Here is a 64330-nt window from a genome sequence, read left to right as displayed (position 1 = left end):
ACGATGCCAAAAACTTGTTTGGAGGGCAAGTGTACCCATCGAGAAGACCGTGACAATTCAGCCTCTGTCTAAGGAAAATTTCATAGCCAAGTGAGGAGTGGATACTATGGCCTTTAATTTTTTAAGGGATGGCCGGCCGAGCAGTACATTGTATGAAGTGCTCGCGTGTACCACTAGGTAAGTTACATTGATACATCTTCCATCCTGCTCTGAACTGAACAAGGTGTGTAAATCTATGCAGCCTCGGGTTTCCACTCGTTCTCCTGAAAATCTGACAAGTGGTTCATTATACTCCTTCAATTCTTCTTTTGGTATACCCAACTGTTTGAAGGTATTCTAATACAGGATGTCAGCCGAGCTCCCTTGATTAATTAGGGTCTTATGGAATTGGAGTTAAAAATATCAACACTTATAACTATGAGATCATCCTAAATTAGGTCTACCCCTTGAAAATCCCTATCGGTAAATGTGATAAGAGGGATCCAAATTCTGTTTTCTAACGATATATGATTTATTAACTGAACATGTCTTAAATGTCTTTTCCTGATCGAATTAGTAGACCCTCCTCCAACAAATCCTTATTCTATGGTGTTAATAATTCGGCAAGGGTACTTCTCGCGCTCGTTATGATGCCTGACAGGTGGTCCTCTCGATCTACTATGCTGTCGTTCTATTCTCCTCTCATCGTATCTCTTTGAAGGCTCAAACTGGTAATCCCTACCCCTCTTGGTGCGTGTTTGTATGAATCCTTGTAAATGCTCGACTTTAATCAAGTCCTCAATGCAATCTTTAAGGGTTGTACATTCTTCAGTGGTATGTCCTCTGCTTATGTGTTATCGGTATGATTTTGACTTGCAGCTCGGGGGGTATTGGCACGCCTAGGGATGGTTAGTATCTCGGTTGCTAATGCTTGCTCGAGTACCTTTGACCGATTAGTATTTAAAGTAGTATAAGTGGTATACTTTGGTCCTCTTGGGGGTTGCTCAGCTCCACCTCTTCTGTCTTTTTTTTCCTATCTGTTTTTGAATGATTTGCTCCTGTCACCTTCTCTTTGGTTCAACCCCTGTGCCACTTGAACTTGGCCTTGGTATTTGGCTAACTCTTCCATCTACATGTACTTTGCTGCCTGACTTCTTAATTGATCTAGATCAACGGGTGGTTTTTTGCATATACTGTTGACAAAAGGTTCTGGCTTTAACGCTATTGTAAGGTGGTGCATGGCGACTGCCGGCTCCAGGTTATGGATTAAGAGGGCCACTTTGCCAAAACGTTCCATAAACACCCTAAGTGTCTTTTTCTTTTTTTGACGAAGGTTAACTAATGCTAATGATGTCAATGGATGAAGGCGGCTTGTGGCGAACTGCAAATTGAACTGTGTGCTAAGTGTCTCAAACGAATCGATTGACGAGGGGGCAACCTGGTGAACCAATTGAGGGATGGTCCACGAAGTGATGTGGGGAATATCCGACATAATAGAGTATCGTTGTCTGTGTATAGGCCGACTTGAGTTGTAAATATATCCAAATGCTCCTCAGGGTCGGGTGTTCCATCATACTTTTCCAATGTTAATCCTCTCCAATTCTTAGGTAGCTTCGCTTCCAAGATAAGCTGAGTGAAAGGACTTTGACCTGACATCCTATCTCGTTCTACAAGGGAGTATTTCTTGTTTGCTAGTATGTATTAGGATTTTCCTGCAAAGCCGAGGATTCTCCTTGCTCTTAAACAAGAGGAGTAGTTTGAGAAGGTCTGTAAGTTTTGATCTCGTCCCTCAGATTTGCATTTTCCCTTCTTAAGGCCGATAGCTCCAGAGCATCTTTTTCTCTTAATTTTTGTATCTCCCTCATTTTAGCCCTTAATTGTCTTACCACTGAAGAGAGATTTTCATCTCCTCCTCTTTTAGCCAGAACCTTAGGTATCAGTTAGGTAGGTGTGGTCTCATCTTGCTAATGAGAAACTCCTCATTGTTGACTCTGTTCTTCATGTTGGTTCTTTGTTAGCACCATGGTTGATTGAAGTTGAGGAAAATCGAGTCTCACAGTGGGTGCCAAATTGTTCTCGTACGAGATACAATGGTCTTTGATAATCTCTTCTTCTGTCTTATTTTGCGATGTCCTTGTAGGTATGTCAGATCCTTCTCTATATGACGTGGAGAGGGTACCTGAAAAAGACACTCTGATGATAAAGTCAGGCGTTGATTTAGGTAATAAATGATATTTACTATTTTAAAAGTCAACAATTTACTTGTACCTCTTACTTTTCTTTTATAGGCAATATTTTGGGCTACTGGGCTTCATAACTCAACTCTATCTTAAACCTTCCGTTTAATTAGATAATTAATGGTTATCTGCTTTAATCTTGTTTAATCGTTTCTAAGTTATCTTAATCTTTACTGGATGGGTGTTTGTCCTCCTAGGTCGAAGGGGTATTTGAATTCCTTCTTTCGTCATAGTGATCGAGTAGAATATCTTATCTAGTACATTAATAAATTAATTTTTATATTTAAAAAAAAGAAAAGTTTTAAAATTATTGTTAATCTTTTTAAATTCAAAATTAGATAAAGTATAAAAAAAGTGATGTTTTTAGTGTTTTAGAATTAAGAAAAATAATTTAAATTTTTTTTGAATTTGACGGGTCAAACTCTCGCTCCTTTGCATCTTTAGAGTGTAACGAAGAAATCAAAGTCATATAGTTTTTTCTTAAAATGAAGTTTTAAGTTTCAAAGGTAATTTTTTTGCTTACTCTTCAACATACCATTTTTGATTTTTTTAAAAACTGCTTGATTACTAAAAATTTGCATGCGAGAAAGATTATTTTTTTACCTATGACAAGAATTTTTTATTTTAAAAATATTAATTTCATTTGAAAATAGATCCTTTTGTTTAGTCTTTCATTTTAAATTTTGAAATAATTAAATATTTAATTTAAACAATGAGAGAAAATATCTTAAAATTTGGAAGGATTTAATTTAAATTAGAAGATGATTATTTAAAAAGTTATTTTTTTATTTTAAAAATAAATTGACTGATGCCCAAGTGTTAGGTTAACATATGACCATTCAATAAATCCTTACAATCAAAGAAAATTAAAAGTAAATCCACCAGTCAATTAACATTAATTGGTTATTACGTGAATTTAAAAGGAGGAATCACTCTTGCACTAAGTTGAAGTCAATATTAAACTAATCAATAAATCCTTACAATTTAAATAGTTTTAAAGGTAGATCCACCATTCAATTAACTCTAATTAGCTTTTGCATGGATTAAAAATTAAAATAATTTTTTATTTATATATTTTATTTTCACCTATAAAAATAATTTTTGACCTTCTGCACATCCATTAAATTTATAATTTTTCATAAAAATTATTTGCACAATTTTTTTGCAATAATAACAGCAATAAACACAATGAAAGAAAAAAAAAGAAAAAAAAACCATCAAACTTAAAGATCCAAAAGAAATTAAATAAAACATATTCTTTACAAATTTTTTTTAATAAATTATGAATCTAAAAATTTGAGGATTCACGAAATGCAACAATGAAACAAAATACAATGACATATAAAAAAAAAGGAAACTATTTTTGTATTTTATTATGCTTAGGAAAAAATCAAACAAATAATAAAATTAAGGGTGTGAAAAACGTTAAAACACCATGCAAGAAGAAAAATAAACAATTAAAAGAGTATGAAGATAGAAAGAATATTATTTGATTTTTCTGTTAGGGTTTATTATTGCATTTAATAAAAAAATCAAAAGAGAGTGAAAGTGTAACAAAATAAAATTGACGCAGCAAAACAAGAACAATGATATAATTAGAAGAATAAAAAAAAATGAACCCTACATGATATATTTTTGTATGTACTTTTGCTTGCTCGCTCAATGTTCTTACTTTTAGTTGACTTTTCTTAATTTTAAATTGTATTTTTTGTTCTTTCTTATTTTAGACTCTTTGACGGTATGTTTTTCAGAATGTGTACTCTAAGAATGGAGAGTTTTTCTTCTATTTATATCTCTTCTTGACTTTTATTTATTATTGTTTTTATTTTTTTTTAAAAAAAGGGTCAATCATCTCCTAATCCCTTATTTCTTAATAACCTTCAAACAATTTTTTCTCCACCATCCTATCCACTCTCTTATAAAAAATGTCTATTATCTTTCACCATTCTAATTTTTTTCAAATTTATTTTATCCACTAACCCACTAATGAAATTCCAACAAATCTACCCATTTTGAATTTTTTCAAATCTATCGTATCCATTTCCAATATTTCCAAAAAATCTATAATCATTATAGTTAATTTTTTTTAATATTTAAAATTTAAATTTTTTTATTTTTTTGAATGAGACTCGAATAAAATTATTTATTAACAAAAAGATTACCAAAACAATGCAGACCTACCAATGAAAATTTTATGGAATAGATTGATGTTCTATAAATAATTTGTAACTTTGTTATCTAATGATCTAAAAATAATAAATAAATAATGAGTGAGTTACACAAACTTAATGATAACATAATAACTATAATGAATAAGAAAAGACAAAATAATGTAAGAGTGATTTACAATTATAGAACTTACTAATAGTCTAATATACACCATTTTAAAAAGAAATTTATTTTAATTGTCATTTTAAAAGTTTGTTCATAAATTAGACGTTCACAAATTTACAACGTTAAATATATGTTTTCAATCACAACTATTACAATGAAGTATGCATATATATAAAAATTAAAATATTTTTTTACCCATTGATAGTCTTCTCCTCCTAAGAGCGATTTCTCCTAAGAATGATTTCTCCCTAGAAGTAGTTTTATCTAACGAGCAATTTTTCTTGTGTTAGTCATGTTATAATTCATCTCAAAGTGAGGATAATTTCATCTAGTTGATAACTCTATTTTCTTAGAGTATAATTTGATGCATATATATTTTTATTTTCGTTAATAGTTACAAAATTTAAACATAGATTCTCTAAAAATATTTATGTCATAGTAAATATTCATTCTCATACATAAGCTAATTATTTTCAATAATAAAAATCTCAATACATGCATCTTATATTAAATATTATTAAATAAAATTAAAATAATTACTTCTTTCACATTTTATAATTAAATTCATGAAATTGAACAAAGTAATATTGTAATAAGCTTTTATATGATAAGAAATAAATGTTTAAGACTAGTTTTCCTAAGCAAATAAATTTTAGACAACTTGATCAATAATTAGAACAATAATTATAAAAGTATGTCACTATGATCATTCTGAAGTATCCAAATACAAATAGTGAAGAACAAACTAATTCTCTTTTTAAGCCTAGAAATGTAAAAAAAATTAGTAACAAATCTTAATTCCAATAACATTCAACAATGGTTCAAAATTATATTTAACAACAACATCCTTAAATTTATATTCAGAGTTCTAAAATATACTTTTTCTAAAAATGAGAATTTACAAAGAATCAATACTATCATATATTTGAGTTGTGAGAATACTTTAAAAATTCAAATAAAAATGCCATCTCTAGTTGACTAAAATTCATATTTAAAGGACTTTGAGGGTAATAAGTGATGCACTCTAGTTTTGACACACTTTTGGCGACACTTAGAGTCATAGAAAGCGAAGATCATTGGTAAAGACAAAGAAGCGTCTTCAAAGTCTAAGCAAGTGATCTTTCGTATTGGAAGAACAAGTAGTCTTTTTCTCTCCCTTTGCATAGGAAGACATTTCCTAGTTTGCATTATTCTTTTGTAACTATGGGATTATTTACAGTTGTTTTGATTGTTTGTCATATGATGAGTAACTAAATCTATAACTAGGATTATGATGAATATCTTGCATGACTTTATGTGATCTTTACATTTCATAATAGTTTTAATTTTTGTTTATGATTGATTTTTTTATTCGAGTGTATACAAACGTATGTTAGGAATTGACCACTTCAGTCATATCACAATTAATTGCATAGTAGGTATTCGTACCATATTTAGTTAATAAATTTATAGGATAAAATGAGATAAAGAATTAGATGGACAAAACTTAACTATTCTCTTCCAATCGTTATTTAATTAACTAGCTTATAGTTATTTCATGCTTTCCTAAAGCTTTTACCTTGCATGTTCATTGAAAGTAATAACTTAAAGATAAGACTGTTAACATTGTATGATCATTGAATTTTAATAAAAATTATATGAGCAATTGATAATCTTAAAGGTAAAATCATATATCTTAGGCTCTCCAAGCAGTGGTCAAAAGTATTTTTCTTTATAGTTCTTGTTTACAACAATTAAATTTATTTTTTCACGCATTCCTTAAATTTAAGCAATTAAATTAATATTTTCCTAGTATTTAAGGTACAATTCTTGTAGGATAATAATTTAGAAACTTGATTTAAAATATTTTTATTAATTTTTGATGAGTATACTTGTCCACGACAATTGTCAACGTAGGTACTAACATGCATAACCTATGACAATCTTAAGAACTACAATGAAATAATATGAAAACATAAATCTTTATATACAATGTCATTTTGCATTGAAATAAAATATATAATAAAAATAAATATCAGAAACTAACATAATATTTTTAAAATTTTAAAAATTAAAGTGTTTGACACTTATTGTCTGAGAAATTAAAATAAAGGTTTAGTCCTTGTTCTTTTCTTTTAAAATAATTTGTTTCAATAAGTTTTATGAACAAATTTATTTTCATACTACTTTTGTAATAAATGCAAAAAAGTTTATTGAATAAATGTTTAATTAAGTTGTTATTCAAACATAAGCTTAATCTAATTTTATTTTTCTTTGAACTTATCAATTATAGCTTAAATTTTTGTCTTGCAACAAATTAGGTGATAGTAGTAATTAAGCATTGTCTTTCTTGCTTAAAATACTGCACACAAGTTATATGCATGCCTTTTCTCTCTTTATTAAATTTTTAGGTTAATTATTTTTTTATTTCTTCTATTGTCATTATGTAATATTGGTTTCTTATTATATATTTTTTAGAATTTAGTCTTTTAAATTCTTTAATTATTACAATCAAGTTTTTATCGGTTATCATAATTCACCTAAGCCAAGAAAATTTTATATTTTCCTCATCCAAACCCTAAACTTACTTTCCTATAATTTCTTTTTCAAATTTTATTTGAATATTTCAAATTACTATTTTTTTTATTATAGACTTGTTTTAAATTCCTATTTTTTTTAGTTTAAGCATCAAATTTGTTAAAATTTGTACTTCATCCTAAATCAATAATTATTACAAAAAGCTATTGATTATTATTTTATTCACTTTCACACTTTTTCCCCCTTTAATTATTACAAAAATCAACAATTTTAATAATATAATCATTTGATTGGATGATAATATAAAATATTTACATAATCAATATATTTAATTGAAGTTTTTTTTAAAATATTATCAGTGAAATTTATATTTTTATAAAATTTTATACTAATAGTTATTATTAATAAAATTAATTTTATCAATTTGCACATAGTAGAATTAAAACTAATTATTCACAAAACTTATCTGAATGAAACAATATTAAATTTTTTAAGCAATTGTAAATGCAAAATACTAAAAAAAAAAAAAAACATAGCTCAAACCTTGAAAAAAAAAAAGATCAAGTTTCAAACCTTCTGGGATTAAAGTTCCCTACTATTGGAAATGATGAAAATGTCTATTTTAGTATAGGTAATCGCTTTTTTCTTTTGAAATACATGCTCGAATTAACAAGTATTTTATTTTCACATTGATTAACTTGTACCTTTTAATAACTATGACAACTAGATAGATTTTCAAAGTTGAAAGTATGTGATATTGTAAAATTGATAAAAAAAAAATAAAAAAAATTCTATGATATCTTCATGTATGTATGGAGGGTCATAAAACCCTATCTCAACCAATAAAGTAAAAGTTTTAGTTTTAATAACGTCATGTTATTTTATTGATCATTTACTTTATAATTGAATCTTTATTATTTTTACAAGTTAATCCCTTCGAATTATTGTAAATTTTATATTAGAGTTAGTTTCATGACTATTTACCCTACCAGCAAACTATTTGGATAACTATCCCCAAATCCTCCAAGTTCACTAGATAAAAGATCATGAAAATTCTCTTCATCTAATAAACAAAATCACAAAGTTCTCTTCATCCAATAGTTGGTCAATTGCTGGAGTCATGATAGAAAAGGTAGCATAAAATGACACCTTGCAAATTAAACACTTCAGTTATATATCACCTTGGTCAATCTAAATCAAGGGAGTGAGTGAGGAGGAGTGTTATTATGAACCTCTAATATATGTTTTTATATCACATGTGGATGATATTAATGGAGTTGGATTCAAGAGTTGATTGAATTGAAAATTGAAACCTGATTTTTGGGGTGTAAAATTTAAAGCTTAACACACAAATTGAATGAGGTTAGATAAAAAAAAATGAACAAGAATTTAAGGATTTAACTTGTTAGAAGGATATCGGTTAGGTAGCAAATATTAAAACTAAATAATTTTTACAGACTAAAATATAAGATTTAACTAATAAACTATTATCAAGATGACATGGTATAACTATCACCATAAATGTTGAATATATTATATTACAAATTACGGGACGTGATTTATAATATATCGAAGTACAAAGCAACATTTAAAAAATAATGTAACAACATGGGTAGTAAGAGAACGGTGAGCGTTTTAAAAAAAATATTTTTTTAAAAATAAAAATTTTCTAAAAATTTAAAAAGTTATCACTGATGAAGAAAAAATTGAATTTTTTTTTAAAAATAATATGATATTTGAAGCTAAAAATAAGTTTGAAAGTTATTTATAGAAAAGTATTAGCACTTTATCATATTTGTTTAAATAACAGTTACCTTAAATTAATTGTGTAAATTTATTTTAATTTTAAAAAATTTATTTAATTTCAAAATACTATTTTTACTATATTTAATTTCACGGATACCATGTGAGCTGTGTGCCATGTGTAAGCATGATCATTGCATGTGTGTGAATGTGCGTGTTAGCGCCGTTGTATTGTGTTGTGAATGATTCAGCGATACACTGAGGGTGTGGAAGATGAGGACGGTAGAAATACTTTGGAGAAGAGGGAGTGGTGGTGACACCGCTGTGGAACGGGTGCACTACGGGCCACATACTCTCTTTCTGACTAGACCTTTGACCACTACCTTTGCTGATCGACCCACGACTGCCCACATGGTATCCGTGAGGCGGGGGTAACCGGCGACCATTTATAGTAAAAATCTGTGATCATAGTGCCACAGTGAGTGTGACTGGCGTGCATATGCATGAGTTTATGTATTGTACTTATGGATGTGATAACGCTACTTGTAATTGTGTTTGTTTAATATATTGGAAATGTTTTGGAGGTGAGACTGTACGTTGATTGTGTGTTTTTGGGTAGTGTAAAGTACTCACCTTTACATTCATTTTCATGTAATCAAGACGATCAACATCGGACTCAGTGAAGGGGTGGATGGAACTGTTATAAGACTTAAGATATTATTTTGGAAAACTGTTGTATTTGAATAAGTCTTGTAGCAATTGTTTGATATAATTTGTAACCCCTTTTTTTATTTGAAATGGTTGATGAAACTTGAATTAAAAATGAAAATTTTATTATTTCAAAAATTTGCGAAATTTCTTATTTATTGAAATTAAATTTAAGGTGTTACATGGATTTAGTAATTTGACTTATTCTATGTTGTGTATACTAATTATATTTCAAAAGATAATAGAAACTACAGTGCTATATGCTTTTATATGTGTATATCAAGTCTAAGGTTTAGGATGTCACAGAAGATATTGATCTAAGTCATGATCTTATTAACTTCGTTGCCTCTATTTTATGATAATTTTTGTGATACCATAATGTATGGTAAGTCTTCTATTACAGTCAAAGTTGTCAAAGAGGTTTTGATGATGAAGGGATAGTAGAAATCATTATCTAACCTGCAGATGGATTGTTTGTGACAAGAGGACGTAGCTAAGAAAGAAGATCAGGAAATAAAAGAAAAAGTACATTTAAATTTAAAGTCATCCGTCTCTGAAGTGTTTTTATTGTCACCAAGCAAGGCATATTTAAAGGATATGTCTTGGAAGAAGAAAATAAAAAATTCTGCTACTATAATAGTTGAAAGTTCTGAAAATAGTGATGCTAACTCTACCTTGATAGTTACTACTAGTGACTTAGAAATTGAGTGAATCTTATATACTGGCACATCTTTTCATATGACACTTAATAGACATTTGAACTTTGGAAGCAACACTTACATGAAAAACTTTGTTATCGAATATACACAAGGTATTAAAAAAAATAAAGACAATTGCCAATAGGTGTCTGAGGTTATGGCTAGAAAGGAAAAAAGATTACTTTAATTTTTATGTAAAAGAAGCACTAAGAAATTATTTTTATAAAAGGTTACTTATTCAAGCAATTTGAGTAAAAGTTTTGGTTAATAAAGGTCAAAAGTTTTACTTTTTATTCTAGCTAGGTCTCATGCTCCCCATGTGTCCAGATCTTCTCAAGATTTTCTATTATTATTTTGTGAAGCCTAACTTCCTGGCTAATTCATGGAGATTAACTTGCTAGGCAGAATTTGGGTAATTATTTTAGGTCAACTAGGACTTTTCTTCATTTTTCAGTAGGCTAATTCATGAATCCAAGATTCAAAAGAAAAATATTACAGTTCACAAGATCCAGCATCCAAGGTTCATTTTAACCTTTAGAAAAAAAGATAAATTTTCGTAGGAGTAATAATGTCTCATAACTCAAAAACATTATTAGAAATTTTCTAGATAACTCAAGACTTAAGTAACTACCTTATAGGAAATACTGATTACATTTTTTTTTCAAAGAATTTTTGTATCTTGAATCTAAGATTTTTTTTAGCTTTATCTTTCAAATTTATAATACGTATCTAATTCAAACTAAACCTCTATAATCTAGAATTTCAAACATCGTAGCTTAAAATACATATAATGTAAACGATCTTAACAAAATAAATTAAAAAATGAAATTTTTTTTTAACTGCAACAACAATTTTTGCATTGACACTTATAAGCAATCATAGAACTTGAGTCATGCTTATCATACTAAATCAGCAATTCAAAATTAATTTCTTCCTTTTATGAATAAATTTGTATATATCACACTAAGTTTGGCTATTGTCTTCTAACTCCAATGTAGCTTTACTTCTTCACCCTCCAGTGAAAAACACTACTAACATACTTTTTTTTGTTTTATTTTTTCCAATTAATTTTCCATTTCACATTCTATACTTCAGTTGCTGTGATTGAGAAAGACGAAATTTTGTTGGGGTTCTTGCTAAACCTGTTCTTTAGTTTTTGAGCTAAGTTGAGCTTAACAAACGCTTCCTCCCTTTTGGGGCGGTTTGCATAGAGTATCCAGAGAACAAGACAAAGCAAGACACCAATTGAAATTAGGCCAAATCCTACGTTGATAACCTTAAGATAATGGTTTAATGGAGGACAGTGACGTGTAGTAATTTCTTTGAATGTTTCTCTGACAAAATTGCAGTTCTGAAGGCTAAGTAAAAGTGGAGTATAATGCTCAAAAGCATAGCTTTCGTTAACTGCTGCTACTAACTCCAAGTAAATCTCTGGGGTCACTCTCCCAACAGTGGTGCATATACCATATTCAGATATCTCGCATACGTACTTCTTCCAAACCTGAAATTCCAAAAATTTAAATCTTTTAACATACTTTTTTCTTTGTATAAAGAAAAAGTTTAATATCACAACACACATAATATTTTATTTAAATTTAATTTTTAAGCAAAATCTTTAAGAAATATTAAATTAATAGTAGCACGATATGATCACTGATCAGAAACGTATAGCCATTTCTAGAGAATTGGATCCTCTGTCAGTATATTATTATTAGAGTACATCTTGAACACTAATACCAGCATATTGCTTATTTTAAAAATAATAGACATAAGCATTTTAATACAATAGATTATTAAGATTTTACTAAATTTTGTGCAATGAAATTCTTCCTCTGAATTTCCAATTTTATTGTTACATGAATGTATTTAGACCAAGCAATCACTAATAAAAAATTGGATAATTTTAAATTTTCTTATGTCATATTTTTACAAGACCGATTAAAAAGAAAAAGACTATTGAAAATGATGAAAACAATAAATAAAAGAAAATAAAGGAATAATTTACTCTTCTTAATTAGTTAAAAATGTGTATTAATTAATTAAAAACAAGTTTTATATAATAGAACAATCGTGATATTAATAAAATTAATATAATTTTTTTACATGGCGTTCTCATTAAAAAAAACAAGCTTTCAAAATAATTTTTAATTTGTTATAGAATAGTATAGATGCTTAGATAAATTTTCATTAAACAGGTGAATGATCTACACATGTTGGATTGGAGAGTGGAGAGACACAGAGAGTTATATATATATATATATATATATATTGGTGTTGGATTTTAACTGTGATCTCTACAGAATTACTTTTTTGGTTTTAATTCCTGCATTTTAAAATTATTAATTTTAATTTTTAGTCATTATTAAGTAATGGCATGATTTAATCAAACTTTGTTGTAAGTTGATTTTTGTGTGTTGTATGTCATTTGGTAAAATCACATAAATGAAAGGGATTAAAATCAATAGTATAAAAAAAGAAGTAAAATTAATAAATGTGTATTTTGGGAGATAAAAGGATTTAAATTATTGATCCAAAAAACATACCGATGAAGCATTGGCAGAGGAAACTTCTTGAGTGGTACACTTGCGTTGTCGAAACTGAGAATCAAAGGGGTAGCACAAAGGTGGCATTGCAGGTCCAGATTGATTGTAGTAATTGATGGTTCCTTGTGATGGATTTGCATCTGCAGTATTATATATGAACCGATTCACAACACTCACAATATTCGTAACCACTTGTTTACTCTGAAAAAGTGTCTTGTTTGTGGTTCTCTGATCAACACATGGAAGGATATTGCTAAGAGCAGATTCTGAATGTGGATTCTCCACCCATTCCCCCATGGCCATGCAGGTGTCACAAATTGCACTGTAATAACATAATATACTCCACTCATTGTTACAAAAATTGCACAATATATGGATAGTTGAATCACAAAAGCAATTAAGAAAGGGTATAGCTAGTTCATTTTTCAAAGCAGGTCAAATTGATCTCTCATAGAAATACCAAAATCAATGCCTTACTTGTTAAGGATCATAAACACTCCACACAGAATGAATGTTGTTGCCACCAGTAACCATCCGCTGATAACAAATCTGCAATGAAATTTTGGTATTCAATATTGAAATATTTATTAAAATGATCCTTAAGACACTAGCAATATAAGCAAAGGTAATATCATAACTTACACGAGGATTGCATGCTGATATCCAAGAACAGAGAGTACTGAAGAACACGTAATAGAAAATCATGAACTAGAATATAATGATACAAATGCAATTAGCTCAAGGTGTTTAAGATGTTATCATCAATGCATACCTAACCCAATTAGAGCCAGGAGAAGCATTACTGCTGCTATCATTATCAAAGCTAGACGCCTGCAAAATGGGAGGAGTTTTAGCATATAGATGCAAATATTAAAATTTCTAAATTGAGATTGAACAGTGTAAGTTTGTGAGATCATACAAAGCATTGAATACTTTTTGTATTTTATGAGAATTTTCATTTGTCTTGTGGGAGAGTGTAGCTGCTGCAGCATTTAGATCCATATTCAAATTGTCAATATCATCCATTATATCAGATGGAAGAAGCATCTCTGCCACATTGATAGATTTTGCAAGCGAAAGATACTGTGTGACATTTCTCAGAGTTTGCACTGTGTAGTCAGACTGATTGACTACATAATGGAGGGTATCCACGGCCTCACTATGGAATTTATCCTGCCCAAAAGAAAGTACAATACATCCAGTCCTGGGGAATTAAGAGAGCAGAGAAAATGTTAGATTTACCAGTAAAGCATCGATTTTGGAATAATAATAAAAGATTCCAAGTGAAACAGCATTTTAGGTTCTTGATCTAGACCACCACAACTGACACAAAAGGAGACTGGAATTTGAAGAAACAAGCAACATGATTTTTGTCAATGGACAATTTTTTGGTAGATATAATATTAGGGGCAAGGGATGGTACTTGATTCAAACTCGTCAAGATCCAACAGTGGATTTGTCATGGATGAAAATTTAAGCTTTCACTTGTAGAATAAAAATGAGTCATAAAATTTCATAGCAATTGAACGATTTTATTACATCAAAATATCATCAACACCGGTATGTATTATGAAATTATTAGAAGCATTCACGTTTATGAGAGAGATACACTGCATTTAATACTTGGTAACCAATCATGATTATAGATGATTAGACAACCAACTTGATACGTTTATGAGTAAAAGAACAAAGGAACAGGAGCATGAGCATGAGGAAACAAAGCACACTGAAAGAAGATAACAAAGTACATTAAAACCAAAGTTGAGAGAATTACGCTGCAACACAGGTGAATAACAACAATAACATAAAACATATTCTTTGTTGGTTTGATCCTTTATCCTTGATGTTAATCCCCCATCCACAGCATAGATGAATCACAAGTGCGAAGCCAAACGAAATAAACCACAGAACAGCAAGGATGAAACCAGCTGCACCAGTGAATCCCACTGACTGAACATATAATGGTTAAAAACTGATTTAGTTGAAGTGAACACCAAATTTGGAATTGGAAGCTGTTAGGAACAAGAGAGGCAAAACAATCTGCTGAAAGAAAAACAACGTCCCAATGGAAAAGAAAATGCAAGGAAATTTCAAGTTATTATGATTATAATGTACAAAGAACCATACTAGCGTGTGGCATGTACAAGTAGAAATATACTGATATTAAATTAAATATGTTGAACCAGAACATCAACATAGATCAATGATCCAGCGTAGGAAAATGAAACCATTGAACTTACGGCCCAATAATGCCGATTTGCAATGTCCCAACCTCCTCGGTAAAGTCGAAATCGCCGTAGATAGTCAGGTCTATTGGTCCTGTTTGCTGCAAGCACAAGGGTACCCCCAGTTCTTGAACCTTGTGCTTGTGCTACTTGCGAGACTTCATTCTTCCATGCACCTAAATTCTCTTCCCCTGTAAGCAACACAGTATATTGCACAAATTGAAGAATCTTAATTTTCTTGCTATGGAAGGACTCAGAATTTTCTGTGACATTGCAGAATCATGTGAAACTCGTTCACCATAATCAAAGTTGGCAGAGACATATGCAAGAGGCACCAACCTAGTATAAACTTTATGGGATGTCTGGGCGACCCACTTGGAGGAGATAAAGCTGAAATTAAGGGGAAGATGACTAAGAACAAATAAAGCACATTCAACGAAACACGCTTCATTCCAGCAAGAAATTTCACTCTTCAACTTAAGGAGGTCACATTTTAATTTTGGATTTAAAACAACAAAACAAAACACAGAAACTGAACAAGCATGGTGATGATGATGTTTATATAGGATTTGTGTTATATTCTAAGCAAAGCATGGAACTTTGGAGGATTTATAGAAACAAGTGATTACTGAAGAGAAGGGAGGAGGGTCACATGGTGTGGGGTAGTGACGAAGACTTAACAAAAAATGCGGGTTTGATATTATTAAAAAAAGAAGTTTAATTCATCTTTTCCACTGTGACAAAAACCCATTGAGTTAAGTAAAGCAATGCCGCAACTTTTGCAAATTGATGGATTGCTTTTGTCTTCTCTGCTTTTTTACCTTTTTGTTATATTTTCATTGCTTTTTGTTTTCACACTTTTTTCTTCACTATCTGCAGCTCCACTCACTGTGATCTTGATTTGCAATTGCAATTGATTAAAATGCTCTTTCTTCCCAAAGTCATTGATTTCTTCAACTGACCCACACCAGAACTCAACCTAATGTTGGTGGTTGCAGTGATCGATTGTGCAAATTGTAGGGTCATTCACACTTCTCATTCTTTATCTGTCTAAATTTACTTTTGTTCTAAATTGGATTACCATTTGGCAATGAGCTTTCTTTCACAAAACTGAACCTGAACAATGTTATTCATGAAACAGTCACTTAATTTCCCACATTAATATTCAAATTTTGATTAAGTTTTCTAAATTTTGTCATATAAACTTGAACAAGTAGCAACTACTATCTATGGTATAAAAAAAATAAAAAAAAGTTATGTCTATTTGTTTGTACATAAAAGGGTATATATTTATCCATTTAAGTTAAATAAGATACTACTTATAACAAAGCACTTTCTCTGAGTGTTTATCATAAAGCTACATTCTCTAAAACTCAAATTAGAAAACAATAAATTAAATTAAAATAAATTTACATAGATTAAAAAATTGATGAAGACTAAATTTACCAAATTCTTAAAGTAAAATAATTTAATTGGCTTCAACAAAATTAGGAGACAAATTAATTATAATTAATATTAGAGTACAAAAAATGTAATGAATTTAAGTTTTACCATAAAATTATTTATAATATATAATTTTAAATATAAACCACTTATTTTTTAAGAAATTAATATTACAAATATAAAATCATATTACTGAATTTATATTCTCTCAAATATTCCAATATTGAACGTTGCCTAGTGTTAGGGGTTCTTTTAAGTTTCTTAATATGAATTTTTTTGAAAATGATTTTTAAGAAATAAAAATTTTGGGGAAAGTTTTTTTAAATGTGTCTTTCAATAGAATATTATTATTAGAGGGATGGTAATTTGGGATTCTTATAAAAGTATAAAATTCAAGTTATACTCAAAAATTATTTTTTAAGATAAGCAACACACTTTTTAAGAAACTTCTTGTTATTAATTAAAATTTATAAAAATTATGTAGGTTTAATTCTTTCTCATTTTTAATTTAATATTTTTTCATATTTTTATAGTTCTTAATAAATTTTAGTCAATTATAAGGAATATGTTAAAAATAGTGTGTTAGAGAATTATTATTAGCATTTATCAAATTCTTAAAATCTTTTAAACTATCAAACATGTTATAACATTTTCAAAACTTATAATTCAAATAAAACATATTTTCTAAAAAAATAAAATTCTTAGACACTAAAAAATTCTACCTATCAAAATGTTCTTGCAGGGTGTCCTAATGTTCATCACTTTCGGGTCGATTACTAACTAATAAGAAGAATTCAATAAAATGTTTGTTTGGTTTGAGCTTGAGTAAAATTAATCTTAATGAAATTATCTTTGAAGTGCTAAATATATTTTAGATATGTATATAATTTACTTTGAATATATATATATATATATATATATATATATTAAAGTGTATTTTAAATTAGGAAGTGGGAGAGTTTTATTCTCTAACGATAAAACAAATAAGCCCAAAAAATAAGGCATTTCTTTCTTTGTCGCAAGAGAAACGATGTAGCACGGTGATGTGATCCTTTTGCAAACTTATTTATGAGTTATACCAACATCGTAACGCAACAAATAATTTTTTTTGTCTTAATTATATTTTTTAATCTTTTAATTTAAATTATATAATATTATTTTGTTAAGAAAAAACATAAACTAGATTTACTTATTTTTAAAATAAAAATATATACCAACAAAAAATTTAGATGAATTGAATAATTCATGACTTAAATTAAAGATATCAAAATATAATTAAATTTAATGATTTTCACTTAGCAAAACATAATGAATTGTCATTAGGTCCAACGTAACAGATCCATGATTTCATAGCTAAGAAGTTAGAAGAGAATTAAAGAAGTTAAGCGTGGGTCCCATTTTATTATGATACGGCGCCTTAGTTTGCGGTATTAGTCGAATTGGTATGTGATAAATTTTCGTTTTTTAGATTACTAATAAATAATTCTTGTACCGGAAGAGTATGATTAAGATAAATTAATTTTTTAAACAAAAATTTTAAATATATTATGTGGCTATTTAAGTTTTTTTGGGTAAAGAAGAAAAGAAAAAATATTAAAAAACTATAAAATATGAAAATTATTTAGAAGTTTAAAAAATGTGTCTAAAAGATTATTTAAAAAGTAAAAAAAATACTTGATAAAGGTGTCAAATAAACTAATTTGTTAGTTATTAAATTAACATCAAGAACAATAAAATATATGAATATTTTAAAAAATTGATAAGATGATAAATTTCTTGCAGAATAAAATACATTTTAAGAGAGATAAATTTTAATATTTTTGGTAATAAATATTTGTGTGTAAGTGTACCTATTGAATAATAATAAATAGTACTTAAATTAAGTTCTAAAATATCGATCTATGGAGTTTGTTTCAATTACTAAGATTATCGTTTGAACTTAGACAGTGCATAAGAGAATAAAATTATAAAATACTTAAATTAAGAAGAGTATTAAAAAGAAAACAATGCAACCTTTAACACAACTATTTGAGATGAGTCCAGGGCTCTTTACACTTTTTTATATTTACTTTTAATCTAATATCAATTATGTTTTCTTTAGGATTGCTAATTACTCTTACTAATATTACTAATACCTAATAGTTATGTAATGTTAGTAATATTTTTCCTGAGTTATTACCCACAATAGTCATGCAAGGCAAAAAAATAGAGAAAGAATAAATAATTTATGAATTTGTCAATTTAATAACTGATTGAAAGAGAAAAACTAAGCTTAGTTCACTTAATTCTTTGCCTTTGTTTTATCCTATAGTTTCATTAACTACATGTGGTATGGTCACTTACAGTATAATTAATTATGATATGTTAAGAGTTGTTGATTTTGAACATATAAACATAAACTCCCTAGGATAAAACTCAATCAAGAAAAGGAAATTGAAATTGTCATTAATATAAAATTCACATAAAGTTATGCAAATGATCCACTATAGCCCTAACTATGAATATAACTACTCATAATAATATAAACAAAGTAAGCAAATGTAAAGAAATCCATATTTGTTTCAAATAGAAAAACAAACTAAAGGAATCTCAAGAGGAAGAAATGAGAAGAGTTTTTGTTTCCAATATGTACTATTGATCACTTACTCAGACTCTAGAGAGGTAGTGTATATCTTCACCCATAATCTTCACTCCCAAACAATTTCAAGAGTTGTCAAAAATCAGCCTTGCCAAGGCTCTTTTTTTCGCAAGTCTACTTACTCCTTAAATAAGGTTCTCAAAATCATAAAAAATATTTTAATTTGAATCGCCAGATACGAAGCATAGTTGTGCATGCCTATAAGCATGTCATCGAAGCACCCACATTGAGGTTGATAAGCAGGGGTGTGCTTCCTACCTTGAATTTTATGTAATTGTGGCAAAAAATTCTTAATAATGCATTGGTATACTCTTTATGCAAAAGTACAACAAATAAAAATAAATCAGTGCAAAACCCTCATCAAATAATGGGCAAACATATAAAAATAATCTATAAAACCTTGCAAAATATAGGCTTATCAATAAGTTTCACCACTTCTAAGCAAATAGATTCCAAAATCATCCTATGATAACTATTCAATATGGCCAAGTTAAGACTTCAAAAGATTGCTTTCAATTCAGTAGAAAGAAGAGACTTAATATCATTAAAAGAGGTAAACATTGTTAGCTTTACCACTACTGTCTCGTATAACATGACTATAACCCATATGATCCATTATACAACCATCATCCACATTAATTTCACTGTACTTGGTAAATGGTGGATCCTAGGACATCTCTCGAAAGGAAGTGAGTTTGAGGACTAATTTATTTAAAATTCGCATAATATAATCATTCTTAGATTGATTAATGAAATTCCAAACATGATATATACTCCATTTCTTCTCATCAAAGAACATATTATTCCTCTAATGCCAACGCTAACAAATAATTGAAAAATATAAAGTACCCTATGTCGAACTAAGGTAAAAATCTAAGTGATAGCAGGGTCATCAAAATTACAGTGAGGAAATGACACCCTAAGTGAATCAAACTTCTTTAGAGTAAGGGAAATCTTTGATACAATGGTTAATATCTTTAAGCTCATGAAAACACCTAGGAAAAGAGCCTGAAGAAGTAAACTCATAATGATGATGCAAAACATTGGTGGAAAAAAATCTATGACAAATAAGTCAAATGAAAAATAAAACTTTCTCTAATATTGAAAGCTTCCAAACTCAATCAACATATGAAATTGGTAAATGATTGGTTCTGAAATCACTGAGATAAGCATAAATTGTCTTTGCAGAAGAAGTCTTTTTTGTACCTCTCCAATATCATTGATTTTTAATATTTATGATTGTTGACCCAAGAAGCTGAGGTATATGGACTTTGATGTGTTGCATGATACAAGTGTTGAGTTGATCCAATTTTCAAGGGCCATGAACAAAACAATTTACTAACTTTAAGGTTTGTATTTGAGATGTCACTACACCATTTACACTTTTTAAAGTAGTCACATGTAAAGTAAATAATATAACTTCTCTCTCAAGGTAACTTTAGAGTGCAGTTAGTATGTAATTGCTTTTCAAAACTGACTTTGGAGAGTGGTTGCGCACTAACCGCTCTCAAAAGTTACTTTTGGAGAGTGATTATGTATTAATCGCTCTTTAAAGTCAACTTTAGAGAACTGTTATGTGCTAACCACTCTCACAAAAATTTTAATTTATAATTTATAAATCCATGTAAGGATGAAGTGTTGCTCAACTCACAATACCTCCATGAATCTTTTCATTTTCTCTATGCTAACAAAGTTGGTCCCTTCCTATAGGTACTTTTTCACACATCTCTCTCTATTCTTTCTTTCTTTCTTTTTCTCTCCCTATTAATAATGGAAACTTCCTATTCTTTTGATATTTTTTTGCTTAATAGTGTTTTGTTCATTTAGATATGGACTATTTGGTTAACATAATATACAAACTTGAGTTTTAACGACGCAAGAATCAATTTTGGTTTGTGATAAAAAAAAACTCACAAATGAAGAAATTTTAAACTTCAAACATACACACTCAGGTTTAAATGTAATAATAAATTAATTTTAGTTTGTAATAAAAAACCTAAAAGAGAACAAATTTTAAATTTCAGATTTGCAGTTCATACTTTGGAGCATTTTGAACTACTCTCTAAAATGATGCAGAACCACTCTTTAATATATTTTCTATTATAATGTGTCAACAAAATAAACTAAGTTAGAAACTAGACCAAGTCAAATACAATCAGAATACCATATTGAAGAAGAATCAAAATTCAAGTGGAACTTAAAACCATATCCCTAAATGCTATAGACCTTCATAATGTTCTTCCAAGCAAAAGAGTATTTTGGGTAGGATTTAATAGTTCGTAGTGGATTATCTTTCATATAATTAACTTTCATTATTTGAATCCATAATTTTGGTTTATCCTGCAAAATATCTAATGTCAATTTACCTATAAGAAAGGTATTAACCATTTTATTATGAACATCCAAGCCACTCTGTTTCTTATAAGAGGTAATTTTGTCTCAGCCTACTAGATGAATGCTTCAGTCTAAATTATTAAAAGACCAAATAAAATCTCTAACTACCTTATTGATATGAGGTAGCCACCAAATTTTCATGGGATAAATATGAATAGAAACTAAGATAAATTTTGCCAAGAAAAGTTAATCAACTCTATTAAGTAAATCCAAGTTGTCACATGTTTGTTGATTTTCAAACAAAGGAGCAAAGGTTGTTCTATTTAGTCTACCTTTGGTTAATGAAAAGCCAATGTAGGTTTCCAAATCTGAAACAAAATGAATGAAAGTGAGTGTATAGAAAGTATCATGCTTTTAGTGAGGGACTCTTTTCAAACATATTGCCATGAAATTTTCAAAGTTGATCTAAAGGCCACAAAATTCTCACATTACTATGATAACATTTTGAACTTGTATTCAACATTACAAAAAAGAACATAAAAATGGTTTTTTTTCTTGCAAAAGTCATTCCTGATCTTTAGCTTTGTCTTTATTTTTTGGCACATTCTTTTTGTTTGTCTTCTTATTTGAGGCAATCAATCAAATTTCATGTGTAGGCCTTAATTCTTCAAAAATTATTATTAAATTTTTATTCTTATGATTAGTATTTATTGAATCATGATTAGAAAGTTTTGCATCATGATTCCCATTAACCTAATTGACACTAGGGTTAGCAACTTCAGCATCTTTTTAGGACACATTATGAAAGGATTTATTCAAATTCAACTACTAATGGAGTAGTAACACCATCCATATATGAAGTAGTGTTGGTTGAACAAGCACAAGAGCAGTGTCCATAACAATCTCAATTGGAGCAAATAATAAAAAACCTTCATACTCTATATATTATATTAATGATTCTACAACTAAATCTTACCAACAATAAAAAGATTGAGATCAATTTTAACACAAACATGGATTAATCTTCCTCTCTTCCATTCATAGTTCTAGGATCAACCTCAATAGAAATACTTGCAGTTGAAGCAATAGCAAGTAAAAAACTCTCATCATAATAAACAATATTTAGGCCAAATTAATTAATTCAAACAAGATTTCTCACCACCTTTGCTTTTGCAACAATAAAATGCTAGCTCTAATTATTAATCACTGAATAATGGTCAAAGATCATTCAAGGTCAGTCACTAATAACCTCTGTACAATCTTTTTCCAAATCAAATTTCATTATATAAAATTCCTTATTGATATTTATGATATCAAAACTGCCCAATAATTTTCATGTTTGCTTCATTTTCTCTATCATGAGTTTGTAGCCCACATATTTTCTCAAAAGCTTAATAATCGAAGTGTCTGTTTACGAGACACAACATTCAAGTATCACCAAATTTATAACTTAGACTTTGGAATACAATTGATTTTCATCTTCTAGCTCAATGTGAATAAGTCCTTTCATAATGAAATTCTTTCATAAACATGAAGGCGATGGAGCTTAGCCCCCGTGAGCTTATCCTTGGAGCACATAAGAGCGGGAGGAGAAAGAAGAATGAAATGATGTGCTCTCGTGAGTCTTGTGTCTTAAAAAGTTTAAGGGTTATTAAAGAGTATTGATTTTTCCAAATAAAGCAAACTCTATTGTAACCCTTAGGATGTAATACAGTATGTCAAGCCAACATACTTATAAATAGGTTATTCCTATTAATTCATAATACATATATTTGGACAGTATGAAATTCTATATGCTAGAATGTGAATGGATAAGATGTGCAGTTACTGGATGGAAGTTTTGAGTTGCAACGTTGTTTAGCTGATTGTTGAGTAAGACTAGTAGCGTGAAATTTGATTAGATATCAAACAATTATATATATAAGCATTATTCCTTTTAAATGGTGCGGTATATGCTTAGATTATGAGAGAGCTGTGTAATTGCTGGACAGAGAGCAATGTATTTGCAGTGACATATGATGGTGTTGTTGAAATTGGTTAACTGTTCGGGTTAGGAATTGAGTTTAAGTATGTTGTGCGTGTGATAACTTAATAATTATAGTCACGGGCATGTATTGTTCCATTTTAGGGGAATTGAGAGTTCTGGATGCTGAGTAATTCTTTCGCTCAAGTAAGACTGAGTCGTGCATAATGGAAAATTTTGGAGTGTTTTCACTCAAGCGAGATCAATCTCGCTTAAGCGAGACAAGATAGGATTTCTCCAACTATCCCCTCGCCTAAGCGAGAAAGAATCTCGCTTAGGCGAGAGGCGACCTCGTTCAAGCAAGAGAAGTTTGCTCAGGCAAGGAGTAGCAGGAAAACTACGTGGCTCTCTGGACCTAATCTCGCTCAGGCAAGAACATTGCTCGCTTAGGCGAGATGGAGCTTACTCAAGCGAGATGTTCCTCACTCAAGTGAGAATTGCAAAAATCTGGGAGATTCCACTGTCTGGTTTTCTCGCCTAGGCAAGAGAAGATCTCGCTCAAGCGAGAGTTAGCTCGCTCAAACAAGTGTGTGCGGATCTGGAGGGGTATTTAAGGGGCTTCAGCGCTAGAAATGTTATTTTTTCATCATACAACTTTTCTCTCTCATTTCTCTCTGTGCTCTCACTTTTTCTTTTTAGAGAAAACCTTCTTGAAGCCAAATGTCTTCCCGATTAAAGTGAGATCGTCTATCTCATCATGATCTAGGTGAGTTTTTAGAGCTTAGGTCTCTGTCTTTACTCTTGTTTCTTGCTTTCCCATTCTCAAGAGACTTATAAATGTCGTTCTGAGTAGATCTGAACTGTTCAGTTGTATCTCGTACTTAAACATTTGATCTATCTCTTTGGAACTCATGAGAAATAAGATCTTGGAACTTGCTCCAGGTAAGAGGAGCTTATTTAAGCTAAGTTATTCGTTTAATAGTTACGGAGTTAATTAAGAATTTAGTCTTGTTATAGTCGAGAATAAGTTACGGAACAGTCAGATTTTAGGTTAAAACTAGAGTAGTACAACTGAGTAGATTCCTCAATTGCTTATCTAAGCTGATTTGATTCTTGAGATAGATAATTTCATATTAGATGAGGACCAACTATCGTACGAACAAGTTTTAGGATAAAATCCAAAATATGTATGGTTAAGTATATTTCTCTGTTGTATGATAGTGATTTAGAATAGAGCATGATGTGTTGTAATGTTGTGCTGTCCATGTCGAGGATGTCAAATACACAGAAATACTTAAATAACATGTTAAATGGCTTAGTTTTACTGTGTTTGTATGTTAAAATGTAACATCATTATTTTTAATTAACATAATAATAGTAAAACAAAAAGAAATCAAAATCATCAAAATCGAAGAGATCCTGAATAACAAAGGTTCAAATCGGAAAAACTTAAATAGTAAAACATTAGTCTTTAAAACTGGTAATAAACATTAAGTATAGTAGTCATAATTTGCTTCATAATGTACAACATATATTTGTATTTCAAATACACATAAAGTTATCAAAATACATTAAGACCATTAATTTACATTTACAAGTACTTAAAATAATAATGGTCCTAATGAGCAGCCTAACCACCCTTTGACCAAGTGACACTAGTCATCCCCGTGCCACTCTTCTATCATCGCTAGGTCTTCAGCAGTCAACTCATCATCCAAACCCAGATACTGATCGTCTAGATTTGTGGTGACCTGAACACCTGTAATATGCTCGATTGTCCATTGTGATGGTATTCTAGACTGATCGTGGTCATAGTACGTGACAAGATACGTTATTGTTGTAGAGGTTCTCTCAACACCAGAAAAGATATGAATACAGAGGATGTGATGGATTCTATATACAGACAAATCAAAAGGGATACTAAAGGCTAGCTCCAATTCCATCATCACTACCTCACTAGGCACCTCACTATGATGTACAAGGATTCCACAAGAAGTAAATATCTGATACTCGCCAAAAACACCATTTACAATATTTACTTCTGAATTGTCTACTATTCTAATTCCCTCCTTGGGTGTCGTCATCTGGGTTTCCTGAAATGGTTACGTAAGGATGAGTCTCCACATTCATTGCCAAGCATACACACTCAGAGAATTCAATAATACAGGTTAAACATTCAACATGCATCATATAACCAATTCAATTATGCATCCAAATTATGTTTCTCTACTTATTCTCCCATTACTTATTTTCAAACTTAGTACCATTCTCATTTCCACTGTCCCTAGGATCTTTTGAGGTCTTCTTTAGCATAGATAATTGCTGGATAGCCGCAGCTACACGGATACAACATGTGCCGACCCGACCCCTTTTAGCAAAAGTATAATCAGGAGTATAAATCAGGAAACAAGCGTGAGGCATGTGGTGTCCCTACTCTCATTTGTATTGTGCAATTCAAGAGGAACATCCACCACCCTCATTTTTCCAAGACTTCTCAGTCTTCTCCATTTTCCACACTCCCAGTGTACCTTTGAACTATCTATGCTTGTCCTTTTCTTATCCATTCTGATTTCCTTTCTCCTTCTCTTTTATATCTTATCTTTCTAGGCCTCTTTCTATTTCATTATCTCACTATATATTACTTTTTCATTGTCGAGGGTTATTCCTCTCAGGCTCAATACATCATACACATGCTCAGATTCAAACATATCATACTTATCATATATCATTTTCAAACATCACAGAGCATGTTTTAAACATATCAATCACATGTTATCAATCAAAACATACTCATTTCAAGCATTTTCACCCATACATACAATAGTTCCTAGCAATGAAATAGAGCTCTCCTTACCGTGAGACGAAGTTTTGAAAGAGATTTTGTGAAAGGTTCTGAGTGAAAGGACCAAGATTTTCCTAGATATCACAAAAGAGAACATTTTAAGAAAGGAGAAACTTAGAAAACACCCAAAAAGAGAAAACAAAGCTCCAAGAACTTACTTGGAGTTGATTGATGAAGTTCCTAAGCTTGAATTTGTAAGAAAGTTGAGGTTTTGGAGAGATTTTCTAAGAAGAGAGGGTTAGGGGTCGAGAGAACAAGAGAGAGCTCAAAACTTGGATTGTAATCCAAGTTTTCTAACTTGGAAACCCTTAAATACCCCTAGACTCGCGACATTCTTACTACAGTGAGAAATTTTTGCTACAGCGAGATTTTTTCTCGCTACAGCGAAAAAATCAAACAAAATTGCACTTTGTTGTCTGTCATTCTAGCTACAGCGAGAGAGCACCAGAATGCTTGATTTTGATACATTCATTCTCTATAATTATGATTTTATTTATATAAGCTCACCCTTATATTTGTTTGTGTTGTTACGTGTGTCCTACAATGATCGTACTATGGTACCTGAGTAGGAATGACAAGTGGAGTGTCTAATTTACTTGCTGGGGAGTCTGGATAAAAAATAGTCCAGGCCGAAGATTTTAGGATATGTATTTAGTTTTAACAGTCTAGATTAGTGTGAATCTAAAGTTATGATATAACTATTATATAGAAATTTTGTATTAGGAGCTCTACTTGGAGCCACTGTTGTAAATATATACATACTTTTATGTTATCTTTATGATATGTAAAATATTTTTAAGGTTTTATTAATGTGTTGATTTGTATGTTGAAGTCAAAAAATTTCTTTAGAAATTGTATTATTGGTAATATATTCGTATTGACTCATAATTCAAACTAAATTGGAAGTAGTAAGTCAAAATGTCATTAATCCTTATAAAAAGGGGTCGTGACACAGTACATGATTATTTAAGTTTTATAAATTATATATTTTCTGTTAAAAAAATAAATATTTTATTATTAATAATAATTTTTTTATGTTAAATAGAATCAAATTAAAGGGAATAAAATTTAAAATATATTGTAAAAATAATTTTGAAATGAGATTAATTTTTCTAAAAGTAAATGGTGAATGCAAAAAATAAATAAATTATATAACATCTAAAAAAAAAGTACCTCTAATGTTATTGAGAGTAATATTCACATTTAACATATAAAATTAAACTAAATTTAAAATAAACAAATTTTAATTATTTTCTTCTTGATAAAATACTAATGTCGTTTATACGAATAGAATGCACATATTTGTGATAACACTTATTACTAATGAAGTATTTTGTAATTCCAATCATTTAATGTTAAGACTTATAGTAATCAATTGTACCTAATTGACTTCAACTATCAGGTATCATTTGTACGGATACAACGTGTGCCGACCCAGCCCTTTTTAGCAAAAGTATAGTCAGGAGTATAAATCAGGAAACAAGCGTGAGGCCTGTAGTGTCCCTACTCTCATTGTATTGCGCAATTCAAGAGGAACATCCACCACCCTCATTTTCTCAAGACTTCTCAGTCTTCTCCATCTTCCACACTCCCAATGTACCTCTGAACTATCTATGCTTGTCCTTTTCTTATCCATTATGATTTCCTTTCTCTTTCTCTTTTATATCTTATCTTTCTAGGTCTCTTTCTATTTGATTATCTCACTATATATTACTTTTTCATTGCTGAGGGTTATTCCTCTCGGGCTCAGTACATTATACACATGCTCAGATTCAAACACTCATCATATATCATTTTCAAACATCACAGAGCCTGTTTTAAACACATCAATCACATGTTATCAATCAAAACATACTCATTTCAAGCATTTTCACCCATACATACAATAGTTCCTAGCAATGAAATAGAGCTCTCCTTACCGTGAGACGAAGTTTTGAAAGAGATTTTGTGAAAAGTTCTAAGTGAAAAGACCAAGATTTTCCTAGATATTACAAAAGAGAACATTTTGAGAAAGGAGAAACTTAGAAAACACCCAAAAAGAGAAAACAAAGCTCCAAGAACTTACTTGGAGTTGATTGATGAAGTTCCTAAGTTTGAATTTGTAAGAAAGTTGAGGTTTTGGAGAGATTTTCTAAGAAGAGAGGGTTAGGGGTCGAGAGAGCAAGAGAGAGCTTGAAACTTGGAAACCATTAAATACCTCTAGACTCGCGACATTCTCGCTACTGTGAGAAATTTTTGCTACAGCGAGACTTTTTCTCGCTACAGCGATAAAACCAAACAAAATTGCACTTTGCTGTCTGTCATTCTAGCTACAGCGAGAGCTCCTCGCTACAGCGAGAGAGCACCAAAATGCTTGATTTTGATACATTCATTCTCTATAATTATAATTTTATTTATATAAGCTCACCCTTATATTTGTTTGTGTTGTTGCGTGTGTCCTACAATGATCGTACTATGGTAACTGAGTAGGAATGACAGGTGGAGTGTCTAATGTACCTGCTAGGGAGTCTGGCTAAAGAATAGTCCAGGCCGAAGATTTTGGGATATGTATTTAGTTTTAGCAGTCTAGATTAGTGTGAATCTAAAGTTTTGATATAACTATTATATAGAAATTTTGTATTAGGAGCTCTACTTGGAGCCACTGTTGTAAATATATACATACTTTTATATTATCTTTATGATATGTAAAATATTTTTAAGGTTTTATTAATGTGTTGATTTGTATGTTAAAGTCAAAAATTTTCTTTAGAAATTGTATTATTGGTAATATATTCGTATTGACTCATAATTCAAACTAAATTGGAAGTAGTAAGTCAAAATGTCATTAATTCTTATAAAAAGAGGGTCGTGACACAGTACATGATTATTTAAGTTTTATAAATTATATATTTTCTTTTGAAAAAATAAATATTTTATTATTAATAATAAATTTTTTATATTAAATAGAATCAAAGTAAAGTGAATAAAATTTAAAATATATTGTAAAAATAATTTTGAAATGAGATTAATTTTTCTAAAAGTAAATGGTGAATGCAAAAAATAAATAAATTATATAACATCTAAAAAAAGTACCTCTAATGTTATTGAAAGTAATATTCACATTTAATATATAAAATTAAACTAAATTTAAAATAAACAAATTTTAATTATTCTCTTCTTGGTAAAATACTGATGTCGTTTATACGAATAGAATGCACATATTTGTGATAACACTAATTACTAATGAAGTATTTTGTAATTCCAATCATTTAATGTTAAGACTTATAGTAATCAATTGTACCTAATTGACTTCAACCATCAGGTATCATCCCGATAACACGAGAAATTCTTAGCCCAGGTACACACGTTCAACATAATGATTAAAGTTTCATATAATTCAGAGATATCATTAAACAAAAAATAAATTTAAATTTAAAATAAAAATAAAGATATATTATATAATATTTTGAAGATTTAATTATATTTTTAGTTTTTATAAAAGTTCTTAAGAAAATTTTATTAAAATTTAGTTTTTAACTTATTTAAAATATACGTTAAGTGATGAAATGGATAATAAATCTGATTTATCAATATTATGTCATTGTCATTTATTTATTTTAATATTTTTTATAAAATTTAAATTTTTTACAAATAATTTTTAAATAATTAATAAATAATGTTTAAATATTATTGAGCCTATTAGATTTAGAAACCTATAGAAAAAAAAAAATTTCATGCAATCAACATATACAATGTATGCAATAATTAAAAAGAAAAGACTAAGAGCAACACAAACTGATTTATCCTAATTTGAGCACCAACCACTTGTTACTTACATTCAATCTCTGAGCTTGCACTTAATTTTTTTTTTCACAAACTAGACAACATTAAAGTATCTTTTACAAAACATTGGAATTCTTAATCCAAAAACACCCAGAGATTCCTCACTCTTTTAATCCATGTCACTAGGAGTACCTTCAGCCCTAATTCCTAAAGGGATACATCACCTTACAAAAGAATCACTCTAAAAATGTAAATATATACAACTTAGAATTCTGATAATTATGTAAAAAATAATGACCAAAGAACAATTTTAATGTTTAGTATGTTTCTCTTTCTCTTGTCAAACAGTATGTAGGCTTCTAAATAGTTTTAATATTGATATAAAATATAGTTTGAAAACCAAACAATTTTAGTCTAATATTATTTTAAATATAAAAACAATAAGTTGAAAAAAAAAACTTTGCAAACGATATTCCTGAAAATAATGTAAATATATATTTTTTTAAAGTGTTTCTTAAACTTTAGTAATATAATTTGAGCATTATAAACACAATCTTGATAGATTTTATAAAAGAAATTATAATTATGAAATATGATTGAAAATCTTCAATATGCGTAACTTATTCTATACGTTTTTGTCTTTGTCAAAATGTTAGTTTAAATAAATAGCCATTTTTATTTACACTTATCTCAAGCAAATAACTTATGATACTAGAGATAGTATGTTAATAAATTATTGGTTTTAGAGTTATACATAATTACTTTAGACGTAATTAAAATAATTCTGAATAAGTAGTTGCGGTTGACTCAACTGATCTCGCATTATAAAATCACAAACTTTAACTTAACCACATTACCTCGCAATAACATTAAGTTAGGAAACAACAATTATGGAGTGATATAAAATAGCATTAGATTACATTTCTAGAAAATGGTCACAATCAACTTGTCACTAATCTAATCTAACGCTTTTATAATTGATTGTCTTACCTCAAACAAACAAACACTTCAAACTTTTATCAGAGATTCTTTAATGAAGGTAAATACTCGCAAGGCTCGTCTTATCAATTAAAATGCAACTTGCACACCTAAGCTTCAAATAATCAGAAGGCTTAATTGCAAATAAGAAGACTTGATCGCTTAAAATTTGTTAAAGCAGCTCATATAAGCATAATGATGAAGATTTAAATCTAAGGATAAACTGACATTTATACAAAGAAAGGTTCTCGTAGGCCTCAAGTAAATTACACATTCTATGCTTGCTTGATATTTAACCTTAAACCTTTCTTTACTTGAATTTTGAAGTATTTTTTTTGTTTTTGCAAAAACACCCTTCCTATTCCAAGAATCATTGTGTCATCAGGAAAAGATAATCACCGAAACAGTTCCCATCATCAATGGTCGAGTACGGAATCCTTGTTTATATAATTTTTTAACGTTGGACAATTTAATGTAAATCAATCCTCTTGTGGGTATAAAATGGATATTACATGTATTTGGTTTATATCGATTAACACAGCACTAACATGTGGATTTGTCAAGTTCGATCAATCCTCACATTAATTTGATATTTAAATTCTCATGATCATGACATTCGACCATTCTCACATTTCATATATAATGCAGGATATGGATTTGAAGATTACTCTTACATCTTGAATATTGTAGCATGGTTATATTAGTTATTTAGGACTTCTAACTATGTCATATGAAACATATATTTGGACAGTTGCTTTGTAATTTAGATAGTTGTCATGCACGTGTCGTTACGCTTACTCTTATTTTCTAATATTTAAATAATTAGACGAAGGAAAAATAAAAATTAGTATTAAGAGGTTTGAGTTACGTGAGATTCTGTATTTGAACTTTAAGAATTTGCATTTGATCTTTCAGTTTTTTAATATGTATAGAATAACTTTGTTGTTAATTTATTTTCAAGATTAACCCTAAAAGATGTCAATATATATACATTGTAATCATATTTGTAGTGTGCGCGTTATAATCAACGGGCGCGCCACACGAACTAAATGAAAGCGAGGGAGATACGTTTAGACTACGCACCGCAGACAGAAGCACCCAAAAGGCAGAATGCGCGTGAAAAAGTCCCAATCTCAATTCTCAAGATTTAAACGGTGCGCTGCTTTTGATGTAACCACTCCCTTGTGCCTATCAAACAAAAATTATATATTTACATTTTATTTTATATATAATTACATCCTTTACACATTTCATACTAATTAAAAAGATGTGTATGTTTGGCAATAGTAATTAATAAATTATTTATTTTAATAAATTATATTAAAATAACAATTGAAATAATTTAATAAAATAAAATATTTTTTATAAATTGTTAGAAAACATTTTCATCATCAAGTTTCCCAATACATATACGAGGTTTGTTATAATTGATTTTATCACTTTCTCTCTTCCCTTTTCTCATTTTATTATTATGTCGTAATTATATTTTGATTCATTTGTATTGATAGCTACAAAGCTTGGATAATCTATTTTTGCTTAAGTTTCTAGTATCCAATTGTTTATTTTATTTTAAAAATAAATAAATACTTGACTCGATATAGTTTTGATACAACTCAATACATTCAAGTACAGCTTGAGTCAATGGATACATTTAACTTGTCTTCCACAGTTGGGATCTTTTCTTACATAAATTGGGGTTGCGATTTTCTTAGGTGCCGACTCTCACAAAATTGTGACTCTTTGTTATAATGATGAAAGTTTTAACATATAGTAGTGGTTTTAGATCTTACAAAATTCATTTGTTTTTGGGTTACAAGTTGTGGCAATGGCCAATGAGTTGCAAGGAGGTGATGGTGATTGACAACTCACAACACTCTATTCTTGTGGGTCTCATCTTCACATACAACATCGGTTCTAAATCTTGCGAAGTTCCTCTAATTTGGACATCAAATTCTCCTACACTAGTAACTAGTCTCATCTTCCCACGTAATAACGGTTTTAAATCTCGCAAAGTTTTCTTTTCTAGTCTCGTTTTTGCACAAAACAACAATTCTAGGCATTTTATGAAACTACATTAACTGATAAGACAAATTGTTTCAGTCTTTTTTATTTTAGGTATATTTTACAACAGGCTAGTAAAATGTTGATTTTTACTTATTTTTTCATTTCATAATATGTAACACTCTCTTTTTCATTATTTAGAAAATGATATTTTATTTAAGGTTAAATAGTATTATGAGTGAATTATGAAGAGCTTTTAGAAGAATTGGTGCAAGGGATCTCGTTCAAGCGAGACTAAGCGTCCAGAAACACCTTATTCTAGGGTAATCTCGCTTAGGTGAGATGAATCTCACTCACGTGAGATAGGATAAATTTAACTCAACTGTCACCTCACCCAGGTGAGATGATCTTGCCTAGGCGAGTAATGCGTCGCTCAAGCGAGAGCACCCGAGGCTGAGGGGTGTAACACCTCAATTTAATTTCTAAGTAGTAATTTCGCAAAATGGGAGTAATAAAATTTTCATTTAAATAAAAAGATCCCATCATAGAGTTTCATAAAACTTCAAAACATTAAAGGATTACAAATTTATATCAAAGACTGCTACATAACTAATTCATTTACATCATAGTTTCAAAATACAAGCTAAGTCCTATAGCAGTTCACCCTTCATTCATTGAGTTTTGGTCACCTGAAAAATAAATGTAAGAGTGAGTACTCTACACTATTCCACACACATGCATAACATAGAGACTCACATTAGATATCTATAGGTGTTCTAATATATTCTACTAAAGTCTAGGTAATCACAAGCAACAATTCAAACATTTCATTCCAGTTCACAATCGACACACTCATGGCATCAAACAATTTATACATGTACACTCACTGCACCTAGCCACACTCACTGTGACACTGTGATCACAGTTTTACACCATAAATGGTCACCAGTTACCCCCGCCTCACGGATACCACATGGGCAGTTACGGGTCGCTCAGCAAAGGTAGTGGTCAGAGGTCTAGTCAGGAGAAGAGTGTGTGGCCTGTGGTGCACCCACGCTCACTGTTGGTGTCACCACCACTCTCTCTTTCCCAAGGTATTTCTATCGTTCTCATCTTCCACACCTCTAGTGTATCGCTGAACCATTCACAGTATCATTACAACGACATTTACGCGCTTCATTCACACATATTCCAACTTCACACAATATCCATAGTCATTAACATTACACGGCACATAGGCCTATAGTCATTCGGACACACGGCACAAGTGCCCCCATTCATTCACCCCACATTACACACATGTCCATTGCATGCACACAACATTTCAACACGTCAGTCATATCCAATCATCAATTCTTCATAAAAATTCACTTAAAATCAACTTTTAAATCATTACAATCATACCCACTACACATTATCTATCAAAATACATAAGCCCACACATCATATTTCAATCACATTACAAAACATAGTAAATAAATAGGTTTTCAAGCAAAATGAGATAAGGTAGAGTCCCCCTTACCTCAAATGAAGACCCACACACTAAAACAACAAGGTAGGCGCTCCCCTACACGAACTTTGACCTAATTACATGTGAGAACCCCATGAGAACCCAAGGAGAACAAAGAAAATAGTGACTGAGACGAGAAATCATAAACCCTAACCATGGAAACTCACCTCCAAGCGTTCCCAACACAAATCCAACCTTCAATCTAGCTCATGAACGGCTTTAGAGGCAATTTAATTGATGAAATAGGGTTTGGAAGTGAGGGAATCGAAGAAATCTCGAAGGAAAAGTGTGAAATGAAGCTTCTCAAAATCCTAACCCCTTTAAATCCCTTTCTGGTCGCGACACTCTCACTACAACGAACCTCACTGTAGCGACACCCTTTCTCGCTATAGCGAAAATCTTAGAGAGAATTGCATTCTAGTTTCTGCAGAATCTCACTACAGCGAGACCCTCTCGCTGTAGCGAAACTGCACACAGAAATGCACCCGAAACTGTCGCTTTGTCGCTACATCGAGAGACCTCTCGCTGTAGCGAGAAGGTGACAATTTCACACCTTCTTCCCAAGGCCCTCTCGCTACAGCGAGAATGCCCCAGTATTACACCCTCAACCTATTTTCTGCTCAATCAATCCAATCCAATCATATACAAATATATTTATACACGTCCATAAGCATTTATATACACTAACAGTCAAAGTTTATCACACGCTCAAGTGCAAACTCCAATATCCATTCACATCATACATATATATGTTTATATATTATAAATACACAATACAGAAAAGTCAACGCAAACACTTATATTAATAATCAAACTATATTACAAAATTTAGGGCGTTACAAGGGGTATTTAAGAGATTTCCAGCATGAAAATTTCATTTCATTTCAAAACTTATATTCCTTTATCATTTTCTCTGAACTTTCTCTCTTCCTTATTACAGAGAAAAACTTTGAAAACTCTAAAACTACACCAAATCAACTCAAACTTTGACTCTATGGAATCATCAGTGAGTATCTCAGAGCTCGAACTCCTCGTTCTTACTTCTATCTTCTCTGTTTTCTCTTTACTCAAAGAATACTCTTTTCTGTCTATGCTAAGGAAGACCTCAAGGGATCCCAGGGGTAACGAAAGTGTGAGACAAAAGTTTTAAGTATTAATAGACATAAAATAGAATAAGTTAAGTAATTATAATCTTGTTATATGATCATTCGTAGTATTTTCTTATTTGTATCATTGATTTAATTGTATATGCATGCTTGGTAATAAAAATAGAGACTCATCCTTACATAAATATTTCAGGGGATCAAGATGACAACACCCAGAGAGAGCATTAGGCTCATAGATAGTTTTGTACAATGTAGGTTGAGCTATGTGTTTAATGAATACCATAGGTTTTGTTATTTTAAGTTAGCCTTACATGTTGATGATGTACCTCATAACACTATTATGTTAGATATGAAATTATCCTATAGTGTTCCTTTCGATTTTCCTATGAACAATAGAATCCACCATACATTGTGTATGTACCTTTATCATGGTATAGTTAGAACCCTAGTCGTTGTAACCTACCTGTTTACCTATCATGACCACTATCACTTGGAAGGCCGTCTCGATGGACTTTTGAACAGATTACTGGTACATAGGTTACTGCAGATTCAGGCGATCTATATTTTGGATCGAATGATGATCTTGATTTTGACGACATCTGTATGTACCTTTATCATGGTATATTTAGAACCCCGACAACTGTAACCTATCTGTTTACCTATCATGATCACGATCACTTGAAAGACCGTCTCAATGGACTTTTGAATAAATTACTGGTACACAGGTTACTGCAGATTCAGGCGATCTATTTTTTGGATTGGATGATGATCTCGATTCTAACGACATTGCGATGATAGAGGGATGGCATGGGGATAACTAGTATTTTCTTTCATTCTTTTTGGTGGATAGACTGCACACTAGGACCTGTTGTATTTTTGTATTTTGTAAATATTGTAAATGAGTCCTAATGTATTTTAATGTAAGTTTAGCTAATGTTAAACCCTTGTAAATTCGCTAGAACTAGATATATATATATATATATTGATGTTATGTCAATGCTTTTTCTTAAATTTGTTTAATTTTTATTACTTTGCATTTAAGTTTTTATAAATTGGAGCAAAATGCTTTATAATTTCACATATTATTTTGGCTGGTAAATAAATTTAATTTAATTCTGTAACACCCCAAATTTTTCCTCATTTCATAAATGATTTTGGATTATGTTAACTTGAGAACTAGAATTTTCCTTAGTAAAATTTATCGAAATAGGTCCGATTGGTAAATAATCAAGTAATATAAAAAGGAAATAAAAATCTAAAATTTTTTATTTTAGAATATCTAAAATATTTGTATATGATGTATAAGAAATTTAGAAGGATCCAAAAATGAAAAATAAATAAAATTGTAAAATTTGACCAAAATGACCAAAATACCCCTAGAAACACCTAGAATGGAGGCTCATTTTGGACAAGCAAATGAAGGAGATAAATTCTGAAATTTTTATGATAGATGGCCCAAGTGTAGAGGTTATGGATGTGCTAGTATGAAGTCAAAAGAGAAAGTATAGAAATTATCCCAAAATCACCCAAAAAGAGGCCCAAAAATTAAATGTAAATGAAAGAAAGTGGGATAGCAATAGTATTAAGGAGTCATGTGACCCATTAGAGCCATGTGAGACTAATCATGATTAAGGGATAAGGTCATTTATGGCTTAATCCCAGCTGGATGAGCATATTCCATAAAAGTCAATGAAATCAAGCCAAAATAACAAGGTGAGCATTTTTAGAAGATAAGACTAATGATGAATGATTTGTGGATTAATTTCCATCCAATGGATCTAATTGGACCATGACCATGGCCATTGGATTTGAACTAAATAGGTTTCAAAAAGTAATTGGAATGGTTGAAATGGAACTAGGAAGGTTAAAATCTAACTAGAAGTATAAAACTATCACGAAAGGGTAATTTTGGACATTTACAAATGTGCACATGGGTAGGCTTGTGAGAGAGGGTGGAACCGTGAGATGCATGAGGGTGAGCCAATATCAAGAGATTTTCTATATAAAGCCATGCATGAAGGAGAAAAAGACCCTTCATACCAATTCTCATGCAACCCAAGAGCTCTTTACTTCTTCTTCATCTCAATTCTCTCTATACACATTCAAGTTCATCTCAAACACTTCACTTGAACCCCACAAGTTAGATCACCCAATACCCCACCATAAGGATCTTGAATCAAACCTTTAACCCTACCAAAACCACCAAGATACCCCACAAAATCCACCAAGCCCCCAACTTTCATTTTTTTTTTGTATACTATTTGGCACTTGAGGAAGTAGGAGACCAAGGAAAGAGATACTCACTTCCCCCAAAGATCAAGGCAATATCAAAACCTAAAAACACCAAGTAAGAGGGAAGGGTACTTTTCATAATCAAGGGGAATACCTTGTTTAAATGGTTTTGAGTCAAGGGGAGCCTTAAACCTTTTGGTTGTGATTGAAAATGTGTGTGTTAGTGAATCCATGATTAAAATTTTGATTTAAGTGTGTGTTAGTGAATCTAGGATTAAAATTTTCATTGAAGTAAGTAAATGCATGAAAATCACTAAAAATCACAAAGTGTATTGTATTTGATGATGACTTTGCTTGTTATGTAGTTGGTTGTATGAAAATCTTGCATGTTTCATTTTGTGACTTATTTTTTATGATATCTAAGTTGTATTCATGATCTTCTTTTGGATTGAAATTATTTTGGAGTCAAAATGAATTTCTTAAGTATTTTTGAAGATTTATGAAAGAAACTTCTAAAGAGAAATGGATTAAGAATGGAAAGTGACCATGATGAAGACCCTTGGACTTTTGGACATATTTGGACCTATGGACTACATGGACAAATGATGAGAAAAAACTTTGAAAAATAAATTTGAAAGATTGAACCTAAAAATAGAAAAATACCATGGACTTGGACCACAAATACCTTAAAAATACAAGACACTTGACCACATGTGTGGTAGGACCATGAAAATGATTTGGACCATATTTGGACATGAATTAATGACCTTGAGCACCTTGGAAGATATACTGGACAATTTGAGAATTAAAAATCTGGAGGCAAAGACCATTTTTTAATTAATATTAAATATAACGATTAAAGTGTAAATAATGTAAAATATGAGAAAATCTTTGAAAATATGTTTTAGTATTTTATTCATGAAGATAGTTAAATTTTGAGGATTTTTCTACTAGTTTTACTTTATTTGGATTTAAATTGAATTATTTATAATTTTTCTAAGTTTTTGCTACATAAATAGTATTCTAGGAGCAGTGTGCCTTGATTCAATTTTGTTTTACTATCTTTGTGTGATGTTATTTTATCTCTATTTTTTTTTATATAAATAGACTTATTAATGGAAACTTTCTCACTAGTTTCATTTGATTTCGATTTGAAGCAAAATAGATATGAATTTTTGAATATTATGATGTGTGTGAATGATTTCCTGAGAACAACTCACTATAAATTCTCTTCGTTTTAAATTCCATGTATAATATTATTTTATTTATATTTTTTTACAAAATTATACTTCATAAGGAAAATATTCTCATTGAGTTTGCAGAAATTGAAGTTAAAATTAAATACTTATGATTTTCTCAATATGCTATTATATGAGAGCAACGTTTTGTGCATGATATCGAGAAACCTATTTTCGTTCTAAAATGATAAGTGGCGTTATTTTATTATTATTATTTTTATCAAAATAGAGACTATAAGGGAAATATTACCACTATTTTGATGAATTTTGGACTTAAAATAAAATAGTTATGACTTTTCTATTTAACTGATTCTGAGAAGTATATTACTTAGAGTGACAGAGAATGTTTAGGACTTATTCTAGAATCTAGAAGCTATACATTTTTAATTTTATTTTTATATGAAACTAGATAACCAAAGTGAAATAATGCCACTGATTTCATGAGTTTTGGTGATGAATCGAATGGTTTATGATTTTTCCAATATGTTGTTGTTGAATTATGCTAGTCTGTGACATGTACTGAGAAATTAAAACACGAATTGATGTATGGAAATATTTTGATTTTGGAAGTATTTTTATATAAAAATAAACATGTTAATAAGAATAATCTCACTAGTCTCATGTGTTTTGGATGAGAATTAAATTTATTATGAATTTTACAATATGCTGGCTATTTAGTGAAATGACCTGAGAACAACAGAGGTAAACTGATACTTGATTAATTCTTTGGAAACTTTTGTATTTCGACTATAATTTTATATTATAGTAGACACTTAAAGGAAGAAAACCTTGGTGATTTTATGATGTTTGGACTTATATCAAATTAGGTATGAATTTTACAAGTTAGTTCGTGAAATCTGGAAAATTTTCAGTGTTAGCCATGTCCATGTGATTGATTGTTCTCTTGAAATAGAGATGGTATAATGTACCTATTGGACAACTATTGGCTATGAAATTGTTGTGTTTGTATTTATGATTGTGAAAAAGGTTGAATACGCCACGGTACAAGCGCGAAGCAAATAGTGTTGGTCTGACCATAGGGATAAAGAGTACCCCAAGACTTACAGGGGACCAAGTCTAGCTAACTTGTGTCGTAGGCAGTGAAAACTTTGCTAGCCTATCCTGACAGGCACTAGAGCATACCAAGATCGGTTTGAGTGTGGGCTGCTGGTAGTGATCATAAAATGAGAATTGTACACTTATGTTCTGTCTCCGGTAAAGGGAGAATATGTACCTATGACACTAGCTAGATTGCAGACATAGAACTCCTAGTCTCAACTTGAAATTAAAATGTTGGATAATTAATTAATTACTCTATAGAGAATTCACAAACAAAAAATATTGAATGATTGTTGCTTAATGCTTGAATGTTGTTTTACTCATTTAAGCACAAGTATGGGGATGCTTGAATGTTGTTTCATTCATTTAAGCATAGATATTGGTGATGCTTGATATTGTTGATGCCTGAATGATGTTTTGTTTATTTAAGCATATGTATTGCCTTGTATTATTGTTTATGAATGTTTGTACTCACCCTCTTCTTTGTTTTGTGTCTTTAACAATGTTATAGATGCAAAGTAACTCTCCTCCAGGTGGGCTAGAAGAGTAGGGGACAAGATGTCTAGGGAGTAGCCTATATATGTAGTGAATTGTGTTTATGGGACACTACGTAGATCTTTGTTTCTTTTATGATGTAATTAATTGAATGGCAAGAAGAAACTTAGAAGGTTTGTAACCTATTGAGCACTATAATATTATGCCATTGTATGATATTAGTGCTTTTGTGTAAAAGAGTTAGTTGATGTTAATCTAAAGTGTTTTCTTGAAAACTAAAATATAAGAAGAAATTGATATATGTGTAACACCCTCTTTTTCATTATTTGATAAATGATGCTTTGTTTGATGTTAAGTAATATTAGAATGCATTTAGAAGTGAATTATGGGGGGGTTTTGGAAGAAGTCTGGTGTAGGGATTTTGTTTAGATGAGATAAATCTCATTCAAGCGAGGCTGAGTGAAAAGGGCCTGACTATTGTATACGTTGTATTCGTGTGCATGGATTAACCGGCGACTATTTATCTAGTTGAGTAAGACCTCAAGAAATGTTGGAGGCATTGATATTTGTGATCACAGTGCACTGATAGTGCGTATTGAAAAGAGAAATTGGATAACGTATAATAAATTATTGAGTTGTATATATGTGAATATGTTTGCAATGTGAATGGGCTGTGAAAATTAATATACTTTCTTTATATTACCACTATGATTATGTGATGTAATGATTTATAAATGATAGAATAGATGTTCATCCTTACTAACATTTTCAGGAAACCAGGATGACAGAGTCTCAGAAAAGAATTAGGGTATTAAGTAGTTCTGTATATTGTCGACTTAATTATGTATTTAATAAATATTAGAGGACATACCACTTTAAGCTGGCTATTCATGTGGATGATGTACCTAGGAATATTATTATGTTAGAGATGGATCTATTTTATAGTACCCTTTTTGATTTTCTTGTAAGTAGAATGGACCATACTCTATGTATGTATTTTTATAGAGGTACTATTAGAACTCCCACAACCTTCACATATCTACCTTCACATATCTATTTACATATCATAACCATGACCATCTTGAAAGGTCAACCCAAGTTACCAGTGAATGAGTCATAGGGGTTGAGGTTACAGCTGACTCAAGGAATCTATACTTCAAATCAGATGATGATCTTAACTCCAAGGATTTTGCAGAGATTGAGAGATGGCATAGGAATGACTAGTACTGAGTCCTCAATGTTGAAATATATTTGAGGCTACTCAGGACCTTTACTCATTTTGGTTATGTAATTATTTTATGGGATTTCATGTATTTTGATAGGCAGTTTGTAAATTATGGTAATTGATGTGTGTGTGTGTGTATGTGTGTGTGTATATATATATATATATATATATATATATATATATATACAACTCAGTACTTATATTTGTAAATTATTCTTAGACCATAATTTTATTTATTGTTATTGCAGAAATATTGCATTATCGGTAAGCCTTGCGGATGATTTTATTCACAAAAAGATTTTAATTTGTAATATCTATTGTGCACAAAAATTTGTACTTTATTTCGATCTTATATAAACAAATAAATAGTTTAAGAATAAAAAAAGTTATGATGTTACACTATGGATGTATAAAACATATATGTATTTTATTTGAGTAAAGTCCTATAGTAAGATTTGTAAAGAGAACCCATTTTGAGAAGTTCCATAATTATTTAATGATGATTATGAATGAGTAATTTCAAGGTCGGATTTGGTATCGAAAATAATAAGTTGTTATGAAAAGATTAACCTCAGGTTAGATGATTTTTATTAATACCAGAAGAGTGTGATCTTTAGCAAAACACTTATGAAATGCGCAACTGGTCTGAGTCCAAAGATATTCGACCTTCAACATATTGTATTAGTTTTTGTGATGATGTGCTTTCTTGTTTTATCATTGTATGTTTGATTGAAAAGTTGAGTGTTTAATGAATTTGATGTAAATGGATTTGACATCTTTAAATGATAAAAAAAATATATATTGTGTTACATATATGTGTGAAGTAGATGAAGTAAGAATGTATGAACTTTGGATATGAGTTAATAAAATGAATAAGATAAAAGAGATGGAGAAAATTGATGGATAGTGAAAGTTATTAATGAGATCTATGTGGAAATATGAGAATTGTTGAAAAAGTGTAAAGTAAAAGAAATTGAAGGAAAATGTGTTATTAGTGGAAATTAATGAAAAATGTGATGTGTGAAAATGTTGGGAAAGTATAAGAAAAGAGAAAAAAGAAGTGACTAATATATGTGTTACAATGACACTGATTGATGCGATTACAGGCAAGTTAAGTTTGTTAGTAATAAAGGAAAAATCTACATGATTATCCTAGATAGTTTATTTCCAAATGATGCATAATGTTTAATGATTAAAGAGGATGAATCTTGGTTATGTTATAAGAAGATCGATTACATTCACATGGATCATTTAAATATATTGATTTCAAAATATTTAATAATTGATTTGGAGTTCTTGGTGCAGGGTGTCTTGCTCAAGCAAGAGCAGATAGAATCATCCCAGCTATCCCCTCACCCAAGCGAGAAGGAATCTCGCTTAGGCGAGGGGTGACCTCGCTCAAGTGAGGAGTCACAGGATTAATGGGTAACTCTCTAGACCCAATCTTGCCCAGACAAGAATGCTACTTGTCCATGTGAGATACAGCTCACTCAAGCGAGAATAGCAGAAATCTGAGAAGTTCCACTGTCTGGTTTTCTCGTCCAGGTGAGGGTAAGCTCACCTAGGCGAGAGCAGATCTTGCTCAAGCGAGGATTAGCTCGTTCAAGCGAGAGCGCACGGGCTGGAGGTGTATTTAAGGGGTCTCAACGCCTAGAAACTTCATTTTCTCACTAGACAACTTTTCTCTTTCATTTTCTCTCTATTCTCTCACTTCTTCTCCTTAGAAAAAACCTCTTCAAAGCTGAATTCCTTCCTGATCAAAGTGAGATTGTCTATCTCATCAAGATCTAGGTGAGTTTTCAGAGCTCAGTTTCTAGTCTTTACTCTTGTTTCTTGCTTTCTCTTTCTCAAGTGACTTATATCAAGTTGTTCAGAGTAGATCTGACCGTTCAAATCGTATTTCATACCCAAACGCTTGATCTATCCCTCCAGGACTTACTAGAAGTTTTATCCGAGAAAAACTCATTCTAGGTAAGGGGAGCTTATTTAAGTTGGTTTATTCATTTAGTAAATATGGAGTTATTTATGAACTTAATTCTGTTATAGCCGAGAATAAGTCGTTGAATGGTCAGATTCTAGATTCAAACGCAGAGTAGTATAACTGAGTAGATTTCTCTGTTGCTTGATGAGTACTTAGAATGTTGTAAGGAGACATAATATGCTGAAATATGGTGATATATGAGCTGAGAATGTTGAAGTATGTTGAAAAGTTTTATTAAAGTTATGTGTTATTTAATTCATTTGGAAATGCTTAATTAATACTGTGAGTTGCTTGATTTTACTGTATAAATGCGCAAAGTTGTGTTGTTGAGGCTATGAAAAAAAAAAAAAAAAAAATATATATATATATATATATATATATATATATATTGAAGTTGGCTGAAAATATATGCATTGCTGATACTAAAATTAGATTTAATTGTGCTTTATTATGTTGATTTCGCTGTGATACGTCACTTTCATCATCATATATTCTAGACCTTATTAGAATGCTGAGTTGTGCTGTGTCTAGATCCAGATACCAGGATGGGTCGCTCCTAAACTAGAAAATAGTTCCTCTAGATTACTTAGATTGTGAAACCAATTGAAACTAAATTGCTGCATTTGCATTAGATGGGTTAGGAATGGGCTGAACATGTTGCATCAATTGATTAAAGCTGTTGTGATGATTGATGTGAATTATATGAATTATACGAATAATTTTAATATTTTTCATATTCTATGGCTATGATTCTTATTTATATAAGCTCACTTTGCATTTGTTGTGTTGTTATGTGTGTGCTACAATTATTGTACAATGGTATGTAAAACCTTCAATTTTGTTGCTCTTTTGTAGAAAAAAAATAGGAATTTGGATAAAAGTTATCTTGCTCAAGCGAGATAGATCTCGCTCAAGCAAGGTAAAAAATTTTAAAAGAGAACGTTCTACAACTCTCTCGCTTAAGCGAATGAGATAAAGTTGCCCCAATTGTCCTCTTACCCAGGCGAGAAAGGGGTCTCGCTCAGGCTGAGAGCAACTCACCCAATCGAGATAGAGCTCACCTAAGCAAGGAGTCATAGGAAAGATAGGATGCTCTCTGGACTCAATCTCGCTCAAACGAGGTAGAGCTCGCTTAGGTGAGATTGTATCTCGCTCAAGCAAGAGTATCCTCGCTCAAGCGAGAATATCAGAAAGATGAGTAGTTTCACTGTCTGATTATTTCGCTCAGGCAAGAAAGGCTCGCCAAGGCAAGGGTGGAGCTCGCTCAATGGAGAACTTATCTCTTAAGCGAGATCGTGCTAGTTTGAAAGGATATTTAAGGAACCTCAGCCTCAAAAACATTTATTTCTCACCAAACTACCTTCTCTCTTCGTTTTCTCTGTTCTTTCTCCTTCCTCTCTCAAGAGAAAACTCTCTCGAACTTCAAATATCTTCTAGATCCAAGCTCAAACATCAATTTTATTTGAATCCCAGTAAGTTTCTTAGAGCTCAAATCTCTATTTTATTCCTTTTCTTCGGTTTTCTGCTCATATTAAGATATCTATCTTGAAATACTTAGGAAAGTTCATCTTTCAGACGATATTTCCGTTGATATCATAGAACCTCTCTGTTAGATCTCTCAAAGAACTAGTTTTGAGGAACCATTTTCAGGTAATGAGAGTATTCTCGATCCTTAGTTTTATATATATGTATATAGTGATCCCATGAGAATCTAACCAACCTATTTTAGTAAAAAAACTACAAATTTTTATGAAATCATATGACGAAAGTGTATTTTTGGTATAAAGAAAGGTTTTGAGTTTAATTGAAATTAATGAAATCAAATTCTTAGAAAAAGTTATGGGTTAGAATAACATTAAGAAGTTTTAGGACTAAGTTACTTAGATGTATATGAGTTAAGTAATAAAAGACACAAAATTCTGAACTTTAGGTTAGAAGACCATATTGAGATTGTACGAATTGGGCTGAGTCTGAGGGTGTTCGACTTTCGGCATATTGTATTGATTGTATGATGTGATATTGTGTGATAATTTCTGTGTTAGATTGGCATATTGTACAGATTGTATCGTATGATATTGGGTGATAATTTTTGTGTTATATTGGCATATTGTATTGATTGTATGGTGTGATATTATGTGATAATTTTCTATGTTTGATTGGCATGATGCAATAAGTATAGATATAATTTGATAGCTGATATGTGTCTAAATTGGGTCAATTCACATGAATAATTGAAGTGTTAATTTATTTTGAAAGCATGTGATATATGAAAGAGAAAATAAAATATGACTGAGAAAGAATGAGATGCATGATTTGATGTGTGGGTCAAAACAATTTGAAAAGGGTGATTACGATATATATTATGGTACATTGAAGGGTATATTATTATTATTATTATTATTATTATTATATATATATATATATATATATATATTATGATCCACAAATTTATATAAATCATAACTCACATATTATGACATGCTGATCGATAGAAAAAAATATGAAACTGAAAATGAGAAATGCTGAGAAAGGGAATAAGTATAGATAGTTACAAAGATACAATTGGGGTATAGAGTCTGGAGAAGATTTGGAAAATCTGGGGCAAACGTAGGGTGAGGGATGACATTCACTTGAATGTACACATTTATAAATTACAAATGCATCGTTTGGCCACACAGTTGTTTTTTGACGAAACTCCTGACTATACCTTTGCTAAAAGGGGCCAGGTCAGTACACGTGTATCCGTGTTGCTGTGGCTAACCAGCAACTATCTATGCTATGAAGTCCTCAAGGGATCCCAGAGGCAATTATTATGAAAGTGTTATAGATGTGAAATAGTATAAAATTTGTATGATTATAATATATGCATCGTAACAGATCAATTTATGTTGTTACGATATATGTGTTGTAGTACATCGATGGGTGAGACTAAGACACATGTATTGTGACATATTAATTGAGATGATAATATACATGTATTTTGTAACACCTTGAATTTAATTTCAATAAATGATGAATTTCGCAAATTTTTAAAATAATAAAAATTTTCATTTTCAATCCAAGTTCATCAAATATTTCAAATAAAGAAAGGGGTTACAAATTATATCAAACAGTTACTACAGGACTTATTCAAATACAATAGTTTTCAAAATGATATCCCAAGTCCTATAGCAGTTCCATCCACCCCTTCACTGAGTTCGGTGCTGATCGTCTTGATTACCTGAAAAATGAATATAAGGGTGAGTACTCTACACTACTCAAAAACACACAATCAACGTAGAGTCTCACCTCCAGAACATTTCCAATACATTAAACAAACACAATCACAAGCAGCATTATCACACAGCTCATGTCAATTTAACACCGATGCGCTCATGGCATCGACAACATTTCACATCCATAAGTACAGTACATAAACTCATGCATATACACGTCAGCCACACTCACTATGGCATTGTGATCACAGATTTACACCATGAATGGTCGCCGGTTACCCCCGCCTCATGGATACCATGTGGGCAGTCACGGGTCGCTTAGCAAAGATAGTGGTCAGAGGTCTAGTCAGAAAGAGAGTGTGTGGCCCGTGGTGCACCCGTTCCACAGCGGTGTCACCACCACTCTCTCTTCCCTAAGGTATTTCTACTGTCCTCATCTTTCACACCCCCAGTGTATCGCTAAACCATTTACAGCATATTACAACGGCGCTAACACGCCAATTCACACATATATTTCATTCACGCATGCAATAATCATGCTTACACATGACACACAATCCACATTGCATTCAAATACACGGCACTAGGCCCACATTTTATCCACAATATACGGCACATAGCCTTCATTCATTCACAATATCATTAATTCACCAACCAATGACATTCTATCACACACAATCCCCCACGGGGCCTAACTATTCTAGCACACATCACATTGCATACCAATTTTCATCAAACACACAATTTCTACTCTCTATTTCAGCCACATTGCATTATTCATTAAAATACACAAGAATTACAATACATTGAGATAGGGTAGAGTCCCCCCTTACCTTGGATTGAAGACCCACACTCGGATTTAACCACAAACGTGCTCCTTACATAGATTACGGCCTAAAACACATGGAAGAACTCCATGAGAACCTAAGGAAACCCAGAAACAGAGAAAAGGGGATGAGAATCGAACCCTAACCATTAAAACTCACCTCCAAGTATTCCTCACAACGATTCAACCTTCAATCAAGCTCCCGAACGGCTTTAGAGGCAATTAATCGGTGGAATAGGGCTTTGGGAATAAGAGGATTGAAAGGAGAAGGAGAAATAACTCTCCCCAAACCCTAATCCCCTTTAAATCCTTTTCTGGTCTCGACACTCTCGCTACAGCGAGATGTTCTCGCTGCAGCAACACGTCTTCCCGCTGCAGCAAAAATATCAAATAAAAATGCACCCTAGTTTCTGCAGAATCTCGTTACAGCGAGAAGGCGACAGTTCTGGTCCTTCCTCCCAGGGCACTCTGGCTACAGCGAGAATCCTCTGGCTACAGCGAGAATCCTCTCGCTGCAGCGAGAACAGCCCAGTATTACACTCTGCACTTAGGCACTTAGCCTATTTTCAGCCTATCCAGTCATGCATACATATATATACACACATCCACAACACATATCCAAAATACCCATATACATATATACATTTAGATTTATATAAATACAATAATTAATATTACAAAAATTTGAGGCGTTACATATTATAACATACAGGTTAACATAGAAATGTATGTAAAATAGGTGAATTATTGTATATGCTTTGATTGATGGTTGTCTTGTTGTATGTGCTTTAATATGATAATTGTTAATGTAAGTTGTTTATTATTGGTAATGAGTTAGAATAGGATGTTAGGCCATAACTGTAGTTTCATTTAAGATAATCTATAATAAAAGAGATTTAGTGGGGTAGAAAATATTCATCCTTACTGATATTTTTAAGGTAATGAAAGAAAAGAGATGGAGATAGTTAATCTGTTTTAGAGTCATACTTGTCAAGGATTGTGGAAAAAGAACTGCTTAGATATAATTAATTTAATGTAATAGATGTATTAATCTATTTATGTATCTTTATTTCATTTTTATGAAATTTTTAATTTGGTAAATTTTATAAAATTTGTCAAATTTTATTAGTTTATGTTCCCATATTGTACCATTTTCTCCAAAGTTGTACAAGTTCTTACAAATTTCCTTAATGATATTTCTAATAATATGAATTATTAAAGAAAAATTATTTATGCCAAAAGAAGGATGTTACACGGTATATGAGCACGAGTGATAGGTGGAGTGTCTAATTTCCATGCTGGGGAGTCTGACTAAAGAGTAGTCTAGGCCCAAAATTTTAGGATATGTACCTTAGTTTTAGTAGTCAAGGTTTTAGTGTGAACCTAAGCCACTTGGTTACAAATTTAATGTTTTGATGTAACCATTATGCAAAGACTTTGTATTTTGAACTCCAATTGGAGCAAATGTTCTAATTATGTACATATAATTATATAGTTATTGAATTATATAAAAATGCCTTTAAAATTTTGTTATTCTATAGATTTTAATGTTAAGTTAAATTTTCTTCATAAAATTATATTAATTATAATATATCTGTATCATATTATAAATGAAATTAAAAAGGGGCCATGACATGATACTCCGTCATTGATAATAAATTTATCAAAGCATTTCTTAGTATCAATTTTTGCCTCTGAATGAATCAAAATTATCATGATATAATTTTTATTTGATATTTTTTACATACCTCATTTAACAAGCTCCTTCCTTAACTTACATAGATTATGTATATTAAATTTGTCAAAATTGTAGAACTATAAAATATAATCAAAGAATTATATATATATATATATATATATATATATATATATATATTAAAATTATGTATTATGTTAGGTTTGATATATTGAATGAATTATAAAATAATTTTGTATTATTTTATATTTTTACAGTCAGTTTATATGATCAAAACTTTTAATTCAACACTTAATTTTATAGATAAAATTATTTAATAAATTAATCTCTCAAAAATTTGAAACATTATCTCGTTAGATTTTAATTATTTTATCACTAATTGGTCGTCCTTAAAATATATCAAGGAGGTGAAGGGAATCTGTAAAATTTAAACATGGGGATACTAACAATTTAAGTCTTTTAAAAATTAATTTAGTTGTCTAAATTTTTAAATAACTTATTTTTGATATTTTCATTTTTGAAAGACAAATTAAACATTTGTTTTTGAATAAAAGTGTTTTGGATTAAAGGTAGACATTATTGCAAATTAAATAAATATAAATTAGTTCCAGGTAAATTTTTATACGATTTGAAAAAATTAAAAATATTTGTATTAAATTTAAATTATTATTATTATTATAGATAAAATATTTAGTTTTTCACTTTTTTTTACATCTAAATAAATAAAGAAAAATGTTTTTATTATTTTTTATTTTAACTCATCTAAACAACACTTTTTATTGCTTTATTTTTATTTTATTTCTTATTTTTATTAGTTTTTCTTTTTCTTTTTCTTTATTTTGAACATAATTGAAAGAAATCATTGAGATTCCGTTTTGGTCCCAACAAGATGTGGTGATGTTAGTAAAAATCTAGATCGTACATTTTCAGAAGAAAGACTAACGATGTTAATCTTTGTCGATATATTTATTTTATTTTTTAGATACATCACCAAAAATAATGCTATCGTTGAAAGAAAGTAACACTGTTAAATTCGAAATATTTTTGTGTGTAAAGGAAAGGAAATATTTTTATTAATCTCCAAATGAAAAATTAAGTGCGGCAAACAGGGAACAGAGCAAGGTTTATCGATTGATATCAGGAAAATTTTAATTCCTCACGCCGAACCTCGCAACTTATTATTAAGTATTTGCCTGAAATTGCTGTTAATTTCGTTATTTGAATTTCATCTTCTTCTGGGACAGCGAGATAAACGAGAAAGTTGACACTTTTTCCGAATTTTATTTGTAAGTTCCCTCTTTCGACCGAACATCCATTTCTTGATAGATTCTTACTGAAACTTTGAAGAAAACCAGTTTGTGTTTTTGTGGTAAATTTTAATGGTTGATTGGTGTGATTTTGTGCAATTGACCTTCCTCGTACTGGAGGAATCTGAGTTTTGTCTCGGTAATGATTTGATGTAGAGAAAATTTAATCATGTGTTTAGTGTATGATTTGTTTTGTTGTAGGAGGTGTCTGAAGTTGTTGAGGTAATCATGTCTGGACACATTGTGGGTTCGAATGAAAATACTATGAGGTCTGCTGGTGCAGATCTGATATCTGCTATAGTACCTTTGTTGAAGCTGCTCTGCCTAACAGTGATAGGACTACTTCTTGCAAACCCAACCATGCAATTCATTCCCAAAGCTACATTTAAACTTCTTAGTAAACTTGTGTTTGCTCTGTTCTTGCCATGCCTTATATTTACCGAGCTTGGTGAAAGCATCACTCTTGAAAACTTTGTGGATTGGTGGTTTATCCCTGTTAATGTGGTAGTGAGTACAGCTCTTGGTTGCTTGCTTGGGTTCTTAGTGGTGATCATATGTAGGCCGCCTCCAGAGTTAACTAGATTTACCATTATAATGACAGGATTTGGTAACACTGGGAATCTCCTCCTTGCTGTGGTTGGATCTGTTTGCCATACCAAAGACAATCCATTTGGGAAGCATTGCAACACAAGAGGGGTGGCATATGTCTCCTTATCTCAATGGGTTTCTGTTATCCTTGTATACACTCTTGTTTATCACATGATGGAACCTCCTATGGAGTATTATGAGATTGTTGAGGAAGGGGCTGAAATTGAGGAAGAAAGCACGCTTAATGATATCAGTAGACCACTCCTTGTAGAGGCTGAGTGGCCTGGCATAGAGGATAAAGAGACTGAACATTCTAAGACACCTTTTATTGCCAGGATCTTTCAGAGCATCTCAGGTATTTCCTCATCCACTATTCCTGAGCTTGAAGTGACAGCAGAAAGTGGCGGTAACAGTCCCAAGTCCATTAGATGTTTGGCTGAACCTAGAGTTGTAAGGAGGATCAGAATTGTCGCTGAACAAACTCCAATTCAGCACATACTTCAACCCCCAACAATTGCCTCTCTATTAGCTATCATCATTGGCACAGTGCCTCAGCTGAAAGCTTTGTTCTTTGGATATGATGCTCCATTATCTTTCATTACAGACAGTTTGGAGATTTTAGCTGGGGCTATGGTACCTTCTGTAATGCTTATATTGGGGGGTATGCTTGCTGAAGGACCAAATGAGTCTAAACTTGGCCTTAGAACTACAATTGGTATTACTGTGGCGAGACTCCTAGTGCTTCCTGTCCTTGGTATTGGGATTGTAGCATTGTCCGACAAGCTAAATTTCTTGGTTGAGAATGATGCTATGTTTAGATTTGTGCTTTTGTTACAGTACACCACACCAAGTGCTATTTTACTGGGAGCAATTGCCAGCCTGAGGGGTTATGCAGTTAGTGAAGCTTCAGCCCTTCTCTTTTGGCAGCATGTGTTTGCCCTTTTCTCATTTTCCCTGTACATTGTAATTTACTTCAGAATAATTACGTATGTCTGAAGTTGCGGCATATTTTACCGCCTTGACGTTGTGTTGGTAAGAAGATTGTTGCCATTGTATTGTTCTCTCGACTGTGTGCTATGATTGGGGTAGAATTGTTTCTTATGTTGTTTGTTAACTATATTGGTTTCATACTGATGAAGGATGCAAATAAATGTTCTTCCTATGATTTTGAGCTGGGTTTTCCAAGTGAACTATGGTCCAGTTTGGTGTTTGATGAAGGATGCAAATAAATTTGAATCCTATAAGTACTTATTGAGAGTATTTAATAGAACCAGTATGTGTACTCTCTACACTTTTGGGCTCAAGTTGGCGTTCTGAAGTTTCCTTTTGACTATTACGCGAATTGAAGTGTGAACCTGCCTGCCAACTTTTTCTTCTTCACAAATTCTGTAAAATGATGGTTTATCATGGTTGTGTTTCACAAGCTTATTATTTTACTAGGAAATTATATTCATTAAAATTTTATTTTTCCATGGAAATCCTTCCCACAGATATTGTGATGAGACACAAGCACCAAAGGCCTTTATTTACTTATTTTGGATGGATGTTTTACCTTGATAATGAATTAGTTTTGCCAAAATGTAGCAGATGTTAAAGGCTACTTCTGAGGTCCAAAATTCTCCTATATTCATCTGCAGTGTTCAAGTAAAAATCATGCATTTGCGGTGAAACCGTTGATGTTTCCACTTTCTTGTTGATCACTATTTTGAAACTTAATTGCACTGCATCATCCTAGGTTTCTAATGAGATTTTGTATATAAAATGTTGATATAATTTTTTACACAATGTCTTAACTTTTAGTCCATCTTAGATTAAGTTATTTACTCCCGAGTAATTTAGACAAATCCATTAAAATTTTATTTGTTACATGTGATATTAGGTTCTGATAAGGTCCATATTTAGTCTATAATTGTTTAGGATTAATGAGTTATTAGTGTTAATTTGGTTGTGTCAGAATATGTCTTGCAGTAATTTTGTTGAGTTTTAAGAATATGTTTTAATTATTTAAGTATATGAAAGCTTGTGGTAGTATATGTTAATTTTTCACTTTAAAGTTGTGGAGATGTAAAGATTTAGTCTAAGTCTCTTGAAATCACTTGTGATAAATTTGTTAAAGCATTTCTTAGTACCAACTTTTGCGTGTTAATGAAAGAATTTTTCATGATATAGGATTTGATTTAATTTGATATTCCTTACATCTCGTAGTTGATAGGTTCCTTCCTTAACTTGCATTACATTAATTACGCATATTAAATATAATTAATGGATTCATTTTATATATATTTCAAAATTATATATTATGTTAGCTTTAATATGCCTAAAAGAACTATAAAATAAATTTGTATTGTTTTAAATTTTTATTGACAATTTTTATGAAAAGAAATTTTAATTAAACAATTGATTTTATAGATAAAATTATTCAATAAATTAATCTTTCAAAAATTTAAAGTACCTTGTTAATTTTTTAACTATTTTATCACTAAATTTGTCCTTAATAGATTTTGGTCCTTCAAATATAGCCATAAAAGGAATCTTTAAGAATTTAACTTAATAGTAAAAATATTGGGACTCTAACAATTTAAGTCCTTTAAAATTTACTTATTTTGCCTAAAACATTGTTAATTAACCTTTGCTTAATTATTCTTAAGTAAATTAATTTTTATATTTTAATTCATAGTGAATTAAAGAATTGTGTATATTCTCAATCATAGACAGGGAAACGTTCTTATTTTTAATAGTTTAATTTCCATTATCTGATATTTTTTAGAAAATACTTAAGTTTTTTTTTATAACGTATATAAGAGTCAATTACATCTAAAGCATCAACTAACTCTTTTACACAAAAGCACTAATATCATACAATGACATAATATTATAGTGCTCAATAAGTTACAAGCCTTCTAAATTTCTTCTTGCCATTCGATTAATTACATCATAAAAGAAACAAAGATCTACGTAGTGACCCTTAAACACAGTTCACTACACATATAAGCTACTCCCTAGACGTCTCGTCCCCTACTCCTCTAGCCTAGCTGGAGGAGAGTTATTCTGCATCCATAACATTGTTCACGACACAAAACAAAGAAGAGGGGTGAGTACAAACATTCATAAACAATAATACAAGGCAATACATATGCTTAAATGAATAAAACATCATTCAGGCATCAACGATATCAAGCATCACCAATATCTATGCTTAAATGAACAAAACAACATTCAAGCATCCTCATACTTGTGCTTAAATGAGCAAAACAACATTCAAGCATCAAGAAACAATCATTCAATGTCTTTTGTTTGTGAATTCTCCATGGAGTAATTAATTAATTATCCAATATTTCAATTTCAGGTTAAGATTGGGTGTTTTGTGTTTGCAATCCAGCTAGTATCATTGGTACATCTTCTCTTTTTACCGGAGATAGAACATAAGTGCACAATTCTCATTTTATAATCACTACTAGCAACCCACACTCAAATCGATCTTGGTATGCTCTAGTGCCTGTAAGGATAGGCTAGCAAAGTTTCCACTGCCTACGACACAAGTTAGCTAGGCTTGGTCCTCTGTAAGTCTTGGGTACTCTCCTATCTCCTATGGTTGGACCAACACTATTTTCTCCTCACCTGTACCATGACTTATTCAACCTTTTTCACAATCATAAATACAAACACAACAATTTCATAGCCAATAGTTGTCCAACAGGTACATTATACCATCTCTATTTCAAGAGAACAATCAATCACATGGACATAATGATGCATTGTTAGACGGAGTTGTCTGAGCCCTTTCCTCTTCACCCCTTTTAGCATAGCATTTCTTTTGCTCTATTGTATTCTTATCTTCTAATGGTTGGGTATTCTTTTGTGATTCTACTCCCCGCTGGGATACCTCTTTCCTGTTCTAGCTGAACTAATTTCAGAGAACGAGCACGATTCTTTTTTCTAAAATCGCATTTTTCCTTTTCAAATTCTCTAAGAGTTTTGTTCCAATGTAATTTAGACATGACAAGTCATTGATATCAAGCGGATCTGTACTTACACATTTTCCATATTCATCAAATAAGGACTTCCTCTTGGTGTTACCGAGAGTTCTAAGAGTGGTAGTACTCTTTCTTTTTAACCTCAAGTTCTTTCCAATCGGGTCAAAAAGGAAAAGTGACCTTCTCCGTCAGAGTTCGGGAGGGGTTGGCATACTGCTCTTCAAACCATTCAGGAGTTATAAGACTTTTACCCGCTCCCTTGTAATTTAAGATCTTCTTATTGCCTTCTGACTCGTCTGTGGCATAGCAATAGCATTTAGGTGCTAAAAAGTATCCCTCCAAGATCTCTAACAATCAAAATTTTTCAGATTTCATGAACTAACTTGTAAAATTCATAACTAATTTGATACAAGTCCAAACATCATGAAATAACAAAGGTTTTCTTCCTTTAAATGTCTACTATAATATAAAATTACAGTCAAAATACAAAAGCTTCCAAAGAATTAATCAAGTATCAGTTTACCTCTGTTGTTCTCAAGTCATTTCACTACACAGCTAACATATTGTAAAATTCATAATAAATTCAATTCTCATCCAAAACACATGAGACTGGTGAGATTATTCTTATTAACATGTTTATTTTCATGTAAAAATACTTCCAAAATCAAAATATTCCCAGACATCAATTCGTGCTTTAATTTCTCAGTACATGTTACAGAATAGCATAATTCAACAACATATTAGAAAATTCATAAACCATTAATTCATCACTAAAACTCATGAAATCAGTGGCATTATTTCACTTTGGTTATCTAGTTTCATAGAAAATATAATTAAAAATTTATAGCTTTCAGATTCCAGAATAAGTCCTAAACATTCTCTATCACTCTAAGTAACATACTTCTCAGAATCAGTTAAATAGAAAAGTCATAACTATTTTATTTTAAGTCCAAAATCCATCAAAATAGTGGGGATATTTCCCTTATAGTCTCTATTTTCATAAAATAATAATAATAATATAATAACATCACTTATACATTTTAGAACGAAAATAGGTTTCTCAGTAGCATGCACAAAACGTTGCTCTCATACAATAGCATATTGAGAAAATCATAAGTATTTAATTTTAACATCAATTTCTGCAAATTCAGTGAAAATATTTTTCTTATGAAGTATAATTTTGTAAAAAATATAAATAAAATAATATTATGCATGGAATTTCAGATAAAGAGAATTTGTAGTGAGCTATTCTCAAGAAATCATTCACACACATCATAATATTCATAAATTCATATTTATTTTGTTTCAAATCCAAATCAAATAAAACTAGTGAAAAATTTCCACTAATAAGTCTATTTATATATATAGAGATAAAATAACTCCATACAAAGATATTAAAACGAAATTGAATCAAGGCACACTGCTCCTAGAATACTATTTTCATGTAGCAGAAACTTAGAAAAATCATAAATAATTTAATTTAAATCTAAATAAAGTAAAACTAGTGGAAAAATCCTTAAAATTTAACTATCTTCATGAATAAAATACTAAAAAAAAAAATTTCAAAGATTTTCTCATATTTTACATTATTTACACTTTAATCTTTATATTTAATATTAATTACAAAAAGGTCCTTACCTCCAAATTTTTAATTCTCAAATTGTCCAGTATATCTTTCAAGGTGCTCAAGGTTATTAATTCATGTCCAAATATGATCCAAATCATTTTCATGGTCCTACCACACATGTGATCAAGTGTCTTGCATTTTCAAGGTATTGGTGGTCCAAGTCCATGGTATTTTTCTTTTTTAGGTTTAATCTTTCAAATTTATTTTTCAAAGTTTGTTCTCATCATTTGTCCATGTAGTCCATAGGTCCAAATATGTCTAAAAGTCCAAGGGTCTTCATCATGGTCACTTTCCATTCTTAATCCATTTCTTTTTAGAAGTTTCTTTCATAAATCTTCAAAAATACTTTAGAAATTCATTTTGACTCCAAAATAATTTCAATCCAAAAGAAGATCATGAATACAACTTAGATATCGTAAAAATAAGCCACAAAATGAAACATGCAAGATTTTCATACAACCAACTACATAACAAGCAAAGTCATCATCAAATACAATACAATTTGTGGATTTTAGTAATTTTCATGCATTTACTTCAATCAAAATTTTAATCATGGATTCACCAACACACACAATTTCAATCACAACCAAAAGGGTTAAGGCTCTGCTTGACTCAAAACCATTTAAACAAGGTATTCTCCTTGATTATGAAAAGTACCCTCCCCTTTTACTTGGTGTTTATAGGTTGATCTTGCTTTGATCTTTGGGTGATCCTTCTCATCTTCTCTTTTTTCTTTATTTCTCCTCTTGGAAGTGAGTATCTCTTTACTTGGCCTCCTACTTCCTCAAGTGCCAAATAGTATACAAAAAAAAGAAAGTTGGGGGGCTTGATGGATTTTGTGGGTTATCTTGGTGTTTTTGGTAGGTTAAAGGTTTGATTCAAGATCCTTATGGTGGGGTATTGGGTGATCTAACTTGTGGGATTCAAGTGAAGTGTTTGAGATAAACTTAAATGTGTATAGAGAGAATTGAGATGAAGAAGAAGTAAAGAGCTCTTAGGTTGCATGAGAATTGGCATGAAAGGTCTTTTTCTCCTTCATGCATGGCTTTATATAGAAAATCTCTTGATGTTGGCCCACCCTCATGCATCTCATAGTTCGACCCTCTCTCTCACAAATCTTGGCTTTCAATTTTGGTTCCTTTTTGGCTTATTTTACAAGCCTACCCATGTGCACATTTGTAAACGTCCAAAGTTGCCCTTTCATGATAGTTTTGTACTTCTAGTCAGATTATAACATTCCTATTTAGTTCAAATCCAATGGCCATGATCATGGTCCAATTAGATCTATTGGATGAAAATAAATCCCAAATCATTTATCATTAGTCTTATCTTCTAAAAATGCTCACCTTGTTGTTTTGGCTTAATTTCATTGGCTCTTATGGAATATGCTCATTCAACTGGAATTAAGCCATAAATGACATTATTCCTTAATCATTATAGTCTCACATGGCTCTAATGGGTCACATGACTCCTTACTACTATTCCTATCTCACTTTCTTTCATTTAGACTAGATTTTTTGGCTTCTTTTTGGATGATTTTGGGGTGATTTCTATACTTTCTCTTTTGGCTTCATACTAGCACATCCATAACCTCTACACATGGGCCATATATCATAAAATTTTTAGAATTTATCTCCTTCATTTGCTTGTCCAAAATGGGCCTCCATTCTAGGTGTTTCTAGGGATATTTTGGTCATTTTAGTCAAATTTTATAATTTATTTATTTTCCATTTTTGGATCTTTATAAACTTCTTATAATTCATATGCAAATATTTTAGATATTCTAAAATAAAAATCTAAAAAAATTATTTTCTTTTTATAATACTCGATTATTTACCTATCAGACCTATTTCGGTAAATTTTACTAAGGAAAATTCTAATTCTCAAGTCTCTTTGTACAACTTACTTCTAATTAAATGAGGTTAACATAATCCAAAATCATTTTCAAAATGAGAAAAAATTTGGGTGTTATAGACAAGATGGTTAATTCACATAAGCCCTTACACCTTCAGATTGGGGCAATTAAGGAGAGGAGAATTAGGAGGTAATTAGAGAAGAATGTATAGGTTTAGGTGTCTAGTTGAAGAAAGAATAGAATCAGAGAAAATAAAAGGTGATGGAGTCCACATAAAATAAATTTCCATTTCTTTTATTTAAATTAAAATTTTATGCAATTTAAAAAATGAAAAATATTTTTATGAAAACACTAATATAATAACTTTTTGGTTTATATTATTATTATTATTACCCTTGTTTAAATTTTGTATTAGTTTTTTCTATATATTTTTTAACATAATTGAAGCAAATTAGTGATCACAATTTTGAAACTACTAAACATGGATATCTCTTAGAAAAAAATGCAACCATGTGATAAATGTAATTCAAAGCATTTTTGTTTGCAAAGAAAATGAATTTTTTTTATTAATCTCCAAATAAAAAATGAAGTGTGGTAATTATGGACTTAGTCTTATCTAAAGCATAAAGTTCCTTACCATACGCCGTGGTAATTAAGGGTACTATATTTAACTTCTCACTAAAATATACAATGAGATGTGCATTATTATTAAGACAACTCATATCCTTTTTTTAAGATTACAGACTTGGTTTATTTGAGTTGGCCCGTGGTAAGTAGCAAACTTTAGTATATATAATTCAAGACCCTAAAAATAATGCATAAAATCCGTAAAAAAAAAAATTTTAATTTTTATGGGATTAGCCCACGTCAAGCTTGATTGGATAATGTTAAAAAGGTTTAAATTTAATTTGAGCTCAAAATGCAAAGGAAACCTTATATTTTATTTGGCAAGTTCAAATTGGCCTAATTAGACAAATTAACTTTGTAGGTTCTACCCCAAATGCATCATATTCAAATTTAAAATTGGCCTAATTAGATAATTCTCATTGTAGTAAGAATGAGGCGGTTAATATGAAACATTTTGGAGTTGTCTTGCTGTAGTGAGAGTTTCTCGCTATAGCAAGAGAAATAGATAAGATTGTCTCACCTGTAGTGAGAATCCCTCGTTGTAGTGAAAAGTGTAGAAAACAGGGTGTAGTTTCATCTGGCACTTTCACTGTAGCAACAGTTTCTCAATGTAGTGAAAAATGTCTCGCTATAGCAAAAATGTCACGAGTAATCTCTCGCTGTAGCGAGAAATGCTCATTATAGCGAGAGTATCGCGATTTTGATGGTATTTAAAGGTTTTTTTTTTCATGAAAACCATATTTTTCCTACTATTTTATGTTCTCTCTGGTTTCTTTCAACTTTCAACCCTCCTTTTTCAAATAAAACTCTTCAAAACCTTAATTTTCCTTTGAATTTGAGATCCTAGAATCATTCTACGTGATTCTAAGTAAGTTTTCCTAAGTTTAATCGTGTTTTCACCGTTCGTTTTCTTTGAATATTGTTTTTAAAGGAAAAATTTGTGTTCTCTAGGTAGCAGAGTTGTTTCTGAACGTTTTTCATCATCAATACCTATTTAAAATCTCATTATAAGGTAAGAGGAGCTTTATTTTATCGTTATGTGTTATAGGGTATATGTTGAGATCAGTAGAGCATGTTTATAGCAATTTTTGATGGTATATGCATAGGTAATAAGTATTGATGAAGAAAGATTACTAATGTGTATTTGTTTGATGGTTTAGTTGACTGATTATACTGCGTAAATATGAAATATATGATGAAAAATCAAAATATTATAGTTGAACAAGTTTTGATAAATGTACTAGATGTGAGATGACTTTATTGTTGAGATATGTCTAAAAATGATGAATAAGTCATTGATGATTTGTGAAATAATGTGATTATTGAGATCATGAGTTAGTGATATGAGTAATATAGAATTAGTTTGGAAGTGCTATTAAGTACGATCTTATGATTGGATTGTGGAATGAATATGAGAGCTGAACGGATTTGGTATAAATAATTACAGAGATACACTAGGGGTATAGAGTCTAGAGATCGTGATTGAGCAATATTATTGTTGAGTAGAAATGCGTCACATAGTGTCACACTCGTTTCCTAAGTAGACTCCTGACTATGCCTTTGCTAAGGGGCTCGTGATTGCATATGTTATATCCGTATTGCATGAGCTAACCGGAAACTATTTACATGATTGAGTAAGACATCAAGATTTGCTAAAGGCATCGAATGACTATAATCACAGTGCACTGAAAGTTAGAATCTGGAAATAGAAGGATAAAGATATAATGAGATTGTGTGAATTTGTATGTTGGAAGAAAATAATTGATATGTGGTATGAAATGATAATTATTATGCATTTATGATTTACTGTAATAAGTGATATGATGAATTTGTGTTATGTTTGAAAGGTAGAATAGTTGCTCACCCTTATACCACTCTGCAGGTAGTAAAGATGACAACACATCCCGTGTAGATTAGCATAGTAGATATTTATGCTAATAGTAGATTAAATTATATATTTAAGGAATATAGAAGTAGTCTATAATTATGTAGTTCCTTTTGATTTCCTAACTAGTGGTCAAATTCATTAGTCTCTTACTTTTTATCTATACCACAGAATAGTTATTTATCATGATCATGATTTGCTAGGAAGGCCTAATAGCTACACATTTGAGAGATTCCCTAATATAGAAACAATGGCGAACTCTAGTGGCGTCTATCTTGGAGGGGATGATGAGTTAACCGCTAAAGATATGGCAAAAATTGAAGGCTGGCATGATATAGATGAATAGTTTCTGGTCCTCAGTATGTGGGAATGAGTATGAACTGCTGTAAATTTTGATATATTTTGGATAATGATATGTAAATGCAATATATTAAGTTGTAACTGAAATATTTCAGAGTGTAAATATTAATTTGTAGTATATTTTATGCAGTTTATTTTCTTAAATTTGTCTTATATATGAATTGTACTAGTTTTTCCTCTCTTTTTTTCAATTTTTCTTTCCTTGCTCAAGCAAAAAAGGATCAAATATTTCACCTATATTCTCGCTCGAATGAGAAATATGTCACTCTTATGACAGAAATTAGTACCCTCTCTCCAACAAAAATTTCAATAGAAAAGTAACAATTTTTAACTGGTTTTTTTGTTTAATCGAGAATCCTTGAGAAAAAAGGGTATTTAAGTGATTGTGGTCTTATAAAAACACGTACCTCAAACTAAGAAACCATTCTCATCACTTTATCTGTTCTTTCACCTTCCTTTCTTAGATAAAACACCTTTGAACTCCAAATCTCTTTCAAATCCGAGTTTGGATATCTCTTCCTCTTGATTCCAGGTAAGTTTCTTAGAAATTGATCTTCCAATCTTACTTCTATTCCTTCATTTTCTTCTTTTTCAAAATTTATTTTATTTGGTAATGCTTAGAGAGATAGGTGTTTTTTGGACAACATCTTCCATCATTACTTTGCAACTTTATTGTGGATCTCAAAAAGAACTTGGTCTTAGAGACATCAATTTCTATCTCTCTGTTGTGAAAGACCCATTTCCACAGGAAAAAGGAGTTGATCCCAAACCCTAAGTCCTATTTTTATATTTTAGCTTGAAAATTCAAAATTCCCTATTTTGAATAGTAGATTTGAATTATTTTCTTGATATTATAATGTTAAGAATAGATTTTTGGCACGAAAAACCTATGATCTAAGAATCACTTGAAACAGAATTTTATAGTAACAATTACGACAAAACAATGTTTTAAGAAGTTTTATGTTTTGGCTATTGATTATCATCTATGTGAATAATATATGTATTGGAGAATAAAAATAGGAAATGTTAAACTCTAGGATAGATTATTTTATTAAGATTGAGAGAGTATGATCTTTGGCAATATATTTTTAAGTTGTACAATTGGTTTGAGTCAAAAGGTGTCTGACCTTCGGCACATGGTATTGAGTTGTATGATGTGAATGTTTGAGAATCAGAATTTTGGGTTGTTTGTATAAATTGATGAAGAGTGTTTGATTATTCTTGAATGATGAAATTTATTTTATTATGTATATGTGAGTTAGACTAAGTCTGGATGTGAAAAAAAGATGAAGAAAAATATATTATTAGTGAAAAGTAATGAAAAGAATTGGTGTGAATATTTGAGAATTGTTGAGAAAGCATGAAATTGATTGCATGTGAAAGGGAATTATGAGAATAAAAATGATTTATGAGATTATGTATGTGGATTTGAAGTTTTGTATGTTATCAAAAGAGAAAGAAATTGTGTGCTATGAAAGAGTGATGAATATATGTGGAGTAAAAGAATTCGAAGCAAATTGCTACTGTTAAGTTTTCGTATGGACAAATTTCAGTGCAAAGATACTATTAAGTATTCTTATGAAAAAGTTTTAGCGCAAATTGCCATTGTAAAGTTCCTACATTGTTAGTTACAGAAATACATTGAAGATATAGAGTTTCCAAGAGATATTCTCGCCAGAGCGAGCGTCATTTCACTTGAGCAAGAGACATTCTTACCTGGGTGAGAATGGGTCCAGAGAGTTCTCCATCTTTCCTGCGACTCCTCACTTGAGCAAGATTCTTTCTCACCTAGGCGAGAGGACAGTTGGAGCAATATTATCCTATCTTAATTGAGTGAGACTAATCTCGCTTGAGTGAGACTAATCTCGCTTGAGCGAGATAGCTCTAGAATGTCCAGTTCAACATGACTTTGTCTCGCTTGAACGAGATATACCTCTGTGAGTAAGAAACCTTGCACCAAAACTCCTATTTTTTTTTTTTCCAAAAAGAAGGCAATGCAAAGGAGGGTTTTACAACAAAAGGCTGTGCTATATCCCTTATGTCAACACACACCAAAAACACTTAACAGTCAATCACAAACCCTCACTACTAATTACATCAAATAAAGTAACCAAACAATATTACAAACACACAACTCTCATCCAATAATTATAAAGCTCACACATTTTATTTTTATTTCAATGCATATAATCAAACAGTTGCAACATGAATTAAAGGAATAACACACATATACATACACACACATCTTGCTTCAGCTAGAAAGCCTACACCAAAATTTCTATTTCTCATACAAGGGCAACAAAATTGAGAGTATTACAGCATAGCTATGTAAGACCTCATGAAGTGTTGGCAGCATCGAATATCTGTGATCATAATGCATTGAAAGTGCGTATTTGAGAGAGAAAAGTGTTATGATTTGCAGATGAGTATGTATGATTCTGTGAAATTTACTAATGAAAATTGTATTTGTGTATCTGAGGTGTATATATTTTCTTTTTAATTCATGAGTAAAATTATGTTGTGAATTTATAATAATGTAATTACATTATGTTTAATGGTGAGATAGACACTCATCCTTA

At 30.8% G+C, this 64330-nt stretch overlaps 2 protein-coding genes across 4 annotated transcripts; one reads left to right on the top strand and one right to left on the bottom strand.

The window, feature by feature from the left end:
• Window positions 1-11113: 11113 nt before the first annotated feature.
• LOC113869444 lies at window positions 11114-15548 on the bottom strand. Of its 2 annotated transcripts, XM_027505766.1 has the most exons (10): window positions 15324-15548; window positions 15000-15175; window positions 14534-14709; window positions 13920-13963; window positions 13679-13742; window positions 13532-13590; window positions 13402-13438; window positions 13237-13308; window positions 12760-13081; window positions 11114-11717 (listed from the first exon to the last, which is right to left on the bottom strand). In XM_027505766.1, the coding sequence occupies exons 1-10, from the start codon at window positions 15433-15435 to the stop codon at window positions 11301-11303; spliced, it is 1479 nt and encodes a 492-aa protein (XP_027361567.1). In that variant the 5' UTR covers window positions 15436-15548; the 3' UTR covers window positions 11114-11300. The 2 variants fall into 2 exon arrangements, with proteins under 2 accessions (XP_027361567.1, XP_027361566.1); XM_027505765.1 differs by having other exon boundaries at window positions 13679-13963.
• Window positions 15549-50574: 35026 nt separating this feature from the next.
• Window positions 50575-52874, top strand: LOC113869471 (protein PIN-LIKES 2). 2 transcript variants are annotated; one of them, XM_027505795.1, is made up of 2 exons: window positions 50575-50814; window positions 51015-52685. In XM_027505795.1, the coding sequence occupies exon 2, from the start codon at window positions 51064-51066 to the stop codon at window positions 52417-52419; it is 1356 nt and encodes a 451-aa protein (XP_027361596.1). In that variant the 5' UTR covers window positions 50575-50814; window positions 51015-51063; the 3' UTR covers window positions 52420-52685. The 2 variants fall into 2 exon arrangements, with proteins under 2 accessions (XP_027361596.1, XP_027361595.1); XM_027505794.1 differs by having other exon boundaries at window positions 50586-50814; window positions 51037-52874.
• The last annotated feature ends 11456 nt before the right edge of the window (window positions 52875-64330 follow it).

The sequence above is a fragment of the Abrus precatorius genome, unplaced genomic scaffold, assembly GCF_003935025.1.
Source record: "Abrus precatorius isolate BTA unplaced genomic scaffold, Abrus_2018 Scaffold6, whole genome shotgun sequence".
NCBI classification, from domain to species: domain Eukaryota; kingdom Viridiplantae; phylum Streptophyta; class Magnoliopsida; order Fabales; family Fabaceae; genus Abrus; species Abrus precatorius.
The sequence above is the reverse complement of the archived record's forward strand: the minus strand, read 5'-3'. Positions and strand labels throughout refer to the sequence as shown.

Coding starts and splice junctions, on each gene's coding strand:
- LOC113869471 (XM_027505794.1), top strand. CDS start 51,064: ATGTCTGGACACATTGTGGGTTCGAATGAAAATACTATGAGGTCTGCT.
- LOC113869444 (XM_027505765.1), bottom strand. CDS start 15,435: ATGAAGCGTGTTTCGTTGAATGTGCTTTATTTGTTCTTAGTCATCTTC. Junction 14,710..14,999: donor CAAATCGGCATTATTGGGCC/GTAAGTTCAATG, acceptor TTATATGTTCAG/TCAGTGGGATTCACTGGTGC. Junction 13,309..13,401: donor TATCAGCATGCAATCCTCGT/GTAAGTTATGAT, acceptor ATTTCATTGCAG/ATTTGTTATCAGCGGATGGT.